General features: G+C 40.3%; 2 protein-coding genes across 2 annotated transcripts; both read left to right on the top strand.

The window, feature by feature from the left end:
• The first annotated feature begins 23,986 nt into the window (after positions 1 to 23,986).
• LOC111890590 (uncharacterized) lies at positions 23,987 to 27,132 on the top strand. The gene is made up of 6 exons (XM_052765115.1): positions 23,987 to 24,062; positions 24,147 to 24,214; positions 24,966 to 25,402; positions 25,498 to 25,894; positions 26,020 to 26,437; positions 26,543 to 27,132. The coding sequence occupies exons 1-6, from the start codon at positions 23,987 to 23,989 to the stop codon at positions 27,130 to 27,132; spliced, it is 1,986 nt and encodes a 661-aa protein (XP_052621075.1).
• Positions 27,133 to 27,171: 39 nt separating this feature from the next.
• Positions 27,172 to 29,465, top strand: LOC111890589 (uncharacterized). Its single transcript, XM_052765114.1, has 4 exons — positions 27,172 to 27,757; positions 27,889 to 28,584; positions 28,744 to 28,881; positions 29,017 to 29,465. The coding sequence occupies exons 1-4, from the start codon at positions 27,172 to 27,174 to the stop codon at positions 29,463 to 29,465; spliced, it is 1,869 nt and encodes a 622-aa protein (XP_052621074.1).
• Positions 29,466 to 72,089: the final 42,624 nt, after the last annotated feature.

Raw genomic sequence — 72,089 nt, 5'->3', positions numbered from 1 at the left:
ATCCACCTAATCGTTCTCTAGTAGAACCACTGCTGACTCATCTGCTATACACCTCTTCAACTGCGACACCTACCAGTGTCATGGATCCGTCCCAATTCCGTTGACAGCTCCAAACGATAGGCCACCCTTCCTACCTTCGCACCTTCACGAAAAGACCCAACATACCGGGGCCCCCCATTTACCCCTCTTCCTACATCGAAGCACCCCGTCAGAAATACGAAGTCGCTGACCTGAATCACATACTCGTAACGGCGTCTGCCTGCATAACTTTCCTGTTAACTCTAGACGATCACTAACTCTCTTTAACCTGCTGAGTCTGCTTTGCCAACTAAAGTCCGATCTCCGTACTGCACATCACTCTTTGCAACCGAAAATTACCCAAGATGCAACTCTGCTCTAAATCTCGACGATCTCTCGACCCTTAAGGGTTAGGAAACCATGAACCACCGGATTCCCGATCCAAAGCCCACTTTGCCCATTCCGAACCGACTGAGAGATCCATTCTCCCTCTCAGATCAACTCTCACAAATTCCCTCTTGCCATCACATACACATACTGAACTAGTTCCAACACTCGCAGGTTGAAAAACCCGACACACTGATGATATTCTCGAACATCTTTCAAGATGAACCACCACATCCACCCTACACTCTGATCAGATTCACACTGAGAATTTAAAATTTTCTCTCTCCATCCATCCCTTCTGAGCCTCAACAGACATCCCAACCGGATGGGTTCCTACTCCACTGCCGCGAACACGATGCTCAAAACCATACTCGAAATACTCTAACCATAACTCTGCTCTGCAGCTTTCACTTTCGTGAACTTGCACCCCCTTCGGAGTTACATACCCTCCTCTTTTCCTTTTCCACGGAACTCTCTTGAACATAATGCCACTCCAACCGGTTCCACGGTGCTCGCCCCAAGCGACACCACCCTTTTTGCGTAACTGCTATTCACATACTCTGGTTCTCATTGCAGGGACTCTCAATCCCATGTACTCTCTCCACTCATCAAAATCACTGCCTCCGCTAAACAAGATCAACAACCCAGGGCCAGACCTTCCAATGCAATCACACTGCGACATACGTGATCCGCAAATCTCAAACTAATCCAGCAATACCAACAGAGTCTCCAGTTTGACTGGACCGATCCTCATAACACATACTAGCCACTCGAGGCTATATCTCTGTGGGTCCGTGCACCCAACTCTGCGAACCTTCAGGTTCTAACTCTGGGAACCTTCCGGTTCCAGCTCTAGAAACATGCACAACATAATCCCGTGGGATTAATGCAGTACAACCATCACGTACCTCAAACGTACCAATACTCTGATCGCAAAATTCCGTTTACTTACTCAAGCTCGATCCCGACCTCCTCTCAGGCCTCCACAATCAAATGCCCTAGGTCTGTATCTCGCCCTGCATATCCAACACTCGCTCTCGTCGGCCTATACTTTGCGCTGACAAACACTGCTGAATCCCGGCAGCTAAGCACCCTCACATACTCACCGATCTCCCGGAGAATTTTCTAATTCTCCCCCACTAAAGCACTGACTAACTGCCACCGATCGTCATTAACGACCTTTCAGAACAATCCTGCACAAAAGGGACATTTACCCACTGACTGCTTCCCACAAGCATAAGCAACCCTCAGCAAAACACATCTCCTCCCTGATCGATCCACTCAAAAGAATCCGATCTTTCAATTATCCACTCCACAACTGCAGATGCTACCCGTCATTCAACCCAGTGCCGCACCTCCACTATCAACCCTCACGAACGATGACCAACGGAATTCCCAAGCAATAACCCATAACCAAACCCACAACCTGCCAAAGGTTGAATATCGCATCGAAAACCGCGCAAAGTTACCGGCACTAAAACACCAGACTATAACCATACCAAACCATCAGGGAACAACGAATGCCAAAACGAAACCTGAAGCACCAATCCATAACCATGCCAATCCCGCGAAACAACGACTACCGCATCGAAATCCACACTACCCGCACAAACAATACGCCACAAACAACGCAAGCTAATCAAGACATCAAGACAGCATCATACCCGCAGCTGCCTCCGGCACTGCTCCGTCTCCCTCTGCCGCAAGCCGATAAGCACAACCCTGAGCCCTTGGGCTCTACTCCATCCTGTCCTCCTCCTGAACTCCTCAAGGTGGCCGGTGCTAGAGCCTGCACCGATCCTGCAAAAGCTGTGGACATTTGACCCTCAAATGTCCAACCTGCCGACACTGATAACAAATCCTGGAATCCCGAATTGGCACTGACTGCCGACAACCCCGTGCACCATGCCCCTCCTTTCCGCACTCGCGGCATGCACCATTGGGCCAACAAGCTCCGGTGCCATCTCTCTCACACTTCCCACAAGTGTGACCGCTCCGATCCCCCATTTCAACGTCTACGGTCCTGAACCGTTTCGGCGCCGACTGCGACTGCATCGGGGCCTGTCCCAGCTCACGCAACTGCAACTTAACCTCTAACTCACGCCACATGGCGGCCTTCTGCAACTCCAACAGGGTCTCGCACCTCTACGCAGACACGAACTATCTGATACCCCCTTGAGCTTACTCGATTATCGGGCATCTGAGCCTGCTCCGAAGCGAACTCAGGGCAAAACATCGCCCTCTCAACAAACATCCCGGTGCTCTCAGTCACCGACTCCAAATCCTGCCTCAGCTTAACGAACTTCCGAGCTAATTTCTCCTTTTCATCCCGCGGAACATAGCGAGTACTGAACATCCCTCTGAATTGATCCCATGAAACCGCAGCCCTCTGCGCATCAGAAAATGACCTCGTGGTCAATCTCCACCAATCCTTCGCCCCGAGCCTCAATAGGTTCAGAGCACACCCCACCCTCTGATCAGCAGAGCATAAACTCGTGGAGAAACACCCCTCCATGTCTGATAACCATCTCATAGCAACAATCGAGTCCTGAACTCCATCAAATGTGGGAGGCTTCGCATAATAGAAGTCCCGATACTGAAAACCCCGACTAGTCCCTTTCTTAGCCGTTGCTACAGCCGCTGTAACCGCCGCGGCAGCCGTCTCTGCGAAAGCCGCATATCGCTCATCAAACTACTTCAATCATAGTGGTCCTGATCGACCCAAACAATTCTGGCGACTCAACCTGCAACAATGCAGCAACCTCATCACGCCGGATCTCGCGAATCCTCGCATCCCGCTCGCTCGTGCTCGTCCGATCGATAACCGGATAACAAGATAGCCACAAGCATCATCCACTACGAACCATGGTACTCATCCCATGACATCCTTCCTCAACATGCTTCGGTGTATGGTACCTGAACCATAGCACCATTCCTCAACCTGCTCCAATGTATAGCACTCGAACCACAACATCTATCTCAATCTGTTCCGATGTATGGTGCCCTGACCATAACATCACTCTGTATCCGCTCCGATGTATGGTATCCGAACCATAACATCACCCCTCAATCTGTTCCTTAGGACCTTCAGAATGCCCCCTGTATCAAGTATGGGTCCTCTGCTTTCAGTAGTACGGGCCCATACTACCTGCCACATCTACCCATACTTTCCACACGGACCATTCCAGAGTTCCTAAGTAGCTGATAAACCTGCTCTTTCACCAATCTCATCGCGCGTGCTCGCTTTCCAGCGAAATCCTCTACTCTACCAGCGCACTCATCTGGCTAGGTTTACTCCCTAGTCCCTTCCGCTGTCCTCCCACTTCTTTGCTATCAGCTGCTGAAGAGTTCCCAATGATGCCAGCCCTCTACCTCCTGAGTATCGTCATACTCACTTGGTAGCTGACTCCCATCATCGATAACTCCACAAAGCACAAAGCAAGCAGCATTCGAGCATTGAAGCATACATAGGACTCCCCATCTGTGGTAGCTCCACCTTCTCGACTCATCCTCGGAAGTACCTCTGTACTCCGTAGCTTTACCCCCTGTGCGTTCTAACTAGATACTCTCACTCATCACATACACACAAAAGCATAACGCACATATAACAGCAATCCCTAGACTAAGGCATCACAAATCAGGCCACTCTAGTCCTAAGATGTGAAGTACCTAGCCTGTCTCTAGCATGCAATAATGTCTCATAAAGTGCATAATAGATATTCCATAATACAAAAGTAAGGGTATTTTGGGAAATCACCGTTTGGCTCTGGCTGATTGTACACACTGCTCTTTCTTGCTTTCTCTTTGAACTCTTTTTCACTTTTAGAAAACCATTTATTTGGAAACTTTTTCTTACTTCCTCAGTTTGAGTCCAGATTTACCCGTAGGCGCGTCCGAATCCCTCAAACCAAGGCTCTGATACCAATTTGTAACACCCAAATTTCCAAAAATAAATATTTTATTTAATTAATCAATTTAATATTAAAAACACTTGTTTAAAATCTTATTCACATTCAAATTACAAAACGTAGTTTCATTTCCGTTATAAAAGAAGACCAGGATCCTCCAAAACACAACTCTTTCTTCGGTGTGTACAATCGAACCGTTGCCATCCCGCGTTACTGTAAGAACCTGAAACAACGTAACATAAACAACGTAAGCACGAAGCTTAGTGAGTTCCCCAATATACCTTACGCACATACGCCATCCGGCCCGGACCGTTCGGTCCACATAACATTGCCTTCCGGCCCGGATCTTTCGATCCACATAACATTGCCTTCCGGCCCGGATCTTTCGATCCACATAACATCGCCTTCCGGCCCGGACCTTTCGGTCCACAAGATAATCGCCTTCCGGCCCATACACATATATATCACATGATTCAATACTCTAACACATAAAGCACATATATCACATATCATACCTGACCTTTCTGTCACATAATACCTTGCCTTCCGGCCCATATATAAGCATGTATAACACGCGTAGCAGCTAACTTTCCATTCATAGCATATAAACATAACACACAACATACTTGACCTTCCGGTCACACAATCAAACCCTTCCGGGTGAGGTATAGTGAGAAGACTCACCTCGCGGACACTGGAAAATAGCAGCTCCTAAAATCCCTTGCACTTGATCCTCCGAGCTACAAGCTCCCTGTAACATCATATATCCCTTATTTAATACTTCTATCTTCCACGTTAACTGACCCTAAGAATCACACCAGTCAACTCTGGTCAACAGTCCAATGTCAGCTCGACTGGACTCGGCGAGTTCCCTGACGACTCGGCGAGTCTGGTCGTCCTTCAATCCTCTGAGATTCCCCTTCTACTCGTCGAGTATCCTCTTTGACTCGACGAGTCACTCCTGGAAGAATCGCGGGGCCACCCCGACTCCACTCGCCGAGTCTGAAGAACAACTCGGCGAGTCCCAGTGAATCTTCAAGCTACTCGCCGAGTCTGATCATCCGACTCGGCGAGTCCACGCCATGCAGTCGATCGAACTGCTTCCTGAGATACGTTTTTCCCGGGATACACACTCATGGGACTTCTGGACCTCTAATCATCCTATTACTAGGGTATAAACTCTTGTATAACAACATACTAATCCATCAAATCACCAAATGGGTTTCATAAACCCTAATTCCATAACACATCAACATAGCAGAGGATAATTCGAAATATTACCTGAATAACACCCTCTCTGTGTCTCCAAACCTCAGAACTCGATCCTCTTGATATTCCTTTGGCCAAAACTCTTCTTCTTCTTGCTTAACAAATTCTTCAAGGTTCTAAAAGCTCCCTCTCCTGCCCTAGACGTCCACAACGATTAAGGGTCCTTCTCAGTCGGCCAAAAAGCGAACAATGGAGGCATAAGATCCCTTAAATACTTCCCAAACCGAACGGCTAGGGTTTTCCACTGAACAGCGTCGACTCGCCGAGTCCATACCTGGACTCGTCGAGTCCAGTCGCGAACCCGCGACCAACTCTGCGACCCTACTCGGCGAGTTTGGCCCCAACTCGCCGAGTCTCCCTTTTAAAACACCCCAAAATGCAATTTAGCAATACTTGAGATTTTGGGCTGTTACACTATGGATTCCATATTACTACGGAGGGTGATACACTTATCAGTGATGACACACTTATAGGTCTGGATGAACCTAACAGTTACGCGGAAGCCATGGTAGGCCCTGAGTCAGCCAAGTGGAAAGAGGCAATGAACAACGAGATACAATCCATGTATGACAATCAAGTTTGGAACTTGGTTGAGAATGTACCAGTTCGTAAGACTGTAGGGTGCAAATGGATCTTCAAGAAGAAGACCGACATGGATGGTAAGGTACACACTTATAAGGCACGACTGGTTGCAAAGGGTTTCTCACAAACCCCGGGAGTTGATTATGATGATACCTTTTCTCCAGTGGCCAAGATTAAGTCTATTAGGGTTTTGTTAGCCATAGTCGCACTTCATGGCTATGAAATATGGCAAATGGATGTCAAAACCGCTTTCCTTAATGGAAAGTTGGCTGAGGATGTTTACATGAGTCAGCCAGAGGGTTTTGTCAATACATAGTACCCTAATAGAGTGTGTAAGCTTGAGAAATCCATTTATGGGTTAAAGCAAGCACCTCGTAGATGGAATCTTTGCTTTGATGAGAAAGTCAAGGAATTTGGTTTTTCTAGGAGTGAAGATGAATCTTGTGTATATGTCAAGGCTAGTGGGAGTATAGTTAGCTTTTTGGTATTGGATGCGGATGACATACTACTCATAGGAAATGACATCCCAACTCTGCAGGAAGTTAAGTCCTGGCTTGGGAATTGTTTCTCTATGAAGGACCTGGGAGAAGCTGCCTATATTCTAAGGATAAGGATCTTGAGAGAACGGAGTAAAAGACTAATTGGACTTAGTCAAAGTACCTACTTGGATAAGGTGCTGAAGAGATTCTACATGCAGGACTCCAAGAAAGGAGAGTTACCCATCCAGGGTAACGCCAGATTGAGTAAGACACAAAGCCCTAGTACTGAGGTTGAGATAGCAGAAATGAGTCGAATACCTTATGCTTCGGCTATAGGATCAATCATGTATGCTATGACGTGTATTCGACCTGATGTAGCCTTTGCCTTGAGCATGCTTACCAGGTATCAGGGGAACCCTGGCAAGGCACACTGGACTGCGGTAAAGAATATCCTCAAGTACCTACGGAGGACTAAAGACTGGGTCCTTACCCTTGGTGGGAGTGATGACTTGAGTGTTGTAGGGTATAGTGATGCGAGCTTTCAGACTGATAGGGATAATTTTCGCTCTCAGTCAGGCTGGGTCTTTACCCTAAACGGAGGAGCAATTTCTTGGAAGAGTTCCAAGCAAGAGACAGTGGTTGATTCAACTTGCGAATCAGAGTATATAGCAGCTAGCGAGGCAGCAAAGGAGGCGATATGGCTGAAGAACTTCATTGGAGACCTTGGGGTTGTGCCAGCTATTAAGGAACCAATGGAAATTTTCTGTGATAGTGAAAGTGTTATTGCCTTAGCCAAGGAACCAAGGGATCACGAGAGATCCAGACAAATCGACAGAAAATACCATTTCATCAAACATCGAATAGAAGAAGGACTCCTCATGGCAAAGAGGGTATCATCGGATGAGAATCCAGCAGATCCCCTCACGAAGGGACTGACTCGGGTTAAGCATCTCCAGCATGCTCGGAGCATAGGGCTGAAGGATGATATTAGATTTAGTAGTTAGATAACCTTGAAATTTGTAAAGTGTAATTGACATTAGATGATGAATAAAAGGTGTTTTATGTATGAGTAAAGTGTTGCTATCTCTTGTCAATCGTTTACTAAATTTCTTTTGCATGTTTTGATTTCCAGAATAATTATGTTTGGTATATCATATTATTCGAACCTCCACAGTCGGTCATATGTCGGAAGTAGGTATGAATTAAGACTATCATGATTGGTTGTAGAGGTCTAAGGTGTTGGACATGGCTACAACAATCATGAGTGCTCATAAGTTATGAGCATTGGACTCAACCCACGCTCACTGGAATCACTTCATGGAATTTATCTCGAGTGATCGTGAGACGGTAATATCATACAAGTCTTCAAACCTAGAGATATGATTTGTTACTTATGAGTTGGTTATGCATTGATTGTACGTAAACACATTGGTAACTCGATGTTATAAAACCTGCTTTTGTGTATAAATCAATGAGTAGTAGAACAAACATATGAGTCGAAATTATCTGTTCCTTCTTGGGTTAGAAGCTGATATCTGGGCCCCTCGATGATCTTGTTTTTGATGGGTTTTGAGCATTCTAACACTTCCTAAGTGTACATGCAACCCTAATAACCTTGGATCTATGTTTGTCTAATTATCATTCAAAGTTGAATTCCAAGGTTATATTCCTATCTAGCATACATGGGGAACAATTTTTAACTTGAATGAAAGATAGAATAACTTACCTTGTTGTTTCTTATGATCCTTGAAACCTTGTGAGCCTAGCACCCCAAGTGTGATGCCTCAAATGCTTCACACAACACCAAATGCTTTTGGAATGACTTTAGAGAGAATACACACTTCTAAAATCGGCCTAGCCCTCTTGTTTCTTATGTGTAGCTGATTTTGGTGGAGAATATGTTCTTTTTATAGTGTTGACACATCTAGGGTTACACCATGTAAACCCTAATGTGTCATGACTTTAATCCATGGAGCCTCTTAGCCCACTATACAAGTTATGGATGATTTATATAATCAACCCATATATTTAATTAGTTATCTTTTGATCACTTAATTAATTCTAAGTTAATTCTTGATCAAAATAATTAAATAATATTATTAATATATTAGAACTTATAATATATTAATAATCCCCAAATGTTATTTCTCTCATTTAGTCTATCCAATTGCATGGTGCCATGCAACCCAAATGGACCATGCCGGGTCGGGTCAAGTACATACCAGAAATAGTTATGGACTTAGACACCTTATCCAACAGTTTTGACCTATGTACCGGGCCCGGTCAGAACTAAGTTGATGTGTTCAATTAAGTTCTTTGTCAAACAAATCGTAAATTGGGAAACAAACTGCTGGACAATAAGTAAGACATTGTTCCATGTATTTTTTCCGGCTGATATCTCGAACAGAGGATTATATGATCACTTATCTTAAATGGCGTATCATCATCTTCTCAGTTCCAAGAGACCTTGAAAGAGCTACGATTGCCGATCGGCTCCTGAAGTATTACAATTATAGTTATTAGACTTATCCAAGTGGGAGACTGTTGGATAAGGTGTCTAAGTCCATAACTATTTCTAGTATGTACTTGACCCGACCCGGCATGGTCCATTTGGGTTGCATGGCACCATGCAATTGGATAGACTAAATGAGAGAAATAACACGTGTGGATTATTAATATATTATAAGTTCTAATATATTAATAATATTATTTAATTAGTTTGATCAAGAATTAATTTAGAATTAATTAAGTGATCAAAAGTGATATGGGCATATTTAGTTATAAAATTCATGCATTATCTTAATACTTTATGTTGTTTTTGTCTCATTTAATGAACAAAAGGTACTTAATTAGTTTATAATTTCATTTTTCAGCAACAATTACATGCTCGGATGGAAAAGGAAGCGGAATTGGCGATTGGACGCTTGGATCTTGGATTTTGAAGAAAGAAGGATATTGCTGGACAGCTTGACCCCTCGTCAGTGTTTTCGCCATATCTCATGAACCGTAACTCCGATTGACGAGATTCAAAATTTTCTGAAAAGTAGACACAATTTCGGACGACTTTCGTGTTTTGAGAAAATGCTGATTCGAAACATACTCGGCGAGTAGGGTCGATTACTCGGCGAGTTGTATCGAACTTTCGCGATTCTGGACGCGCTGACTTGCCGTACACGGGTTTTAAGTGATGTACTCGGCGAGTAGGTCACTGGACTCGCCGAGTAGCCTCTTTTTTGTGAAAATCTATATAAAGGGACTTTCAGATCGATATCATAGTATGGAGAGAAACCCTAGGAGGCTGAGAAACGAATGGAAGTGCTGCTAGGTCGTTAGGAACTAAAGAATCAACCTTACATTATATTGTGAATAGAATCAAGACAATTTTGGTTTATTCTTAGTAACTTTTTGATTTGAATCATGTTTACATACTTTGATTTCGTTTTTGAGTTTATGTTTACTGCAATCATGAGCTAAAAACTTATTCTTCTGTTAGGGTAGACAATTTTGTGAACATGGATTGATTATTTGAGTAGGATTAATTTTAATTGGTGATTATGTTTTGTTAAGCTTGTTAAAGAACCTTATGTGTTGACAATAACTATTCTTCTATTAATAAATCAGTAATTAAGTTGTATGAACATCTCTTAGTTATTAATTTCATATGACTTATTGTGACCACATAGTTGTATGTCTAGGAATAACGAATGTGAAACTAGAATTAACTAGAAGATAGGTAAGTTAATGTGTGAGATTGTTTGATGAACATCAACAATAGGTTAATTGAAGGGTCAATTTAATTAACCATTACAAGTCTTACTTAACCCGAATCAATAATCTAGGAAACCCGTTAATTTAGACAACTGGCCATTGCTTGAGTTAATTTGTTTTCTAAGAATTAGGAATAGCGAACGTGAACCTAATTATTTTAATCGGTAGCCAATGAAGAATTAATCTGATACATTAAAATCATCCATGGGAACAAATGAGTCATACCTAAACAGAAGTCCTCTTTACTATTGAATTTAGTTGGTAATTAATTGTTTTAGTTGCTAGTTAGTTAATTTGTGTGTTGGTTATTCTAATTAAGTTTCTAGTCTTGTAAAACTAGAGAAAATCCCCTTTTTGTTATTTGTTTTATTTAGATAATATTAGCATTTTTTTTTAATTGTTTACCGTTTCCTGTGTTCGATACCCTACTTGCTTGAACTATATTACTAATCGATAGGTACACTGCCTTTCGTGTGTTTATTTTGTGTCTAAGTTAGTAGGATTAAAACTAGTTGGTTTTACACACATCAAGTGTTTGGCGCCGTTGCCGGGGAACGGTTCTAAATAGTTAATTTTATTTGCTAATTGTTATCATTTTTTTTATTTGTTGATTAATTTTTTTTATTTAGTTTAATTTTTATCTTTATTTTTATTTATTATGTATTTTCCAAATCTCGATGCTTTTGATGCTTTTCTTGAGGAAGTAGTGCAGGAAGATGAGGATTATGAGTCGGATGAAGATTTGAAGAAATTTGATAAATGGTTAGATATCATCTTGTCTAACGATCAAGAACAATCTGAGTCACAAGAGCTAGATTTACAAGATGATGAATTTAATCCAGAAAAAGATTTGAAGGAGCTGGAAAGGTTGCTAGCAGAGAGGTCAGACGAAGAACAAGAACAAGCTGAATTGCAGGAACCAAGTTGTGGTTTGACCATTACCATGACATGGTCCCCTGTTCTTCCGGTTTGTGTTTCGAAGCATGGGGTGACGACTCCAACTTTGGAGAAAGTTCTGAAGCACGATCCATTTTTGATTAGTATCCAACCGGTTACAACCTTTGTTAATATTCTTGGGTTATATGAATTGAAGCTCGTTTGGCCAATTTTTGAAGCAAAGAGCCAAATTTTACAAATTGGTCCAAATAAAATATTTAATGCAACGGATGGATTGGCATTGAGTTTATTGGAAGTTTATTAAGTTGGGAGTCCAGCTAAAGACTCGCACAAAAAGAAGCGCTTGCGGGAGGCAACCCGTCATTAGAGTTTGCTTTTCTTTTTCTTTCTAAACTTCTAGTGTTTAAGGATAATTTAGGATTTATTTTATTTTTTTTATTACTTGGTTTTTTTTTTGATCTTTTCAGTTTGAGTGTAAGGATGAATGTGAGGGTCTAGAGTCAAGGCTGACGAAGCGAGAAATCGAGTCTAGGCGAGAGAGGAAACGAAGTTTTGAGTCAAGCTATGAGTCTAATTGATAAAAGGGTTATAGAGTGTTTATTCCCTGAAGAAAAATGAGGGAAATTATTCGTTTATATAACCCCCATGTATCAGAAACGAACTTGGGCAGAATAAACTTTTTGTCACACAGCGGTCTACTCGCCGAGTGCATCTTATGGACTCGCCAAGTCCATGTGAAAATTCACGATTCTTCTGCCATTTACGCTTCAACTCGACGAGTCTACATATTTACTCGACGAGTCGCTCATTCTTCTTACTTTTGAGCTGAAGATTTGATGACATTTGATATGGGCATTGGTTCTATTCTTTGAAGATCATTTTCCGAGCATTTCCAAGAGTTTTCCCTTATATTTGGAGCTTTTATAAAGACTGTACCACACGATATTTGACACCCAAGACATGGATGAGCTGTTCCCATGTCTAAAGTCAATTGAAGATGGAGCTGAAGAGAAGAGATATCAACCTCGCCACTACTATCCCAGGGGAGTTTGTTCCAATTCTCTTCTTATTTTTATTGTTCTTTATCATGCATAATATGCAATGAGGACATTGCAAAAATTAAGTGTGGGGTAGGGGTTGGTTATATTAGTTAAAATTCGAAAATCTTGAAATTTTAGTTAATTTTGAAATTTTTGCATTAAAATTGCTAGGGCTAAGTTAGAAAATTTTGGTAAAGCAATTAGGGATCATGCTAGTATTATATTTGATGATTGCATGAAGACCCAAATGTTTAGTTGAGCCTATATACGTTCTAGTGCATTTGTGGCTTCCTTATTCTAGTGAAATCATGGGACAAAAACATAACCTCGCTTAGTTTGAAGGATGCAATATGTTTAGCATCGTGTACCAGAAATGTATCCAGGAAAATTATTATTGTTAACCAATAAGGGTTGAAGTTGAGCGCCCTTGCTTAAGCATGTAGGGTTTTGAGTGAAAAAAGTGAGTTACATGTTAAAAAAAGAGAGAGAGAATTACAAGAAAAGTTGAAGAATTTTTGGAGCATCAAAGTTAAAATATGAAATTAGAAGATCAAAATTCCGAAGATTCAAAAAGTTGAAGATACCAAAAATCAAACAACAAGGTGGTGAATTCAAAGAAATTAAATATCGAATGTCAAAGAAGTGAAGAATTCCAAAAGAGCTCCATAGTGGTATTATAAATTGTAATTATCTATATTATGTATGCTTGGGTTGCTCAACCAAAAATACCTTGAGGTTAAGAGGTTTTCTGAGGATGGATTCGGAGGGATGCATAAAATGAGCATTGTTCGGAAAAAGCGGGCGAATGTTTATGAGGATTGTGAGTATTTAGAGTATGGGGGGTTCCTTAGGAAAAAATTTAGACACAAATGCATGCGTTGCGGTCTTGGCATAATGGCTGGGTTCGATTGTGATTGTCTTATGTAATATTAGTGTACTAAAATTCAGTTTTGCTTGGGGGCAAGCAAAAGTCAAGTGTGGGGTATTTTGATATGGGCATATTTAGTTATAAAATTCATGCATTATCTTAATACTTTATGTTGTTTTTGTCTCATTTAATGAACAAAAGGTACTTAATTAGTTTATAATTTCATTTTTCAGCAACAATTACATGCTCGGATGGAAAAGGAAGCGGAATTGGCGATTGGACGCTTGGATCTTGGATTTTGAAGAAAGAAGGATATTGGTGGACAGCTTGACCCCACGTCAGTGTTTTCGCCATATCTCATGAACCGTAACTCCGATTGACGAGATTCAAAATTTTCTGAAAAGTAGACACAATTTCGGACGACTTTCGTGTTTTGAGAAAATGCTGATTCGAAACATACTCGGCGAGTAGGGTCGATTACTCGGCGAGTTGTATCGAACTTTCGCGATTCTGGACGCGCTGACTTGCCGTACACGGGTTTTAAGTGATGTACTCGGCGAGTAGGTCACTGGACTCGCCGAGTAGCCTCTTTTTTGTGAAAATCTATATAAAGGGACTTTCAGATCGATATCATAGTATGGAGAGAAACCCTAGGAGGCTGAGAAACGAATGGAAGTGCTGCTAGGTCGTGAGGAACTAAAGAATCAACCTTACATTATATTGTGAATAGAATCAAGACAATTTTGGTTTATTCTTAGTAACTTTTTGATTTGAATCATGTTTACATACTTTGATTTCGTTTTTGAGTTTATGTTTACTGCAATCATGAGCTAAAAACTTATTCTTCTGTTAGGGTAGACAATTTTGTGAACATGGATTGATTATTTGAGTAGGATTAATTTTAATTGGTGATTATGTTTTGTTAAGCTTGTTAAAGAACCTTATGTGTTGACAATAACTATTCTTCTATTAATAAATCAGTAATTAAGTTGTATGAACATCTCTTAGTTATTAATTTCATATGACTTATTGTGACCACATAGTTGTATGTCTAGGAATAACGAATGTGAAACTAGAATTAACTAGAAGATAGGTAAGTTAATGTGTGAGATTGTTTGATGAACATCAACAATAGGTTAATTGAAGGGTCAATTTAATTAACCATTACAAGTCTTACTTAACCCGAATCAATAATCTAGGAAACCCGTTAATTTAGACAACTGGCCATTGCTTGAGTTAATTTGTTTTCTAAGAATTAGGAATAGCGAACGTGAACCTAATTATTTTAATCGGTAGCCAATGAAGAATTAATCTGATACATTAAAATCATCCATGGGAACAAATGAGTCATACCTAAACAGAAGTCCTCTTTACTATTGAATTTAGTTGGTAATTAATTGTTTTAGTTGCTAGTTAGTTAATTTGTGTGTTGGTTATTCTAATTAAGTTTCTAGTCTTGTAAAACTAGAGAAAATTCCCTTTTTGTTATTTGTTTTATTTAGATAATATTAGCATTTATTTTAATTGTTTACCGTTCCCTGTGTTCGATACCCTACTTGCTTGAACTATATTACTAATCGATAGGTACACTGCCTTTCGTGTGTTTATTTTGTGTCTAAGTTAGTAGGATTAAAACTAGTTGGTTTTACACACATCAAAAAGATAACTAATTAAATATATGGGTTGATTATGTAAATCATCCATAACTTGTATAGTGGGCTAAGAGGCTCCATGGATTATCAAGTTGGGTTCCACCCATAGGATGTTCCATGGATGCTCCATGGGAGTTACAAACCCATGGGTTATGGAAATGAAGAGTCATGACACATTAGACTTTACATGGTGTAACCCTAGATGTGTCAACACTATATAAAGAACATATTCTCCACCAAAATTGGCTACACATATAAGAAACAAGAGGGCTAGGCCAATTTTAGAAGTGTGTATTCTCTCTAAAGTCATTCCAAAAGCATTTGGTGTTGTGTGAAGCATTTGAGGCATCACACTTGGGGTGCTAGGCTCACAAGGTTTCAAGGATCATAAGCAACAACAAGGTAAGTTATTCTATCTTTCATTCAAGTTAAAAATTGTTCCCCATGTATGCTAGATAGGAATATAACCTTGGAATTCAACTTTGCATGATAATTAGACAAACATAGATCCAAGGTTATTAGGGTTGCATGTACACTTAGGAAGTGTTAGAATGCTCAAAACCCATCAGTTATCTGGTTGAAAAAGACCGAATGGGGAGGCTAACACCCAGATATGCTAAGCAGGTATCTGGTTGAAATAGACCGAAGGGGAGGCCGACACTCATATATGCCTGGCAGTATGTTTTATGTATGGTATTTGGTATGATGAGGGAATTCACTAAGCTTTGTGCTTACTGTATATAGTTTTTGTTTCAGGTACCTCTTCGTCGAAAGGGAAGGAGATGGCATGGTAGCAGCGCATCACACACACACGATTTCCGAATTTTTGAGATCCATGGGATTGTACTCTGATATTATTACTATTGATGTTATGATTTTGAGACATGTGATTATGGTTTTATGGTTTTATATGATATTGATGATGTTTTTCAGTAAACGGTTTTATAAGTAACATAATTAAAAACAATTTTTTGATCTTGAAAATTGGTATGTTACAGTATGTAAAATCTTCACTTCCTTTAACAACCCAAATATCAACCTTGAAACTTTTGAAAATCAGAGTGTGGGTTTTATCAAAAGGTTTTATTCACAATCATTAATAAATCATAAAATTATATTTTCACATTACATCAACATAATCTTAGTAAAATACAGAAGCTAATTCTTGTTTTGAAAACCATATTATAACATAGAGTAGATCAATTAGATGACATGCCCCTCCGAGAATGTCCAGATATCCCAATCACACCAGCTCCTTGCCCTTTGAACCTGAAGAACCTAAAACTAGAAACATAAAGTAGCAAGAATAAGCCTAACGCTTAGTGAGTAGTCATGACACCCGCCCATTATACAAATCATATACAATACACATAATACATATTAATATCGAGTAATAAATCACATATTACTTACATTCTATCACATATAACTAAACATATACAATTGCTAACACTCTGATAACTGGTTACAACTAGATTTCCTCACTTAAGAGGCTGTTCTCTAGTTTCCCTACATAGACGACCTTCCTCAAAGAGGCTTCATGTGGTCGACCATCCGTATAAGGCCATCTAGACTGAACAACTGGTCTCCCTTTATGCGATGCTTTTCTCCAGTTATTCAATCCATAACCACTTCCATATAATAAATAAGTTCATGAGATCTCACCTCACTAGAAGAGAGATAGAGTCCACATGCTCAAGTTGGAGGTATCAGGTCTTCCCCAAAACTACACAAAAGTAACCCTTGTTTAATAATTAAGGTAAAATATATACTTATACACCTTTATCAAGCCTAGGTCCATAATTAAATTGCCAAATAATAGTACTTAGCGTTGTTATTTACTTCAAATAAAAGTCCCAATATAATTGAGTGTCATAATACTTTCAATAAATTGTGAATCTAATATTCAATATTCAATTCGAATAAAGGTGACCTTTTACTAAATTAACAAGTGGGCATCTTATTAAATTCATGATTCCATAACTTAATCCCAATTAAGCCCGTTATTATTTTGATAGCCCAATTCCCAAATAGATCACTTAAAAAGAATAATAAATCAGCGTGATACCTCCTTCGATTGTCAAAAGAGACACGTTAGTGTATTGTCACCTAGGGATGTTATTCGGGTCGGAACCGAACCGACCCAAACCAAACCCGAATAAACCGAAAACCGAATATGGGTAATTGTATGAACCCAAAATCAAACCAAATAAGCAATACGGCTTCGGTTTGGTTCGAGTATTATTCGGTTCGATTCGGTTCCAGTCCAAATAACCCAAATAACATGTACAAGATGATTAAGGAGTCGAATAACCTGAATAACCCAAAAACCGAATAAGCCTTATATAGATACCCGAAAACCGAATCGAATTGCTTATTCGGGTCTAATTCAGTTCAGTCTGGTTCGGTTCGGTTTATCGGGCCAAATTCTCATGCCTACTGTCACCAATAGTTGGCTTCATTCAAAGACACCTTCTTCCCATCGGAATCAACCACTCCTTCAATTCACGTGGCTGATTCTTCCAAAATGGAAGAAGATTACTCATCGGAAAGTGATTGCTCTCGATTGGAGCTCTATTGGATTTCACTCCCAACCAGCCGCATCGTTGCATCATTATAGCAGGTAATGTCCACCAAATTTGGGTTTGACATTGCATCGTTCTCTTTAGAATACGAACCAGTGGAACTAAAACACCATCAACCCCCCCCCCCCATTCTAACCTCGATTTGTCTGTATCCTGCCAGTGTTGACCAATAAATTCACCAGAATAATATGAGAACTAGAGTCCACGTACACGCACGTGCACACACACACACACACACTCAACAAGCCCAAGTGGCTCTCTCACTATCCTAACCCTAATGTCATTATATACTAGAATATATATGGGTAAATATGGTAGGGATCAAATGCCTTCCAAAATGATCATGATTTGCAAGCTTCAAAACGGGAAGAGGCTTCATAGGTTGTTGTCGTCGTACATGGGAAAAGGACAACTTGAATTTCGGAAGTTGGCAACTTTTATCCTTGAGCTATGGCGTATTGACAGAAAACACCCCCATTCTTTATTCTCTTAACATATAAAGTTTCAGAAATAACAAAACAGACTCTGGACTTATAATTCCTTATTTATTTAAATAACTTGATTTATTTAGGCGTCGTTTGTTTTTTCGAAGCGAAAATGTTTGAAGTCTGCGGACCACCTCTGCAACTCTCTATAGTAGAAGAGGGGGACCAAATGGCTACAACATGTAATAAAAAGTCTATTTGTTTTTTTAACCTCTGCAGACTACTACAATAAGTTAAAGTAAGGCATGAAGAGGTTTGAAGCATAAGGTCAAATGTTGAGCCACCCAGCACACGCACAACAATTTTTAAGTCAAAAGTCTTATGAAAAACAAACAGCTGGGAAGGGTCAAGTCATGCGCATGTGCTGCGCGGCGCAGCAATAAATGGTTAGAAGTGGTTTTTTACAAAAAAACAAAACAAAACAAACAACATCCTAATCTTATTATTAAACCTTATTTATTTATATAATTAATCACCTGACTAGAAGGTAGCGAGAATCCTATTAATATATTTTTAAATTAATTAAAACGTTAATGACTCCTCATTTCTATATAATTAATTATTACATTATTAATATTCCTCAAAAAAAATTAATTGAAACAGAGCATTACAATGCTCCCACATTTGAATTGGATTTCATCCTCAAAATACGCCTCGACTATATTATATAATACAACTCTCATGCAACTCCTTTAATGAATCAACAAAAAAGGTTTTCTAGATACACTAATAAACTAATCCCTCATCTGAAGAGGAATACCCCAACCTACAACGAAACGAGTATCCAAAAACATTTTTGTATGTAACTCATCAATTCCAAATCTGGAGATCATGCCCTAAAAAGGCTTCCAATGCATACTTGATTTCCTGAGAAGTCATCACTATGTCACGGGTCCTAAGGTATAATAATAAAAAACGTAAACTATTATTCTGGATTAGGTGTATGTCTTTACCAATAGATTATCTACAGGCACTATCGTGGGCCTTATGGCTCATAATTTTCAGAACTAGTTTTCCATTACTATGTCGAACTCAATTAGAAACCATTGATGTACAATCATGACTCCTAACTTGTAATTATGCATTGATACAATACATCCCTTACACATATCAACTCTACACCAGCATACTGAGGACTAATCACTTATACCGAATGGTCTATCATGATCATCCAAAGCCTAACCACTTCCCCATAAGGGTCTATCATGGTCAAGCACACTAACCCTTTTCCACCTTATCCATGGAAAACCCAACACATTTCATCCATCTAGCATACAATGTAAAACCTGATGGATTCAGCCCATATAAGTCGCCTAGTTGTATGTTCACAATATGTAGTGACACCTGTTAGCCATTTGATTATAAACTCTCAATACAACATCTTTCTTGCTATCATCCCTCATTATGTTTGTCAACTGAAAAACCCGTCCTGATAATAGGAAACACCAAGGACCAATTTGGGTCTCACATACATTTTCTAACATCCACTTATTCCTCTTCATGAGATAGTTATGGTATGACTATAGTTTTATACCAATTGTAACTACACAGATGCTAACACAAGTCCACTCTATTCATAATGTAGCTCAGACCTCAAGACTTAGAAAATCTTCATCAGGTGGTGGACGGTGTCTCGAATCCCCAAGCCTATATAAAAAAGAACAGGCAGGGAGACTCTCCACATAATCCTCGACCAGAGCCAAAAAAAAGTATCCTTATACACAAAACTGATATGTCCTTCCATAACCGCACTTTATGTCCCAAAATCATAGATGGAGAATTGAAGAAATGTTGCTCCTGATAACATGAACATCTATCATCAGATGCCAGAACTTCAGATGTATGCAATAATGACTAAAACTAACCACCCAAACATGAGTCGAACAACCTTAATCCATAATCCCCACACATTTTGGTGGAGCACTAATAGATTCTAACTGTATCACTCTACCCCTATACTCAAAGAAGATTGTTCACTGGCATTCATTTACTTTTAGACTTGTGAAAATACTTGATTGTAACATAAAATGAAGAAAACATACATACCAATTTCTAAAACTGATTCGTAATTGCCAATCCTTGGCGATATATAATCGATCCTTTCTATAAGCTAATGAAGTTCCAACATTCCAATATACGATCAAGGTGATACAATTGCTTCCTCGCGAAAATAAATGACACTCCCATTCTGATCCATTTGCAATGATGAGTTCCTCGTACCTATCGCATGCTAACTTTAGTACACTACCCAAGTGTTCCATCTATTCCATTACAAAATTACTCATCGCTCCTAATGGGAGCTAGTTGCTAGAGTGAATTCCTTGTCTAGCAGATCATATGCCATAAGGATAAATCATTCATCACTAAAGACATAAAACCATCCGGTTACCCGAATTGAACCATGATATGATCGATTCCTGTATTCCTTCTGATACTGGGATATAAATCCAACAAACCATGGATAGGTACACTACTAATACTTGTAACCACAAGCATTCTAAGGAAAACGACATCCTCTTCTTAATGTGTCAATAAACCTGAACTAATCATTCTACATACTCGAACCATAGACTCTTCTAACCTATGATGTTGAAACTGAAATTCAAAACGTCTTTCGAATCACTAACCTGAATAACCAGTTCTCCCCCATTTAGGGTTTGAACTAGTTGTTGAGTATTTGAGATATTGAAACTTATTTGGCATGTTTGGTTATTTAGGTAAGCCTTTTTAGGGTTAATCGTTTTGTGATTCCCTACTTTGCCTTTACAATAGAATTTCTTTAGCGAGTTCTTTTAAGGCATTGATTTTATATTTTTGTTAAATATTTTATGTTCCCTATAAATAATCATTAGGTTAGCTTTTGATGTAAGCTTTTCCTTATTAGAGTTTTCTTCGTGCGTTCATATCAATATTAATATACACAAAACTTTTATCAGATTACTTGCATATGATGGTGATTGATTTACGATTGTTCTTGATATTCCGCATTCGTCATCTCGGATTTATTCATAACAAGTGGTATCAGAGCGGGTCCTTGTAGATCTCAACGATTATTGCAAGAATCGATCTTGTTTATGACGATATTTTATCATGAATCTCACATTGTTTTTCAAGTTTTGTAAGTTTTCTAAAAAGAAAAGCGAAATATCTCGTTTTGTTGCAAAACCCATCTCAGATCTAATATTTTCTACTCATTCTTTCACTTAATTTGTTATTGATTTGTGTTTTGGAAGAGAAATAGAAGAGGAATTTTTTGTTTACTCGCATGTTTGTGTTCAGATCTACTTTATCTCTCTCAAAAACCATCTTATATCCATTTTCTCTCTTCTAGAAATCTTATCAGATCTACTTTATCTATCTTCAAGTTCTGTCACTTGTTGAATATCTAATGGATTTTTTATTTTGTAACTCCATATTAGAACTTGGATTAAAGGTTACAAAACCGATCTATGGTGTCAGGAAAGTAACTATGTTTCATATTCTTGGTGAATATACGTTGAGGGATGATACTTAGTTATATAATCTTTTTGTTGATAGTAAAATATTTGAATACTCAGATGTTAATAACGTTGAATTACAAAAGGATGAGAGAATAGTAGAACATTTCGTATTATCCATAGACATTTAGATCGAGAAAATAAACAACAGATTTTGGAGATGAAAAGAGCTCAAAAGAAAAAGGAAGATGTTCTTGATGTTCTTGGTGTTCTTGGTGAAGTTCATAATGTTCCTCGTGTTTCTGAAAAAAGATGACTCCAGATGTTCTTGTTGAGGGGGAGTCAAGTGGTTCATTTTTTCAGAAGTGTTACATTCCGAATCTGGTACTTTAGAAGATGAATCTGAAAGCAAATCTTCTGAAATCATGAAAGTGAAGATGTTTTGCTCTATTAGAACTCAAACAGATGATTTTTTATGTTCTGATGATGTCTTTGAAGGATTGGTTCCTTACAGAAAGCCAATTATTCAAGGTGTTTAAATTTACCAAAATCCTAAGGAAATTGTTCAAAAGTCTTCAAATGTCCAGATTCAGAAAAGTGAAGAGGTTGTTCAGATCCGAAATTCATTTCTGAAGCCTCAAAATCAAAAAAGAAAGAGGAAGAAGAAGATCAAGAGTAAAATAAAGAAGGTTTGGATGCCTAAGGTACAAGTACCTAATACATGTGAAAAGGTTCATAAAGTTGAAGTCAAGCATGTTCAAAGAAACTTCAATTCTTATTTTTCTCCAGATAAAGATGTTAGAAGTTGGAGGAAAGAGAAAAGAATATTTTGTTGGTTTACTGAAATTTTTGGAAATTTTTGTTTAACAACTAAAAAGAGGGTATTATTTTCAGAAGATGATCGATTCTCTCCAAATAAATGGGTATGCAAGAAACCAACTCCAATCTTGAAACTTAAATGGGTAGCAAATGTTTCATAAAACCTTTGTATTAAAAAAATGAAAAAAAAAATGGGACAAAATCTGGTGAAATCTAGTGAAAATTCAGTCAAAGATATGAAATTGTCTTGAAGAAATCAATTTTTGTTGATTTTTAATGGTTGGTAATGACAAAAAAACTGAAAAGTTGAAAAAGTGGATGAAAAATGACATTTTCTACAAAAATAAGGTTGTCATCTGACACATTTCAGCAAAAGATGTGCAAGCTGTCAGTGTACTCTAACAGGAGGGTCAGATTTAGAATTATGGAAATACAGGGGTTAGATTCGGAGTTATTAACAAAATGATGTCACTTTCAGAATATGGGTAAAAACTGCAAGTTTATTGAATCTTCAAGGGATAATTTTGGAATTGTTGTTCACAATTGCGACTGTATCAGAAACTGAATTCGGAATTCAATCGTCACGAATCGGAACTGTACATCGCAACCAAAAATCAAGCTTTCGGATTCGGAATTTCTAGTCTCAAAATTGAATTCGGAATTCCTTGTTTCGGAATTTACCGTTCATCTCCGAATCGCTAGGAGTCATTCGGAGTTCAAAACGTCTAAATTGAAATCGCATTCGGAAGTTTATAGACGATCGGAAGTTAAAATCATACTCGGAAGTCGAAATTTCAAAATCATAAACGAAATCGTAGGGATTTGAATTGCCGAACTGTTCAAACGGAACGGAATTCGGATTTCACTATTCATCTCCGAATCGCTCCGAGCGCTCGGGGTCGTTCGGAGTTTTAGGATCGGAATTTGCATTCGGATTTGCTCAGGCTTTCGGAATAATAATCTGCACAAGTTCGGAGTTCTGTTGATTTCGAAATCGCTTCAGTCATCGGAACTTCATTGTTGCTGGGAATCAGAACCGTCTTTAAAGGTTCAGAAACCAAAAATCGTTTCAGTTATTGGTTTCGGAATCACCTGGTTGTCTCAATCGGAAAGGAAAATCAAATCGGAATTAAACAGGAATCGGAATCGGAATCGAACAGCATACGGAGATTCAAAAATCGATTTCGGAATTGTTGATTTGAACGAACAAATTCAATTCGTAACTGATTTGACTTTTTAAGTCAAAGAAAGCGTCATCAATCCGTTCAATTATAGAAGATGATTCATTTTACGAATTCAGTCCTCAGAGGTTACATAGCTTGGCATAATTAAACCCCATTTCTAAATCCTTTACAAATCCATGGGTTTTACGATTAGAATTTTCAGAATTTGACAAATTCCACCCAATTTCTAATCTCCCTAACTAATAAACAAAACCGGTTTGCCACGTTTCATACATAAAAACGTTTTCCTCCCAATGTAAAATCCCAATTATACCCAATTTTTTCCTCCCAATGTAAAACCGGTTTGCCACGTTTCATACATAAAAACGGTAACATACTTGATTGCTTATACACTTTTTTTTTCTCTCTTTTAAATTTGTAAAATAAAAATTATGTCATCCATATTTTTTTATATTATCTATTTATCATTATTAATATTCATATACTATTTAAAAATTTACAAGATTATTTAATATTTATCCATTTCTAATAAGATTTTATTTCCAATCAAATTGAAAGGAGTTGTCGATCGAAATAAAAGCGTATCCACATCTACATCAAGCGCAAATATGTCAAAACAAACAATGTTACGTACTCCTCCTTCACATTTAAATGTTAGAAGTCCGTTATCTAACATTTCCAACGGTAACTCATTTATTTTTCCATATTTTTTTATAATATATGTTGTTATTGTATCATATTTGATAATCTATATTTCAATTTTCTCAGTCATCGATATTCCCAATAACAGTTTTCAGACACCGTTACCAAACATGAAATTGGATTCAAACGGTAACGTACTTGATTGCTTTTAAACTTTTTAAGTTTTTTTTTTAAATATATGTAATAAAATTTATTACATCATCGTCTTTTTATATCATCTCTTTATCAATATTCATTTTTATATAATATTAAAATAATTATTAAACAATTTTACATTTCTGATAACCATTTTTTTGTATATGAATTCAAAGGAGTTGTACATCGAAATAAAAGCACATACCGATCTAAAACAAGTGCAAATACATCAAAACAAGCAACGTTACAACCTCCTCCATTACATTTAAATGTTAGAACTCCGTTATCTAACATTTCCAACGGTAACTCATTTATTTTACCATTTCATTTTGTAACATATATTATTATTGTATCATATTTAACAATGCATACTTTCAATTTTTTTCCGCAACCATGGATATTTCCAATAATAGTTGTCAATCGCCGTTAACAAATATTAGACAATTCTCTGTATTTTAAAATGGCGACACATCCGACAAATCATCTACAATAACATCAAAATCGTCTTCAGTCCTGTTAACTAATCCAAATAATAAAGCAAAGAAAAAAGGGCCAAATTTAACCCCTATTCCAATATTTGGTTTGAGATCCGATCAAGACAAAATCGATGGTCAAAATGATCAAAACATATACAACGGTATATCAAAAGGTAATTTTGATACAAATATAATATTTACATTTATTCATTCAACATTTTTCACTTATATAAACTTACAAATTTAACATCTTTATGTCAACCTTAATTGACAGATTATTTGGATCATGGTGATCAGATTGTTGTATGTCAAACATGTTTTGCAAAATTATGGAAAGATGAATCTATCAAATGTAAAAAAAAATGAGAATCAAAATTATTCTTTATGTTGTGGTTATGGCAAAGTTGAACTACCAGCTTTAAAGAATGCACCTTCAAGTTATGCCCATCTTTTTACATCGGGAGATTCTAAAAGCAAACACTTCATTAAGAACATTCGTTCTTACAATTCTATGTTTTCTTTTACATCAATGGATGGAAAGATTGATTCCTCAATCAATAGAGGAAATGCTCCATACATTTTTAGACACAACGGTCAAAATTATCATAGTATCGGAAGCCTTTTACCGGAACAGGGGTTAAAACCAAAATTCTCTCAGTTGTACATATACGATACTGATAATGAGATCACGAATAGACAAACATGTTTTGGGTACACTTTTCACAATTATCACATCAATAGATATCTTATTCATCAACATTATATTATTTATTTATCTTATGTTTATATGTTCATGTTACTTGCAGTGGAGAGAATCAACGATCTACATCAAATTCTTCTGTCCTTGATAATGATATTATACAAGATTTGAAGTTGATGTTGGATTCAAATAATGTCTTGGTTCAGTCTTATAGAATGGTTAGGGATTGTTTTCATCAAAACCCTCATGTTGATATCAAGTTGAGACTTATTGGAAGAAGGGACCAAGATGGAAGGATATACAACCTACCATCTGCTTCTGAGGTTGCCGCTTTAATTGTTGGAGATATTGGTGATTCAATTGATAATAGAGATATTGTTGTTCAAACGTCTCAGGTTCTCTACGGCGTATTAGTGAATTACATCCATCATACCTTCCTCTTCAGTATCCACTACTGTTTCCATATGGTGATGATGGTTACAGGGTTGACATACCACATCGAGGTATTACACCAATAAGCAACAACAAGAGGCCCAACTGTACAATGAGAGAGTTTTTTTCTTATAGAATACAAGACAGGGATCAATATTTTTCACTAATTCTTAATTCAAAAAGGTTGTTCCAACAGTTTTTGGTTGATGCTTATACTATGATTGAAAGTGAGAGATTACATTTCATAAGGAGCAAACAACAAATTCTTAGATGTGAGTCTTATGAAAAGTTACGTACTCAACAGAACCTAGGGAATAAAGATATATCCAACGTTGGACAACGTGTAATCTTACCTTCTTCATTCACTGGTGGTGCACGTTATATGATGCAAAACTACCTTGATGCCATGTCCTTATGTAAATGGTTTGGATATCCTGATTTCTTCATAACCTTTACATGTAATCCAAAATGGCCTGAAGTTAAAAGGTTTCTTCATAACACTTCACTAAATCCAGAAGATAGACCTGATATCTTATGTAGGCTATTCAAAATAAAGCTCGATGCTTTGATTAAAGACATACGGGAAAATAAAATTTTCGGCATTGTTCAAGGAGGTAATAAAAGTTATATTTATTTCTAATAGTTTTGTTATAATGATTATTTAGTTTGTTAATATTTTTGGTTACAAAGATTATCTTCTTTATAAAATTAATTTGCAGTGGTCTATACGATTGAATTTCAAAAAAGAGGTTTGCCACATTGTCATATTTGTCTGTTTATGCATGCTGACTCCAAGCGGCCTACTGTTGAATATATTGATCCGATTATTTCTGCTGAGATTCCAAATATCAATGAAGATCCAGAATTGTATTCACTTGTAAGTGAATTCATGATACATGGTCCTTGTGGAGCGGAAAATATGAATTGTCCATGCATGGTTGACAAACAATGTTCGAAAAATTTTCCAAAGCAATTCTGTGATCATTCTTCGGTTGATGTCAACGGTTATCCCTTATATATGAGAAGAAACAATGGATATTTTGTCGAAAAATCAGGTGTCAAGTTAGATAACAGAAATGTTGTACCATATAACAAATATCTGTTGAAAAGATATCAGGCACACATTAATGTTGAATGGTGCAATCAGGGATCTTCCATAAAGTATCTGTTTAAATATATAAACAAAGGTCCAGATAGAGCTACAATTGCTGTTGACATCAACGCTGATTCTAATCACGAAAAGGTTGTCGATGAAATAAAAGATTATTATGATTGTAGATATATATCTGCATGTGAAGCATCATGGTGAATATTTAAATACGATGTTCATTACCGATATCCTTCTATGATGCGACTACCTTTTCATCTTCCTGATCAACAACAAGTCATATATGCCGCAGACAATGATATTGACGATGTTCTTGAACAACCTTCAGTTGCTGCTTCTATGTTCACATCTTGGATGGAATGTAATAAAATTAATAAAGATGCACGAAAACTTACATATGTTGAATTTCCTACAAAGTTTGTTTGGAAACCAGATGATAAGTTGTGGAAGCCAAGGAAAATTGGACGTTCAATAGGAAGGATTCACTCTGTTTCACCTAAACTTGGCGAAGTCTACTTCTTACGGATTCTTTTAAATAAAGTGAAAGGTCCAAAATCATTTGAAGAAATTCGCACAGTAAACGGTGAAGAATTTCCTACTTTTCGAGATGCATGCTATGCTTTGGGCCTCTTAGATGATGACAAAGAATATGTTGATGCGATTAAGGAAGCAAGTCATTCAGGAACTGGTTTTTATCTTCGTTTCTTATTTGCTACGATGTTAATGTCTAATAGTTTGGGTAGACCAGAGTTTGTTTGGGAAAATACATGGCAACACTTGTTAGATGGTATTCTTTACAACCAACAACGTAGATTAAAGTCTCCAGGTATTATAATTTCGTATCATTATATGTAAAAACGGATTTTATATATTTTCAATATGCACGGTATAATTTTTTTTTTACCATTAAACTGGTTAATATTATATTCTTTTTGACATATTGTTCATTTTATACAGGTTTATCCCTCAATGAGGATCAACTCAAAAACCTGACTTTGTTCGAGATCGAACAAATTTTACTTCGTAACAACACCAGTCTTAAAAATTATAAACAAATGCCTTACCCTGATTCCGACAGAGTTTCTTCTTCAACAAATCGACTTATCATGGAGGAGCTGGAGTATGACATAACGCTTTTAAAGAAAGAGTTTGATAGTATGTTTCATGCATTAACAAACGAGCAACGCAATATTTTTCTTGATATCATGACTACAGTCAGTGATAATAAAGGAGGTGTGTTTTTTGTTTATGGATATGGTGGAACAGGCAAAACCTTTCTTTGGAAGACGTTATTTGTAGCAATTAGATATAATGGTGATATAGTTTTAAATGTTGCTTCAAGTGGTATTGCATCTTTATTATTGCCTGGAGGTAGGACAGCACACTCTCGGTTTATAATTCCGTTGAATCTTACCGAGTATTCTATTTGTAAGATACCGCCTGATAGTGAACTCGGCAGATTAGTAAGAAAAAGCTCATTGATTATTTGGGATGAAGCACCTATGGTCCACAAACATGAATTTGAAGCTTTAGATCGAGCTCTGAGAGATGTATGTAAGTTTGATAAGTCTACCAACTCAAATATTCCATTTGGAGGGAAAGCGATTGTTTTTGGAGGAGACTTTAGACAGATTCTACCTGTTGTTCAAGGAGGTAGCAGACAAAATATCGTTAATGCTTCTTTAAGCTCTTCATATATATGGCAACAATGCAAAGTCCATAGATTAACAAAAAACATGAGACTAACCGTTGGAAAGGATCCATCTGATATTCGAAAAATATAAAATTTTGCAAACTGGCTTTTGGACATAGGAGAAGGAAAAGTTGGTGGTTTGAATGATGGTGAAGCGATTATTGATGTTCCGGATGATATTCTCATTAATGATCCACATGATCCTATAGGTTCATTAATTGAGTTTATATATCCTTCAATCTTGGAAAAATTCAACGGTATGAGTTATTTTCAAGAAAGAGCTATACTAGCTCCAAAAAATGAAGTTGTCCAACAAATCAATGATCGTTTGTTAGCATTGTTTCCCTGAGACGAAGTAGAATATTTAAGTTCAGATACTCTTTGCCAATCAGAGTTTGTTCATGATCAGTTTGATCCCAATTTATACTCCCCGGATATTTTAAATGGTCTTAAGGTATCAGGTTTGCCAAATCACAAGTTAATTCTAAAAGTCGGTGTTCCAGTTATGTTACTAAGAAACATTGATCAGAAAAATGGATTATGTGACAGCACTAGACTACAAGTGAAATCTCTTGGCAAACGTGTTATTGAGACAATTATAATATCTGGAACTAATATCGGAAAGCAAACATTTATTCCAAGAATGTCTTTAAGTCCATCTGGAAAAAAAATTCCTTTCAAATTTCAAAGAAGACAATTTCCATTGGCTGTATGTTTTGCAATGACAATTAATAAAAGTCAGGGGCAGTCGTTATCAAAGGTTGGTCTGTATCTCAAGGATCCTGTTTTTTCACATGGACAACTTTATGTTGCCTTATCTAGAGTTCAGAGTAGAGAATGACTGAAATTGTTAATTTTAGATAAGGATGGTAGACTTACAAACGAAACTTCAAATGTTGTGTATAAGGAAGTTTTTAGGAATTTATAACTGCTTCTTACCCATTAAATTCTAACAATTATGTTTTTTTCTGTTTTTTTTTTGTAACATTTTTTTTAAATAATTTATTCTTTATATAGCATTGTAATCCATAATATTCAGTTTGATGTAGATATTTCATTTTCAGACTTTAATAGACGCCACATGGTGTTTCTTGATTCCTCCCTCATTACAAAAAATATTGATTTGCCCTCACACTTCATAAATCATTCACATATTCAAAGATGTATTTTAGTTATCTTCATATTTAACTTTCGATGGATTGATTGCGTTTCTATTTAACATATATTCAAATTTATATACTTTTTTACAAAATTATATTAATTTTAATTTTAAATAATCATTACAAATAATGCTAAACAAACTTAATTCTTATTAATAATATAAATATGTTTTTCAATTTTTGACTCGTGGTTTCCACGGGTTGTAACCTAGTTCTTAACAAATTAATGGATTTTTACCATTTTTATCCCTTCTTTCCAAAATATTTTCACTTTTTTTCCTTTTCTTTGGTCTTATTCTTTTTTAATCCTTTCTAAATAATTGCTTCTTATTTTATTCTTTTTGTCTAATATTTAAAAACCGAAAAATATAAAATAATTTTTGTTATTTTTCCAGTTTTGATTTTTAAGTATTGCGATTATTCTAAAAGGAATTATTTCATCAAATCTGACGGGTTTTGGAGCTCTATTTTGGCAAACTCACTCCTTATGACAGAGCAGGTTATACGACTTACTCTATGAGATAGCGAAGATTGTTGGTGATTCTTCTAAGCTTTTTGGATTCTCTCCATGGTATTTGTTGAAGATTCAAGGGGGAGTGATGATTATTCAAGGGGGAATTCGTATTTGGAAGATAATATTTGTTTCTCTCGCTTTGAAGACCCCATGTGCTGATGAGTCTCACAAATTAGGGGGAAAAATGCCAGGAAGATCGAAAATTGTGATCTTCATCAGTTTCATCATGTAGAGAAACCTTTTTAGGATTAATCGTTTTGTGCATCGTTACTTTGCCTTTACTGTAGAAGTTCTTCTAAGACATTGGTTTTATATTTTTGGTAAATATTTTATTTTCTCTCTAAATAATCATTAGGTTAGCTTTTGATGTAAGCTTTTTCCTAATTAGGGTTTTCTTTGTACGTTCATATCAATATCAATATACACAAAACCTTTATCAGATTACTTGCATATGATGGTGATTGATTTATGATTGTTCTTGATATTCCGCATTCGTCATCTCGGATTTATTCATAACACTAGCATCGATTTTCGTCTACAACATCAATCCCGAATCGGATCCACTAACACTTATGATCCTTGATTCTCAAAGACTTTACCTAAAATAGAATCACATAGTCCTTCGAATAGTTGGCTTTGCCCTAGAACCCTATCAGACAATAACAGGAAAAAGGGTTAACCCCAAATTCTAAGCCTATGTAATTCAATTCAGCAGGGTCTTTATGAAAACTAAAAAGAACTTATGAATTTTTTGATGGTTCAATGCTCCCAAAGCAACAATAAACTCTTGCCAATCAACAAACGATCTAATTGCACAACATGCTTACGAGTCTACCAACTAAGATATGATCAGATCCAATCGAATTTCACCACCCAACCTCAGCATTGACTGAGCTATAACAGATCATCATATCATAACAAAACAAATTGGTCACCTTGACGGGTGTAGGGTCCCACCCCATCATTTCGACTCAACAAAGACAATCATCCTTAACTAGATTTAGCTAATTGTGAAAGAGCTATGCTCCTTTCTCACCTTACTAACAATCCTGGTTGTAAGTGTCCTTCGCGCGTCTACCCATACCTGCCGCATCAGTCACGGTTTCCTAGATTCCATGGAAGGATCAACAAACCAAGACCCCTTTGTTGTATATGGTGCCTAAATTGCACCAACCCACTAATTCCCTTCTGGGCCTCACTGTGAGAAGGTAGGAACTATCGAATGAAACACCTTTTCCATCATCTATAAACTGACTAATGAGAGTCTGACTTCTTCTTTTGTAAGTCACAGAAGATAGGAGTAGGCATGTTGTAGCAAGTGGCATCTCAATCCTTTAGGCTAACCGTCCCAAATAATAACTAAAAACCTCATGTTGATCATTACATTCTCTACTTCCTTAAGTCTTGTAACCTAAGTTGATACTACTTTGAACTAGGTCCACGCAACCTCATAATCGAATAATTGGTGCATGCCTGCAATACTCATACTCAAGCCATCCGGGTCACTTAGGACTGAACTAAAAGTATAATCATCTTCATCCAGACTAATCATAACCATAACTTTGATAGAGACAGAAACATCCTACAAGCGAATCATAACATCGTACTGTACTATCTACTATCTACTAGTTCCTCAGTAACCTTTTTGACTCTTCCTGATCCCCGTATGGATCCTACGCTTCTGGTAGTACGAGCCTATACTACCTTCCACACCTATCAATACTCATCCCAAGAATTGTCTCAAGGTTCCCAAATCACTATTTACTACTAGTACATAACAATCTAATCATATATACACGTGCTCAAACGAGCACACACCACTAATTCTCCTAGATTTTCTGGAACATCCCGAATCCCAGGTACAAATTTAAATCATTTTACATTCATTTTGATAGGCAACTCGATGATTTGGAGGCCCTAACTCACTGGGTAGAGATTAAGATAGTCGCATGATTTTTAGAGTCTCCTCGACGAATTGGAGGGACCCGACTCGACGAGTAGGATCCGAGTGTGAAAAACCCTAATTTTTATGGTTTACACCCTATTTAAAGGACCTTAAATCCTTTACCCCACCCCTCATCATCTTATCACCCTGAGAGAAACCCTAATCGAGTTGTTATAATCTATGTGTGTGAGAGAGAGGCTAAGAGTGTGTGTTTTGGTGCATTATTTGAAGGAGCTTGAAGAGTAGAGGGCCTGGAATGAGAAGGAGGCTTTGGATCCAACATTTATTTAGTGGTAGAAGCCCTTTGAAGGTAAAAAGTCATTACCTTGACCACTTGTTTGCTAGATCTCTCCATTAGAGAGTTTATGGTCATTTCTATCTTCTTTTTGAGTCCTTTAGTTGTTTGAGCATGCCTTGAAGATGAGACTCCAGATCTGGAAAATACTAGGTCCCTTAGGCTTAAAGGTTCAAGCTAGATCAAGCTTTGACCAACTTTCATGCCTTAAACCCTTTGTTGAACTTTGTGTTGGCAACTTAGCCCTAGATGCCATGCATGGACGTAAAGCTTGCAGTTTTACATGGTATTTCAGCCTTAGAAGGCTAGATCTAGAGTATGGGGCCTCAGTTCTGCTTAAAAGCATCTGAATGAGAGAGTGGACTGAAGGGACTCGACAAGTTGGTGATCCAACTCGACGAGTTGGTTAGGGTTTTCCCCGATAGTCTAGACATGTTACAAACTCGGCGAGTTGGTGAGACAACTCGGCGAGTTGAGTTGGATTTTCCCGATATTTCAGAGAAACGAAGGAACTCGATGAGTTGCATAGTTGCACTTGACGAGTTTGGTCAACATGGACTGTTGACTCGAGTGTTGACTTCCGTTGACTTTTAGGGTTTGGTCAAGTTATGGATTATGGAGACCATGGAGGGGTAAAATGGTCTTTTACCCTTTCTGAGAGTTAGGAAAGGGGTTAGCTTAACATCTTTGCAGTTGTGGTTATAAATTGTTCACTAGAGATGATTATGACATGTAGGCGGAGTTTAGACCGATCGTCGGGAACAAGACCTACTTGCTTACTTACGAGGTGAGTCTTCTCACGATACTTACCTGAGTGGTAATACGGTGTGACCGGAGGGTCTTATTTGAGTTATTGACAGGAGGGTCTTATGTGATTATACTGAGTTGTGTGATGTCAAGCATTTTGTCTTTGTTATTTATGTTGTATATTATTCTATGCCTTATTGAGTTAGGACCGAAGGGTCCTCACTGAGATACCGAACTGGAGGGTCCAACCCGAGTTGTGAGACCAGAGGGTCTTCACCGAGACACATGACCGGAGGGTCCTTATCGATATATAGCGATGAGAGGCTAATTATTTTTGTGTGGTATTTTGGGGAACTCACTAAGCTTCGTGCTTACAATGTTGTGTGAAATGTGTTTCAGGTAGCTCTCAAGATCGCAGGAAGGCGTCGACATGATTGTACACACCAACTTGAGATTATGTTTTTGAGGATTCTAGGATATTTTTAAACATTTTGTGTTCTTGTGTTTTGAACAACTTATAAATATGGGTTTGAGAAATGTGAAATTGTGTTTTTGTGTGGCGTTAAAAATGTAAAATTTATTGAAAATTCGGAGTGTTACAAGTTTGTATCAGAGCCTTGGTTTGAGGGATTCGGACGTACCCTTGGGTATGTCTGGAATCAAACTGAGGATTTGAGAAAATTTTCTAAAAAGAAATGATTTTTCTAAAACAAGTAAAAGCTTTTAACAGAAAACGAGATGAAGCAGTGTGTATAATCAGCCAGAGCTCGAACGGTGATTTCCCAAAATACCATTATTTGTTTATATTATGAGATGAGATACTTATGAGACATTAGAGCTGCATGCTAGAGGATAGGTTAGGTACTTCAGGAATTTAGAGCTTGAGTTGCCTAATTCATGACGCCTTAGCCTAGGGGGATGCTATTGATTGATATTATCTGCTATTTGCTCTGTGTGTGTGCTGAGTTGGAGTATCTAGCAGGAATCATTTAGAGAGAGCTTTAAGTCGATGAGTAATCTCGGAGAGATACATAGATGTGCATTGAGAAATATACTGAGAGAGTAGTGTGATATCCATGAGGGATAGAGTGCTTGTGAATTAGGATCCTAGGAGGAGGACTTGGGACGACTATGGGTTGGTGTGGAAGGAAGTATTGGGCCCGTACTAATGAAAGCACCAGATCTGTATATGACCCAAGTAAGAACCTTAGGATGCTAAGGAGGATGTAGGGGTGGGTAATCGAGTGCGTGCTAGAGCTAGTCCCTGATGATTTTTGTGTTTGTGTTTCAGAGAGACTATGGTGATTACCTGCAACAACCCTGGGAGCAGTGGTACTAGTGACGAGGAGATCCTTAGGATCATTGCTGAGGAGGTGGCCACAGCTATCAGGAAGGCCATACCAGAGATGTTCGGGTCTATTAAGACCACATTGATTGAGACTTTTGATGAGCGATAAGATGCTGTTACCGAGGCTGCTGCTGCCGCAACCACCGCAACCCTAGCTATTGCAAGGCCACAAAGGGTGACTCCTTGTTGTTTCGGGAGTTCAGCAACACGAATCCACCAGAGTTTGACGGGACCCAAGACCCGATTTCTGCCATGAGATGCATCTCCGACATTTAGGGGTGTTTCTATACGTGTTCATGCTCAAAGCGCTTGAGTGTTCGGTTTACACTGAACCAACTTCACTTGGGAGCGAAGGACCGGTGGAAGTTTGTAACGACTAATTTCACTCCTGCAGATCATGATGCAGTGACTTGGGAGAGGTTCACCTAGTTATTCAGAGACGAGTTTGTTCCTCAGGTAGAGAGGGAATGATTGGAACAGGAGTTTCTGTCTCCCAAGTAGAAGACATAAACAGTCACAGAGATTGCGAGGATGTTTCATGAGAGGGATTTGTTCTGCCCTGAGCATGTGTCTACTGAGCAGGCACATGTGAGCTGTTACTTGAGCATTTTGAAGAGAGATATTCAGAAGATCATGGCGAACTCATCATATCGGACATTGGTTAAGTTGCAGACCAATGCCAGGAGGAGAGAGAATGAGCTGGAGATGCAGACCAGGGAGGAGGGAGAGCTTCAGGGGAGGGACAGAAGACCAGTGCAGTCGCAGCCGGTGATGAAGCGGGCTAAGCCCACTGATTTGAGAGCAGGAGGCCATAAGGGCTGCACTTGTGGCAAGTGCGGCAGGAGTCATGAAGGATCTTGTCGAGTAGGGATTTGCTACAAATGTGGCAAGGAGGGGCATATGGCGAAGGATTGCTCTAACACCCCAAATTCAGAAGAACTAGAAAGGAAAGGAAAACCTCAATATCAGAAGGCAACTCGTCAAGTAGCTGGGATGACTCGACGACTAGGATCATATTTTGGGTCACGGGATAAGTGACCTACTCGACAAGTTGGTCAGGGTTTGGGAAAAGCTGAATCTGGGACTAGGTGTCGTATTTAAACATCTTATTCTCCTCATCTAGGTTCCATTCTCAGCCCCCATTGTCCATAACTTAACCGACGAAGAAAAGGAAGCTTGAAGGTTCAAGGAGAAGGTTGTGTGTTCTTGAAGGCTAGAAGAAGAAAAGGAAGCTTGAAGGTTCAAGGAGAAGGTTGTGGATCTAGGGATTTCATTCTAATCTCATCACTTTCTAGTAATCAACCTCCTAACTTGCCTTTTAGTTTCTTAGATCTCTTTATGGTCCCTTTTATGGGGGTTTTGTCCAAGAAGTATGATTCATGGGTTAAGGATGTCCCAAGTTGATGATACATAAAAGTGCAAAATTTATGCGATTAGAGTCTTATGCAAACCCTAATGATGCTAGTATGGCCTTTTAAGCCCCAAAGAGCCATGCATGGAAGTAAAGTTCAGGACTTTACGTGTTTAGTGGGTGACTAGGGCCTAGATCTTGGTTTCCCTGGTGTGGATTGGAGTAATAAGGGTTTTGGTCATAGATTTGTGTCTTAAGGGGGCTACGGTTTTGGCTAAACCCATTAAGAAGGATTAGGAGTGGGTAAAGTTGGAAACTTTACCCTTAAGGGGCATTTCCAGCATGTAGACGAAGTTTGGGGTCTGGATCTGAAATGTAGGGGCTTAATCTGTTAAGATGGCCCAAAGAGAATAAGGGACTCGGCGAGTCCAGGAAGGGACTCGACGAGTCGAAGCAAGTTGTCCCGTTTCTATTCATGCTAGAACTCGGCAAGTCTGAGGACCGACTCGATGAGTTGATTCGATAAATAGTGGCCATGAGTAGCCAAGGAAATCGGCGAGTCACGGGGTGACTCGACGAGTTGGATCGCGATTTCAGGATTCTGATTACTAGAACTCGGCGAGTTGAGTCAACTCGGAGCATTGACTTTGACCGTTGACTTTGACTTTGACCAAGTTTGACTTTAAGGACATTCTGAGACTAAGTGTCATGTTGTTACTGATAGATCGGGGAACTGAAGGAGCAGCAGTTCAAGGAATTGCCAGTTAGCAGCCAGAGAAGTATCAGCAAGACTTCAGCAGTACAAGGTGAGTCTCCTCACTGTGTGCATGGGTCTAAGGCCACAATTCCGGCCCATTATGTTTTTGTTTAGTAGGAAGACCCGGGGGTTATCTCTAGGCATTGTATGTTATATGTTCCGGATCACGGTCCGATGTCGGGACAGGCCCGAGGAATGTTGGTATGCTAGAGGTCTTTATGATTCTTACATGTGTCGGTACGATAGGTTCCGGACCAAGGTCCATTGTCAGGGCAAGCCTAAAGTACGTTTGTATTGTAGTATGTTCCGGGCCGGGGTCCCATGTCGGGGCAAGCCCGAGGAAGATTTATATATGCATGTTAGATTACAGTTGTTGTCTTTGTGATACTTGTATGTGCCTAGTAGGGACATGAGTGCGGGCGAGGTCCCGTATCTCATCACTAGCTGAGTATGGATGGGGTTCCATATTTCAATATTAGCATAGTAGGGGCGAGGCCCGTGATAGGAGATAAGTGAGTGTGGGAAGGGGCCCGTATCTCACTATCATCAGGAACGTTGACGAGGTTCCATAACTCATCAGTAGCAGACCAGGGGCAGGGCCCAACTTAGGCGAGGTCCTAGATTAGGAGTACACTAGAGTATGTTTCTTTATGTATTAGTATGTTATTATGATCATATATGTATGGCAGGCGAGGCCCAAAGATAGTCGGGGCCTAAGAGAGACAGATATGTATACCGAGCGGGGCTCGATGCCAGGTGGGGCCTGATGCCGGGAGGGGCCCGATGCCAGAGGAAGTCCGATGTCAGGCAAGTCCTGATGCAGCAGGGGGACCCCATTATGTGATTATGTGTATAGTATGTGGTAGTTTGGGGAATTCACTAAGCTTTGTGCTTACGGTTTTTGGTTTTGGTTTCAGGTATTTCCGGCAGCGGAGGGATGAGCTCGGGATGACTGCGTCGCACACACCAAGATGTTTAGCCTTGGATGTTTTACTCTGATAAAATAAGCATGTTATGATTAATACTATGTTTTGAGAAAACAACTTATGTTTATGAAAGAAATGATTTGATAATTATGGTTTTTTTAATGATTTAAAAAATTTTGGACCGTGTTTTTAGGATGTTTCAAGTTGGTATCAGAGCCTTGGTTTGAGGGATTCGGGCACACTTTCGGGTGTGTCTGAACTCAAACTAAGGAATTGGTATAGAAATTTTCAAAAGGAAAATCAATTTTTGTAAAATGGATTTTGAGAAAAGAAAGGAGTTTTAGAAAAAGCGAAAAGAATTTTGAAAAAGAAAAGAACTTTGAAAAGAGAAAAGGGTGTGGTGCATGTAATCAGTTGTGCTCAAGTAAGTACTCCCAAATTACCCATACAAAATTATGTTATGATATGTTTATTAGTTTTATGAGAACTGCATGCTAGATTAGGACTAAGGATCTAGGAAGGATGCCTTATGTGCATGCTTTATGTGTATCAGCTTTATGAACTGCAAGCTAGTACAAATTAGTCAGTATGATGGCATGATTAGTGTAACAACGGAAAATTTTAAACAAAATTTTCATTTCTAAAAATGTATTTTCATCCAAAACAAGGCATAAATATCCAACGTATCATGTCATAATACAAATCATATGAATCCCAAGATCATAAATCATCTATCAGTGTGTACAGATCACGTCGGCGCCTTCCCACGATCCTTGCTAGTACCTGAAACACATACACAACAACTGTAAGCACAAATGCTTAGTGAGTTCCCCAAAATACAACTTACGCACATACGCCTTTCCAGGCCCTGACCTTCCGGTCCATGTGTCTCAGGGGACTTCCGTCCCTACTGGGTAAACCTTCCGGTCCTACCCACGCAAACCCTTCGGTCCACATTACAACGCCTTCTGGTCCATAACATATTCGCCTTCCGGCCCACATTAAGCATATCATACATAGCACATATAACAATTAACTTATCACATATAGCACATATGTCTCATATCATATCCGACCTTCCGGTCACACAATCAAACCCTTCCGGGTACAGTATAGTGAGAAGACTCACCTCGTGAATATCGATAGCTAGCAAATCCCGAAATCACTCGTGCTCGATCCTCCGAGCTACAATCTCCCTATAACATCATACATCTCTTATTAACACTTTTACCACTAAGGTTGACTACCCTTTTTAAGTCAACACTAGTCAACTCTTGGTCAACGGTCAACGGTCAACTTTGACCGGACTCGGCGAGTGCACTAGGGCGACTCGGCGAGTCTAGACGTTTTCACCAACTCTTTAGGATTCCCTTTTGACACGTCGGGTACTCCCCCTAACTCGACGAGTTCCACCTGGAAGAATCGCGGGGCCACCCCGACTCAACTCGCCGAGTCTCAAGAACAACTCGGCGAGTCCCAGTTCGACTCAGTCCACCTGACAACCCTCTCTAACTCGCCCTGAATCACTGAGTCAACCCGCGACTGGACCGGAGCACTCACTGGACGATCTAAGACAATCTTCAAGCTACTCGCCGAGTCTGCTCATCGGACTCGGCGAGTCCATGCCATGGAATCACTCAAACTCGCTTCTAAGGTCAGATCTGCTCCAACAATGCATAGATCTGGCCTTCCTAGACTGATTCATCACGTAAAGCCCTTATCTTGGTGTTCAAAATACACTCCATGTCTCATAAATGGCATTTTGGCCCAAGGCATAAGGATTCCAATCCAAAACCTCCATTGATTCACAGAAAGCTTGGGCAAAGGGACACTCTGGACCCCCAAGGGTCCAGATCTATGGTCTAAAACGCTTAAGGGACCAAGGGAGCACTAGATCTAGCCACATGAGGCCTCAATAAGCCCTAAATCAATGAAAACATCAACATAGAAGAGGATAGCTCGAAGATATTACCACAATAACGAAGCTCTGGACTCCAAACCCTCAGAAATGGCTCCTCTTGCTTTCCCCTTAGCTGATCCTCCCTTTCCCTTGCAAGATGACACTTCCAAGATCAATAATGGCCTCCTTCTTTGCTCCAAACGCTCACACTCGATTAGGGTTTCACTCAAGGGACTGGTGAGCACAAATGACGACCATAAGGCCCTTTAAATAGGTCCCAAACCCGAGCAATTAGGGTTTCATTAAACAACATGGACTCGCCGAGTCCACACCTTGGGACGCGAACCCGCATCCAGAATCGCGACCCTACTCGGCGAGTCTGAGCTCCAACTCGCCGAGTCCACTCACAAAACATCAAAATTAGAAATATAAAAGATACCTGGAAATCCGGGCTGTTACAACTCTCCCCCACTAGAACTAGACTTTGCCCTCGAAGTCTCGCTTTGAAAATAGCTCCGGATGCTGCTCACGCATCTCACGCTCCGGCTCCCAGGTCATCTCTGATCCCTTCCGGTGTTGCCACTGAACCAACACCAGAGGTACCTCCTTGTTCCTCAGAACCTTGATCTTCCGATCTCTGATGGCCACTGGTCTCTCAGCATAATTCAGGCTCGCATCCACCTGAATATCCTCTAATGGAACCACTGCCGACTCATCAGCTATACACTTCCTCAACTGCGACACATGGAAGGTGTCGTGGATCTGCCCCAACTCTGCTGGCAACTCCAAACGATAGGCTACCCGACCTACCCTCGCAATCACACAAAATGGTCCGATATACCGGCGCCCCAACTTGCCCCTCTTCCTAAATCGAATCACTCCTTTCCAAGGAGAGACCTTCAGGAGAACGAAGTCGACGACCTGGAACTCAAGCTCGGACCGGCGTCTGTCTGCATAACTCTTCTGTCGGCTTTGGGCGGTCAATAACCTCTGTCTAACCTGCTAAATCCGCTCTGTCGTCTGAAGTACGATCTCTGTACTGCCCATCACTCTCTGCCCAACCTCTCCCCAGCAAATGGGGGTCCGACACCTCCTCCCATACAACAGCTCAAAGGGTGGCATACCAATGCTCGAATGATGGTTGTTGTTGTAGGAAAACTCTGCCAAGGATAAATACGTATCCCAACTACCCCCGAAGTCCAACACACATGCGCGGAGCATGTCCTCAAGCGTCTGAATCGTGCGCTCACTCTGACCGTCCGTCTGGGGATGATATGCGGTACTAAAATGCAGTTTAGTACCCAACTCCTCATGAAATTTCCTCCAGAATCTGGAAGTAAAACGCACATCACAGTCCGAAACAATCGAGATCGGCACCCCATGCCGAGATACCACTTCCCTAACATACACCTCTGCCAACTTTTCCGCTGAAGAACTCTCACTGATGGCAAGGAAGTGAGCGCTCTTCGTCAACCTGTCCACAATCACCCAAATTGCATCAACTCCTCTGGCAGTCCTCGGCAATTTGGTGATGAAATCCATGGTGATTTGTTCCCACTTCCACTCGGGAATCTCCAATGGCTGCAACTTGCCATGCGGTCTCTGGTGCTCGGCCTTAACCCTTCGGCAGGTCAAGCACCTCTCAACAAACCATGCGACGTCCCTCTTCATACAGGGCCACCAATACTCTTTCCTCAAATCCAAATACATCTTCGTAGCCCCCGGATGGATCGAAAATTTCGACCGATGAGCCTCTTCCATCCAAGTAATACGCGTACCGCCCACAAACGGTACCCAAATCCGACCCTGAAAAGTCATAAGCCCTCGTCCATCCGTAACGAACTCTGAAACCAACCCAACGACCCGCTCCTTCTTCTGCATTTCCGGTTGCACAGCCTCGGCCTGTGCCCCACGAATGGCATCCAGTACCGGAGCTATCACGGTCAATCTCAAACATACATCCCGCAGTGGAGTGCTCTCCGCCCTGCGGCTCAACGCATCAGCTACCACATTAGCCTTGTCTGGGTGGTACAGGATCTCACAATCATAATCCTTGACCACATCCAACCACCTCCTCTGCCGCATATTTAGGTTGGGTTGATCCATCAAGTACCTCAAACTCTTATGGTCCGTGTATATCGTACATCGAACCCCATACAAGTAGTGACGCCAAATCTTGAGGGCGAACACTACTGCCCCCAACTCTAGATCATGCGTGGGATATCTCGTCTCATGAGGCTTCAGCTGCCTCGATGCATATGCTATCACATGACCCCTCTGCATCAGCACCGCACGCAGCCCCAAAATCGATGCATCACAATATACTACAAAATCCTCCATCCCTTCCGGGAGAGCTAATACCGGGGCCTCGCACAACCTTTGGCGAAGTGTCTCAAAGGAGGTCTGCTGCTCGGGACCCCATGAGAAAACAACACCCTTCTGGGTCAATCTGGTGAGTGGCACTGCGATCTTGGAGAAATCCTTGATAAATCTCCGATAATACCCTGCCAACCCAAGGAAACTCCTGACCTCAGAGGGTGACTTCGGCACCTCCCAACTCATCACCGCCTCAACCTTGGCCGGATCGACCAATATTCCTTCCTGATTAACAAGATGTCCTAGGAACTGGACCTCCCGCAACCAGAAATCACACTTGGAGAACTTTGCATAAAGCTTCTCCGATCTCAATACCCCAAGGACCTCCCTCAAATGCTCCTCATGCTGCTCTCTAGACCTCAAATATACCAGAATATCATCGATAAATACAATCACCGACCGATCCAACATCGGCCTGCATACCCTGTTCATGAGATCCATGAACACAGCCGGGGCATTGGTGAGCCCAAAAGGCATCACCACGAACTCATAATGCCCATATCTCGCCCTAAACGCTGTCTTGTGGACGTCCTCATCCCGCACTCTCACCTGATGATATCCTGACCTCAAATCGATCTTGGAGAACAAGATGCTCCCTGCAACTGGTCGAATAAATTGTCAATCCTCGGTAACGGGTAACGGTTCTTGACCGTCAGCTTGTTCAACTCGCGGTAGTCAATGCATATCCGGTGTGAACCATCCTTCTTCTTGACGAACAAGATAGGTGCTCCCCACGGCGAGCTGCTCGGCCGAATAAATCCCTTCCCCAGCAACTCCTGGAGTTGCGAGGACAACTCTTGCATCTCTGGAGGTGCAAGGCGATAAGGCACCTTAGCGATAGGCGCGGCCCCCAGAATCAAATCAATACCAAACTCCACTTGCCTCACAGGAGGCACACCCGACAATTCCTCGGGAAAGACATCTGGAAACTCACGCACCACCGGTACCTCCTCAACTGAACTCGGTCTCTCGGAAGTCGCTCGCGTATCCATCACATACGCCACAAAACCCTTACAGCCCTGCTGTAGACATTGCCTCGCCCTAGCGGCCGAACAAAAAGCTGATCCCGAACGTGTACCCTCGCCGTACACCGAAAGAACTCCCCCACTAGGGTCTCGTATAGTCATCAGCTGACGCTCACAGTCGATGACTGCACCGAATCGGCTCAACCAGTCCATGCCCACAATGACACAGACATCACCCATCGCAATAGGAATCAGATCAATCGGAAACTCAACCCCGAAAATCTCTAACACACATCCCCGGAGAACCTCCGTGGCACAAATCACTCTCTCATCAGCTATAGAAACTCTAAGAGGCTGACTCAACGGCTCACGACTAACACTGATCTGCTGACTAAAGGCCAAAGATACGAAAGACCGACTCGCACCCGAGTCAAATAACACTAAAGCAGGTACAGAGTTCACAAGGAAAGTACCTACGCATATCATAACATAAGCATAATATCTCAACATAAAAAATAAATACATGAAATAAAGCATACCTGCCACAACATCAGGCGCAGCGCAGACCTCCTCCGCAGTCAGCTGAAAGGCTCTCCCACGAGCCCTCGGGGCCTCGGCCTTCATTGGTCGAGTCTCAGTAGCCCTGGCAGCAGGTGCAGATCCCTGATGAAGCTGAGGGCACTCAGCCTTCTGATGGCTGATCTGGTTGCAATGAAAGCAAACCATAAACCCCTTGGGGCAATCCCTAGTGATGTGCCCCTCCTTGCCACACTTGTAGCAAGCACCTGATCGACATGTCCCCTCGTGACCCTTGCCGCACTTTCCGCAAGTGCGGCCCTTCGGACCTCCCGTCCTCGAATCGGCGGACTTAGTCCGCTTGGCTGCCGGCTGAGACTGAGCCGGCCGCCGATCCACCCGTTGAGACTCGGCCTCCTCCCAGGCCTGGGTCTCCAACTCGATCTCGCGCTTCCTGGCATTCGCCTGAAGCTCAGCAAAGGTATGATATGTGGAGTTCGACACGAACTCCCAGATATCCCTCCTCAACACACCCAAATACCAGCTCATCCAAGCCTGCTCTGTGGACACCTGCTCGGGGCAGAACATCGCCCTCTCATGAAACTTCCGCGTGATCACCGTAACCGAATATGTACCCTGCTTGAGGGTCAAGAACTCTTGAACCAACCGTTCCCTCTCCACCGGGGGAACGTACTCGTCTCTGAACATAGAGGTAAACCTCTCCCACGTCACAGCTGAAATCTCTGCCAAAGTGAAGTTTGCCGTCACGAACTTCCACCAATCCTTCGCTCCCAGACGGAGCTGGTTCAAGGCGAACCGTACTCTCAGATGTTGCGGACATGAACAAGTGTAGAAGCATCCCTCAATATCAGCAATCCACCTCATCACAGCGATCGGATCCTGCGTCCCGTCAAACTCAGGTGGCTTCGTGTTGCTGAACTCCCGAAACAGCAACGAGTCACCTCCCTGTGGCCTGGCAGCGGCCATAGCTGCGGTAGCTGCAGCGGCTGCAGCCTCAGTCAATGCGGCGTACCGCTCATCAAAGGTCTCCATCAAAGTGGTCCTAATAGACCCAAACATCTCCGGAATCTCAGCCCGGATCGCTGCAGCCACCTCCTCATGAATCATCTGACGAATCTCCTCGTCACTCACACTGCTCGAACTCGGTCTGTGGCGTGGTCCAACCATGATGCCTCTGAAATACAACATAGAACTATCAGAGACTCTATCGAGCATAATCGTACTCGATAACGCAACCCTACTCAGTCTCCGATACCTAGGGATTCTTACTTGGGTTGCCCACTGACCCGGTGTCTTCGGTAGTACGGGCCCAATACTACCGACCACACCGCATCAACATTCATCCTAAGTCCTCCTCCCCAAACCCCGGATCGTGAGTACTCTACTCTTGTTATAAACTAACTACCCGCTCGCTCTCAAAGCATCTTGTAACGCCCGTGTTTCTAGGCTTGCCATTTTATCAATGTAATAGTCTAGGTTAACCATTGTAACCCCAATTTGAAATAATAAAATGTATTATTTGTGAATTATGCGAATTATGTGATTTATGTGTTTATTTTCTTATTTAATGAATTAAGAATAAAATAAGCGTCAAAATTTAAGTGTGAGATAAGCCCGATATCTTTGCATAAAGTTGTAGTGGTTGAAACAAGGATTCCGGAGATATAAGGAATGCCAAAATCCGAGTTATAACGAAGAAGTTATGACCTGTCGAAGTTTCGCGATGGGACCGGCATGACGTTGAGTGACGTAAAACATGAATTTAAGATAGAGCGATATTTAGCCTTAGAGATCTAAACGAAAGTCGTAGATTTCGTTAAACCGAGAGCGTGCGTAAAAGGAACGCCCAAATCTGACTTCGTATGATGAGGTTATGATTTTCTGAAGTTTCGACGTGGCAGTGTGCAGCCCGAATACTCGATTTGATATCGAGTGATTTCTAGCTGAAACAATCTAAATGAGAATCGAAGATCTCGTTGTTAGTAGCGAAACGATGAAAAGATAGGCGAGAACGGACGTCGGACGAAGAAGTTATGATTTAATAAACGAAGTTTCCTGTCCGAGCCTTCTAAAAATAATTAATAAAAATAAAAGTCAAAATTAGCCGACGGAGTCTAAACGAAAGTTGTAGAGCGTAGTCTCACCTTCGCGGCGATATAAAGAACGTCGAAAACGGAGTTCGTATGCGAAAGTAATGAATTTCTGAAGTTCGGGGCGCGAAACCCCAAAAGTGCCAGATGCCACGACGTGGCAAGCAGTGCCACGATGTGGCAAGTGTCCTGTCACCTCCGGAAGGCCCCCATATGCAACTTGGGATGACGCATGCAGTGACGACCAAGCCCACGACGTGGAACAAGGTTGCCACGACGTGGCAAGGGCCAAATTTGCCCTATAAATAGATTTGAAGGGCCAGTCGTTTATGGTTGCTATTTTCTCTCTTCTCTCTCCCGTTTTACATCGTTTTGCGTGCCAGAAGTACCCCGAAGCCCCGGTAATATCCCCGAGACCCGAAGCAAGTCCCGAGATCCCGAAGATCCCGAGAAGTGCGATTCCCGAGTCGAAGCTCTGCCCGCAAGAAGTTCGATTTTTGTAGAGATCTTTCAGATCTGCTGAGGATTACAACTTCTGCAAGTCGTAGTGTTGTCCGATCATCTTCTGATCAAGTGAGTGTATAGCCCCTTTTCAATACGCGATATTATACAAGTAATTTTTAAACGTATTTACGAATACGGGATGTGAGTGTGTAGTTATTTTCTCTCCAACGCAATATTATGAAGTATTTAATATAAAATATGTGCTACGTGTATATATTTTGTGGTTATATGTGTGAATGTATATTCTCTATGAAATACGTGTTATGTGTGTATGCCTCATCTGTTATGTGGAATATGTATTGATTAAAGCATGCTATACATGTTTTTAAACAATGTATAAAAATGTATATTTTTATCTACTAATATGTTGGGTAGAACATGGGTAGATAATTGGTGTGAAATAAACAGATGAGAGGCCTCGGTGTTATTGGTGTTATTCTAGTCATTCAGCAGAGTATGGATGACGACCACGGACTATTCTAGACTGTCCTGTGGAACACTAGCAGGCTCATTACCTGTAGGTGTTGTGAACGACGTGTTCACCGGTGTACTCTATCCCCCACATGGTTGCCTTTAGGGCACTTATTGTTGAGGAAGCCCCTCTGCAGTAATGTCCGTCCCGATGAAAATCCTGAAATAAGTTCCTTATAATAGACGTTATTTTTAGGAACGTAAGGTGAGGATAACGGGAATGTGTAATCAGGTTTATTGTTGATTGATGAAATTAAATATAATTATTGTGGGTTTGAAAACCTTATATGCTCACCAGGCTCCCAAGCCTGACCCACTCAGTTGATTTGTATTACAGGAAGTGGCGCAAGAGCTTAAGATGGGCGAATCATCAACTTGTTTTGTTTACAAGTCTGTATATATATATATATATATATATATATATATATATATATATATATATATATATATATATATATATATATATATTTGTTGAACGACTTGTAATATTATCGTTTATGCTTTATGATCTATATCGGAACATGACATCCCGACTTTTGATTATGAAATGAAATCATATTTCTGTATGAAATGTTTTGATAAATATCTATTTTATCATGTTTTGTTTTTGGGAACAAATTCCGCATCTCTTTTAAAATCAAACGGATTTACTCTGAAAATGTTTAAAAAGCATAAATGAAATCGGTCTTTTCTGGCCGAGATTTTGGGGATGTCACAGTTGGTATCAGAGCATTAGTTTAAGCGAACTAGGAATTTATAGGATTTCTAAACTTAAACTTAGTATGCTAAGTGGAGATTGTGAGATGTGTATCTGATAAATTTTAGACACGAGCACTAGTTTATTTAAGGAAGGTTGCCTAAAATGCTTTTATGTGCTAAATGTTATATGATGCCATATATGATATTGTTTGTTCGGATCTACGGTTTGTTGCCAACCGGATCTGAAGGTTTATGTGTTTAGGATTCTAAGCGTATGTATACGATATTAGAACTAGCATGTAATCGTTTGGAGTAATAAGGTGAAATTATTCGGTGTGTAGATCAAAAATGGTGAGAACAAGAAGCGGAGTTGGAAATGCTAATGAAAACAGGAATCAACCGCCTGTAATTCAACAAGTACCTGTCGTAGCTGATGCACCTGAGCCGATAACAATGGCTGGTGTACAAATGATGATTCAAATGATTTTGGATCGTCAGATGGAAGAAACAAGACGCCTGCTTAGGCAGAATCGTGAAGAACCGTCAATTCAAGCGGAAGAGCCCGAGGAGAATGGAGGGCAGTCTGAAGGAGAAAACTTTAGTGGAATCATTGGTCAAGACGAACAACCAGTGGTTAGACGCAATAACCAGTATGGAGAAAATGATGGTCGTGGGTGCAAGTATAAGGATTTCATGGCATCCAAACCACCATGTCTATCCAGAAGCCCGACGTCGGTGCAAGTTATGGATTGGGTCTCCGAAATGGAGACTATGTTTGAAAGTTGCGAATGCAGCAACAGGCAGAAGACCGCTCTTGCGATCCCTCTGCTAAAATCTGGCGTGTTGAGTTAGTGGAAGCTGTTAGCTAACTCTATGCCCAAGGGAGAAGCAAGCAAAATGTCTTGGGAAGACTTTGTGGAACAACTAAAAATGCAATACTGCTCCGAGCAGGACCTTCTGGAAATCAATAATGAGTTTCAGAATTTGAAGAAAGGGAAATTAATCGTTACTGAATACGCTGCAAGTTTCACAAAAAAGATGAAGTTTATCCCATATTTGGTGCCTACAGAACTCTCTAAGGTCAACAAGTTTGCCCTTGGACTACCAGCGGACTATGGTCCAATGGTTAAGCAAGCAACCACATTGAAAGCCGCCATCTGGGCTGCTAGAAATGTTGAGACCCAGATCAGGGAAAAAGGTCTGGAAAGGTCAGAGGTTGGCGAGAAAAGGAAAATCGATGGATTTTCAGGGTCCAGCAAGAAAAGTAAATTCTCGAAGTCTAGTTCGAGGGGAAGTGGAGGAAAGGTAGAAGCGAAATGGTGTGACAAGTGCAAGAAGAAGCATTATGGGAAGTGTGGCGGGGAAACCACATGCTTCAAATGTGGAAAGCTAGGGCATTATGCCAACGACTGCACCTTCACCAAAAATGTTTGTTATGGTTGTGGTGAAGAGGAGCACATCTCAAGGGATTGTCTGAAAAAGAAGGAAGCAGCAAGACCCAACATTCCGCCAAAGCCAAAGGCGAGAGCATTCCAGATGACACTGGAAGCTGCTAAAGATGAAGCTGATGTCGCTTCAGGTACCTTTCTCGTTAACAAATTGCCTGCCCAAATTTTATTTGATTCTGGAGCCAACTACTCCTTTATATCGCATGAATTTAGTAGAAAACTAGCTTTGCCTGTTGATAGACTAGATAATGCTTTATTAGTCGAAGTTTCTAGTGGCAAGTTTGTACCTGTTAGCCATCGTATGAAAAACATCTTAATTGATCTGAATGGAAATAAGTTCCACGAGGAATTATTGCCTATCGAACTTAACGGTTTCGACATCGTTTTGGGAATGAATTGGCTTAGCGCCAATGATGCCGAAATTTTATGCAAGAAGAAAATAGTGAAAGTGAACCCGCCTGGGAAGGAATCGTTTATTGTGTATGGAGATAAACGCAGAGTAAATTCTGGGATCATTTCTCTAATGAAAGCCAGAAAATGTTTGACCAAGGGATGTACATCATACTTAGCATTCGTGATCGACGCTAAGAAAGAAAAGAAGGTGATGCAAAATATTCCTGTTGTGTGTGATTATCCGGAAGTATTTCCCGAAGATCTTCCTGGATTACCGCCCGATCGACAAGTAGAATTTCGTATCGACTTGTTGCCCGGAACAACGCCAATTGCAAAAGCACCTTATCGATTAGCACCGACGGAGACGAAGGAGCTAATGATGCAACTTCAGGAGTTATTGGACAAAGGTTTCATTAGACCTAGTTCATCACCCTGGGGAGCTCCGGTGTTATTCGTAAAGAAGAAAGATGGAAGCATGAGGATGTGCATTGATTACCGAGAGCTGAATAAGGCAACAATAAAGAATAGATATCCGTTGCCGAGGATTGATGACCTATTCGATCAGCTACAAGGATCAAGTTATTTCTCAAAGATCGACTTGAGGTCAGGATATCATCAGCTAAAAGTAAGAGAGCAGGATATAGAGAAGATTTCATTCAGAACCCGATATGGACACTATGAGTTTTTGGTTATGTCGTTTGGACTAACCAATGCTCCAGCAGCATTCATGGATTTAATGAATATGGTTTGTAATCCGTTCCTTGATAAATCTGTGATAGTGTTCATTGATGACATTCTGATTTATTCAAAAAGCCAAGAGGAGCATGGCAGACACTTGCGAGAAGTTTTGGAAGTCTTGAAGAAGGAGAAGTTGTATGCGAAGTTTTCCAAATGTGATTTCTGGATTCATGAAGTCCAATTCTTGGGTCACGTGGTCAACCAAGAAGGGATAATGGTTGATCCAGCGAAGATCGAAGCTGTGATGAAGTGGGAACAACCGAAAAGTCCCACGGAGATCCGAAGCTTTTTGGGATTAGCCGGATATTACCGAAGGTTTATCCAAGGCTTTTCTTCGATCGCTAGTCCATTAACAGCTTTGACCCACAAAGGAGCTACTTATGCTTAGAGTGATAAGCATAAAGAAGCATTCGAGAAGCTAAAGAAGAAACTATGCGAGGCACCGATACTTTCTCTACCCGATGGGGTTGAAGACTTTGCTGTTTATAGCGATGCGTCTGGGGTTGGATTGGGTTGCGTTTTGACCCAAAGGGATAAGGTGATCGCATATGCGTCTCGACAGCTAAAAGAGCACGAAAAGAACTACCCGACTCATGATTTGGAGTTGGCAGCGGTAGTTTTTGCACTGAAAATATGGAGGCATTACCTCTATGGTACGAAGTGCAAACTTTTCACTAATCATAGGAGTCTCCAATATCTCTTTAGTCAGAAAGAATTGAATATGAGGCAACGACGCTGGCTGGAATTACTTAAAGACTACGACTGTGAGATACTTTACCACCCCGGTAAGGCCAATGTTGTTGCTGATGCTCTCAGTCGGAAGGTCAATCTTGAAAAGAAAAGGCCAAGAGCGTTGAGAATTGAAGTTGTCTCGACTATTTTGGAAAGTATAAAGAAAGCTCAAAGCGAAGCTTCTGAGAAAAATGACCGAAAGGAGGAACGTTTGGGCAAAACGTTGGTGTTCGGTGTAAACAGTCACGGACTGAAGGTGTTCCAAGATCGGATTTGGATACCTAAGACAGGAGGAGTCAGAGATCTTCTGATGGAAGAAGCTCACAAAACCATGTACTCGATTCATCCCGGTAGCACAAAAATGTATAGAGACCTGAAACCCTATTATTGGTGGCCGACGATGAAGCTCGACATTGCAAAGTATGTGGCCGAGTGTGTGACATGTGCAAGAGTCAAGGCACAACATCAGAAACCATACAGGAGTTTAGAACCATTACCTGTGCCTATGGGTAAGTGGGAAGACATTGCTATGGATTTTGTCACTAAACTACCCAGAACAAAAAGTGGTCACGACATGATTTGGGTGGTCGTTGATCGATTCACTAAGAGTGCGCATTTCATAGCAGCCAAAAAGAAATGGTCTATGGAAAAGCTTGCGAATTCTTACGTGAAGGAAATTGTGAGGCTTCACGGTGTTCCATTAACGATTGTGTCGGATCGTGACAGTCGTTTCACCTCACGATTTTGGAAAAGTCTACAAGAGGAATTGGGTACCAAGTTGTGTCTAAGTACAGCTTACCATCCGTAGACTGATGGTCAGAGCGAACGGACGATACAAACACTGGAAGATATGCTGAGAGCGTGTACCTTGGAATTCCTAGGTAATTGGGATGAACATTTACCTTTGGTAGAATTTTCCTATAATAATAGTTTTCACTCGAGCATAAAGATGGCACCTTATCAAGCATTCTATGGACAGAAGTGTCGTACGCCGTCTGGTTGGCTTGAGGCTGGGGAAAAGCAGTTTATGGGACCGGAGATAGTCCATCAAACGGTTGAAAAGTTGAGAATAATTAGGGAAAGAATGTTAGCAGCTCAGGACCGTCAAAAGAGCTATGCTGACAAAAAGCAAAGACCGATGACTTTTGAAGTTGGAGATTCGGTTTTGCTTAAAGTCTCGCCATGGAAGGGACTTATAAAATTTGGTAAAAGGGGAAAGTTAAGTCCAAGGTTTATTGGACTGTTTAAAGTTCTTCAGAGGATTGGAAACCAAGCTTACAAACTCGAACTACCAGAAGAACTGAATGGAATTCATAACACTTTTCATGTGTGTTACTTGAGGAAGTTCACAGGAGAAGTTCCCGACATAATTCCACTTTCGGAGTTGAGGATCGATGAGAACAAAAGGTTGATTGAGGAACCGGAGGCAATCATTGATCGAAAGACTAAGAAGTTGCGACGTAAGATGGTTGAGTTAGTGCTTGTCCGATGGAAACACACGAATGGGCCGAATCTCACCTGGGAAACGGAGAGTGACATGATGAGTCGCTATCCGCATTTGTTTGTTGGTGTGTGATTCCGGGGACGGAATCATTCTAAGGTGGAGAGAATTGTAACGCCCGTGTTTCTAGGCTTGCCATTTTAGCAATGTAATAGTCTAGGTTAACCATTGTAACCCCAATTTGAAATAATAAAATGTATTATTTGTGAATTATGCGAATTATGTGATTTATGTGTTTATTTTCTTATTTAATGAATTAAGAATAAAATAAGCGTCAAAATTTAAGTGTGAGATAAGCCCGATATCTTTGCATAAAGTTGTAGTGGTTGAAACAAGGATTCCGGAGATATAAGGAATGCCAAAATCCAAGTTATAACGAAGAAGTTATGACCTGTCGAAGTTTCGCGACGGGACCGGCACGACGCCGAGTGACGTAAAACATGAATTTAAGATAGAGCGATATTTAGCCTTAGCGATCTAAACGAAAGTCGTAGATTTCGTTAAACCGAGAGCGTGCGTAAAAGGAACGCCCAAATCTGACTTCGTATGATGAGGTTATGATTTTCTGAAGTTTCGACGTGGCAGTATGCAGCCCGAATACTCGATTTGAGATCGAGCGATTTCTAGCCGAAACAATCTAAATGAGAATCGAAGATCTCGTTGTTAGTAGCGAAACGATGAAAAGATAGGCGAGAACGGACGTCGGACGAAGAACTTATGATTTAATAAACGAAGTTTCCTGTTCGAGCCTTCTAAAAATAATTAATAAAAATAAAAGTCAAAATTAGCCGACGGAGTCTAAACGAAAGTCGTAGAGCATAGTCTCACCTTCGCGGCGATATAAAGAACGTCAAAAACGGAGTTCGTATGCGAAAGTAATGAATTTCTGAAGTTCGGGGCGCGAAACCCGAAAACTGTCAGATGCCACGACGTGGCAAGCAGTGCCACGACGTGGCAAGTGTCCTGTCACCTCCGGAAGGCCCCCAGATGCAACTTGGGATGACGCATGCAGTGACGACCAAGCCCACGACGTGGAACAAGGTTGCCACGACGTGGCAAGGACCAAATTTGCCCTATAAATAGATTTGAAGGGCCAGCCGTTTATGGTTGCTATTTTCTCTCTTCTCTCTCCCGTTTTACATCGTTTTGCGTGCCAGAAGTACCCCGAAGCTTCGGTAATATCCCCGAGACCCGAAGCAAGTCCCGAGATCCCGAAGATCCCGAGAAGTGCGATTCCCGAGTCGAAGCTCTGCCCGCAAGAAGTTCGATTTTTGTAGAGATCTTCCAGATCTGCTGAGGATTACTACTTCTGCAAGTCGTAGTGCTGTCCGATCATCTTCTGATCAAGTGAGTGTATAGTCCCTTTTCAATACGCGATATTATACAAGTAATTTTTAAACGTATTTAAGAATACGGGATGTGAGTGTGTAGTTATTTTCTCTCCAACGCAATATTATGAAGTATTTAATATAAAATACGTGCTACGTGTATATATTTTGTGGTTATATGTGTGAATGTATATTCTCTATGAAATACGTGTTATGTGTGTATGCCTCATCTGTTATGTGGAATATGTATTGATTAAAGCATGCTATACATGTTTTTAAACAATGTATAAAAATGTATATTTTTATCTACTAATATGTTGGGTAGAACATGGGTAGATAATTGGTGTGAAATAAACAGATGAGAGGCCTCGGTGTTATTGGTGTTATTCTAGTCATTCAGCAGAGTATGGATGATGACCACGGACTATTCTAGACTGTCCTGTGGAACACTAGCAGGCTCATTACCTGTAGGTGTTGTGAACGACGTGTTCACCGGTGTACTTTATCCCCCACATGGTTGCCTTTAGGGCACTTATTGTTGAGGAAGCCCCTCTGCAGTAATGTCCGTCCCGATGAAAATCCTGAAATAAGTTCCTTATAATAGACGTTATTTTTAGGAACGTAAGGTGAGGATAACGGGAATGGGTAATCGGGTTTATTGTTGATTGATGAAATTAAATATAATTATTTTGGGTTTGAAAACCCTATATGCTCACCAGGCTCCCAAGCCTGACCCACTCAGTTGATTTGTATTACAGGAAGTGGCGCAAGAGCTTAAGATGGGCGAATCATCAAGTTGTTTTGTTTACAAGTCTGTATATGTATATATTTGTTGAACGACTTGTAATATTATCGTTTATGCTTTATGATCTATATCGGAACATGACATCCCGACTTTTGATTATGAAATGAAATCATATTTCTATATGAAATGTTTTGATAAATATCTATTTTATCATGTTTTGTTTTTGGGAACAAATTCCGCATCTCTTTTAAAATCAAACGGATTTACTCTGAAAATGTTTAAAAAGCATAAATGAAATCGGTCTTTTCTGGCCGAGATTTTGGGGATGTCACACATCTCATAGCAACAGACGTCCCTAGACTAAGGCATCACAAATCAGGCCACTCTAGTCCTATCATGAATACCTAGTCTTCTAGCATGCATAACAATTCATATCATATCATATCTCTTAACACAACATTGTAAGGGTATTTTGGGGATCTTTACCGTTCGGGCGCTGGCTGATCGTACACACTGCTTCATTCTTGTTTACCACAAAATCCTTTATAAAAATTTTATGCCTTTATTTTAGAAGTTTTCCTCAAATCCTCGGTTTGAGTTCAGTTACGCCCGAAGGTGCACCCGAATCCCTCAAACCAAGGTTCTGATACCAATTTGTAACAACGGAAATTTTTAAACAAATTTTTCATTTCTAAAAATGTATTTTCATCCAAAACAAGGCATAAATATCCAACGTATCATGTAATAATACAAATCATATGAATCCCAAGATCATAAATCATCTATCAGTGTGTACAGATCACGCCGGCGCCTTCCCACGGTCCTCGCTAGTACCTGAAACACATACACAACAACTGTAAGCATAAATGCTTAGTGAGTTCCCCAAAATACAACTTACGCACATACGCCTTTCCAGGCCCTGACCTTCCGGTCCATGTGTCTCAGGGGACTTCCGTCCCTGCTGGGTAAACCTTCCGGTCCTACCCACGCAAACCCTTCGATCCACATTACAACGCCTTCCGGCCCATAACATATTTGCCTTCCGGCCAATAACATAATGCCTTCCGGCCCACATTAAGCATATCATACATAGCACATATAACAATTAACTTATCACATATAGCACATATGTCTCATATCATATCCGACCTTCCGGTCACACAATCAAACCCTTCCGGGTACAGTATAGTGAGAAGACTCACCTCGTGAATTTCGATAGCTAGCAAATCCCGAAATCACTCGTGCTCGATCCTCCGAGCTACAATCTCCCTATAACATCATACATCTCTTATTAACACTTTTACCACTAAGGTTGACTACCCTTTTTAAGTCAACACTAGTCAACTCTTGGTCAACGGTCAACGGTCAACTTTGACCGGACTCGGCGAGTGCACTAGGGCGACTCGGCGAGTCTAGACGTTTTCACCAACTCTTTAGGATTCCCTTTTGACACGTCGGGTACTCCCCCTAACTCGACGAGTTCCACCTGGAAGAATCGCGGGGCCACCCCGACTCAACTCGCCGAGTCTCAAGAACAACTCGGCGAGTCCCAGTTCGACTCAGTCCACCTGACAACCCTCTCTAACTCGCCCTGAATCACTGAGTCAACCCGCGACTCGACTGGACCACTCACTGGACGATCTAAGACAATCTTCAAGCTACTCGCCGAGTCTGCTCATCGGACTCGGCGAGTCCATGCCATGGAATCACTCAAACTCGCTTCTAAGGTCAGATCTGCTCCAACAATGCATAGATCTGGCCTTCCTAGACTGATTCATCACGTAAAGCCCTTATCTTGGTGTTCAAAATACACTCCATGTCTCATAAATGGCATTTTGGCCCAAGGCATAAGGATTCCAATCCAAAACCTCCATTGATTCACAGAAAGCTTGGGCAAAGGGACACTCTGGACCCCCAAGGGTCCAGATCTATGGTCTAAAACGCTTAAGGGACCAAGGGAGCACTAGATCTAGCCACATGAGGCCTCAATAAGCCCTAAATCAATGAAAACATCAACATAGAAGAGGATAGCTCGAAGATATTACCACAATAACGAAGCTCTGGACTCCAAACCCTCAGAAATGGCTCCTCTTGCTTTCCCCTTAGCTGATCCTCCCTTTCCCTTGCAAGATGACACTTCCAAGATCAATAATGGCCTCCTTCTTTGCTCCAAACGCTCACACTCGATTAGGGTTTCACTCAAGGGACTGGTGAGCACAAATGACGGCCATAAGGCCCTTTAAATAGGTCCCAAACCCGAGCAATTAGGGTTTCATTAAACAACGTGGACTCGCCGAGTCCACACCTTGGACTCGCCGAGTCCAGATGCGAACCCTCGTCCAGAATCGCGACCCTACTCGGCGAGTCTGAGCTCCAACTCGCCGAGTCCACTCACAAAACATCAAAATTAGAAATATAAAAGATACCTGGAAATCCGGGCTGTTACAATTAGTATATGCTTGATTACGTGTGCTCAATGCTCGATTCCTGCTTGCTTTGTGCTTTTAGGAGTTCTAGTTATCTTTTACTAACTAGCAAATGAATATGTTAAGTTACATATTGCGAGGACTAATAATGTTATAAGGTTAGGTTTAGCATTATTTCACAGCTTTCGTTTAAGTCGAACTGTTGTAGGGTAGAACCTCTCATTCGAAGAATTATCTAATGTTAGTGATATGTAATGGTATTCGCAAGCTATTTATGGGGAGATAGAAAGGACTTATTATGTATTTGATGGCGGAGAGTGGGATGGTGATTACCCTAGGGCAAGCCTAGGATCAGAGTAGTTCTGGGAGTAGTAGTAGTAGTAGTAGTAAGGGACTCGGTGGAGTCAAGGCAACCCTTGAGAAAAGTACGGATAGATGTGGAAGGTAGTATGGGCCCGTACTACTGAAAGCAGAGGATTCGTACTCGAGTCAAAGAGAGTTGAGATAAAACCAGGGAACTTGTAGTGCGTGGGTTATCCCTCGATAGTGATGAGTATTCTGATGGTCGTCATGTTATATTGTAGTAGGTGACACTACGGGGTAGTCCGGTGGGTGATGGGATGTCAAGTCCACTAAGCAAATTACACCCTTTGTTTGCAAATAAAACATAATATAATGGTAAAAACGGGTATCGATCCTCAAGAAAATGGTTGTATTCAATCACCAATGCAATCCAAAAGAACTATTGTAAATAAACTAACTCACTACAATTAAACTAAAAGGGGGGGTGATTACTTGAAAACTAAAAGACTTGAATAACTAAAAACTTGCAATTAAGCAAGATAGTGAGATGCTCAAATATTGGAGAGAGTTGGTTAACTAAGGAAATTCAACACAATGAACATTTGTGTGTTTATCATTAGGATTCAACATGAAGCTTATCATTCATCCCAAATCGGTTATAGCAATCATGAAGCATGATATGCCAAGATTCCTCTTAGGTAGTATGGAGGTTGGGGAAGCCCACAACACACCTTCTTAATCAAGATCAAGGGTTTAATTGAAGAAATTGAACCCAATAAGTTAATTAGCCTTAAGAAAGAAGGAATCCCCAATTCCTAGAGGATGTCAATGCTTACACATCCATAAAGGAGCTATGATTCATAAACTAGAGATGATTTTTACCATCATAAAGCCCTTGTTCTAAGTTAATTCAATGATTCAATGCAAAACCAAAGAAATAAACTAACAATAGCTCATTCAAGTGCCAAGCTCATGATCAAATCATTAAACAAGCATAAGAAATATGATCTAGAACCATATAAATAAAATAATTGATAATCTAGCATAAATCCTTCAAAAACCCACAAGCATTCAAAGGTTTTAACCAAAGTTAACCAATATAGAGAAATTTGCCACTCGTGGAAACAAAATAACAATCACCAAAGTCTAATTGCATAAAGAAACTACCAATATCTTGGAAAGATGAAAATAAATGAGTCTTAAGCTTCAAAATCGCCTCCTCCAGATCTCCAATGGTTAAAAATCGAGAATGTAGCTGATGGATCTGATCCCCCAAGGTTATGGTGTGCTAAATGACCAAAATGCCCAAACTGGGCAGTTGTGCGGGTACCCACGCGACGGAAATCCTACCCGCGCAAGTGTTGTTGTAATGCTATTGGCTCCTCATTCCTCCACTCCACCCTTCCACTACCAAAGATTCTGTTGGTCCCCTCCATATCCATGTGATTTAAACCAACAAATCATCATTTAGCTTCAAATGTGGATGCTCCAAGCCCAAAATAAAAGTCCAAGATCCATCTTCACAAGCCCAGTTCATCCAAGCCTTTAGATTTTTAAGCCCAAATCTTCTATTATGGATCCGCCAAGCCCAATAATGCCTCGAGAGCCCACTAAGCTCGTCTCCAATCAACCCGCAACCGCAACGAACACCGAAAACCTGCAAAATACCTTATGCAAAATAAAAAGCACCCGGTACGATCCATAATAAAGAAAATAAAGAATATACAATGCATTAATAATAAAAACATCTAAAAATTCTAAAATAAACTATAAAAAGAAGTAAATAAAATAAACTATCAAATCACCCCAAGCTTAAACCTAACTTATCCTCAAGTTAGAACAAGACTAAAATGAACTCATGATGAATTAAACTAAAAATAGCAAAAGAAAGATACCATAGAACTTGGTCAACATCAGTCAACATGGTCAAAATTAGTCTTTCATGGACCCTACGCATCTTCAAAATGTTCCTCGCTTTAGAGCCATAAACCACATTCTCGACCACTAGATGGGCAAATAGATCACGGCTGGATGCAGTCGCGGTGTGCAAGACAAAGGAAACAGAGATGCGCCCAATGGGGGCACTTTAAATCACCAATGCAGATCATAATGCATGAAGGAAATGTGCCTCTTCACACACGATGATTCCTACATTTTTCAGGATAAAGTGTATAATACGAAATAGGGTTTTACAGCACGGCCTCGGGGCAAACATCCTGTTTCAGAGGCTTCTCCCTTGTACTGTCCTTTACACCCTACCGTCTCATCGTCGGGGCCCTTTCTCACCAAATATCAAAAATAAAATAAAATAAATTCTATTTAGCCTAATTCTAAACCTAACAACTCAAATCTTCAATCTTGAACTTCTGTTATTTGGATTTCAGCCTCTTTTGTTGCTTGACATTCACCTTTCTCATCAATTTTTTTTGGTGAAGTCTTGAACTTGGAGTCTTGTTCTTCTTTTTGTGTTGCTCTTTTTCTTCATTTTTCTTCTTTGTTTTTGTTGATTTTCTTGAATAATCTTTTATCGTCTCTTATTGACTTCACTTTTTCCAATTTCTTCAATTTTTTTCTTTCTTCTTTGGAGGTGTAAGGAATTTCACCATGTAACATAGGATGGAGGCTAACATGAACACCTAATAATCATTGACAATGTGCCGAGATCAACTAAAAAGGGTGGGATATGACTCAAAAATGGGTGTTACTAAAAAAACTTGGTCATAAAAGATGTGAATTGGGGGACTCACTTTAAAGTTCATCAAGCACCTCAATGCAAGGTGTGATAAACAAAATCTATCTAACTATCTACTCTATACCCCTAGAAAAATGATGACCTATCTTAAAAAGGTGGTGAGAATCTAAATAAGCAAGGCTCGGACGACACTCGGGAGTACCAAGGGGTACTTCCCCCAAAACCAAGATATGAGTCTTCAATATCTTCAATGTCTTCAAAATACCTTACCTGGCTAATCTTTGCTCGCACACATTGGCATAACCAACCACATCCCTCCGCACCTAGACCCAATCAAGCTATCTGCATTTGACCCCCACACAAGTGGTCTCAAAGTGCTCTGTGAGGCTCAAAATGTGTCCTATTTATCAAATACAAGGAATTCCATATCAAGACCCAGGACCAATCTATGATTCAATACTTATGACTAGACACTATGGTACCTGTAGGGATGAGAAGACAAGAGAGAACAAAAATGCATGAAGTTAAACTAGAATGCATCTAAAAAGAATGAAAATTAGAAAAGAAAGAAACAAAATCTGCAATTTTTTTGAAATTTTTTTGCAATTTTTTATGAATGACCTAAATGACTTACTCTAAATTCAACTATATACAACCTAAATGCAATAAAATAAAAAATAAAATATAAGAATACCTCACCCCAAGCTTAAAATGAAACATTGTCCTGAATGATTAGGATGAGAGTAAGGAAGGATCATACCGAGATCAAGGTGGAGGAGGCACGTGAGGGGTAACCGCCTTCGGGCCGAAAATGATACCAAAGGTCCTCCATGTAGTTGTTGGTGTGGGTCTGCTGCTCCTCGATGCAGCGAATGGTGGCTGTATTTCGATTGCCTTAGAGGCGCAAGGAAGCAAGCTGACTGTAGATATTAAGAGGAAACTCGTGCTCAGGATCGGGCTCATTGCATTGTGGATAAGAGTAGTACTCATGTTGTGGCCAAATTGTGCTCCCAAAGGCTAACCATAAAGGGGTGGTGGCAATTGTCGGATCGGGAGGTCATAATGGTCTTCGGCTTCAAATAGACTACCAGCATTGGAATTGTCGACCTGCATTTCATCATCATTTCCTGCATCATCATCATCGTGTAACTCTTCAGGCAAGAACCAAGTTTTAGGGTCACTGGTGGAAAAGGCAGAGCTGCTAGGATTAGGCAAGATGTAAACTGGTTCCTTGACATTATTGAGCCAAGAATAATGGTTAGGAAAGGTAGGATGAGGTATCATTAATTCCATCCGGGTGAGAGCGATGTAGTCAAGGAGGTATAGAGGTGGGTCATCTACTGGCACATACTCAGACTCGGGAAATTGAAGGCCTATACCTAAACCAATTAGGGTAATGAGACCTCCAATGCAAATGTCGCCAGTGGTCTTCATGCAAATGCTGTCACATTTATCCAGGAAAAAGGTGGCGAAACCGGGCAAAGACCAACGCCGATGGCTCATGCAATAGAGGAAATAGAGCTCAACTGTGTTGATTTGTCCCAGTTCGTGACGGGCAAAGATGGAAGTTGAGAGGATCCGGTGGGCAATTCTCCAACAAGGATGGATAATGTAAGTATCTTTTTGTCGACTTGGATTGAAGTTTGGAAGACTTGTGATTTGAGTCCAAAACTCTACTTTAGGCAAGCTCTTGAATTCAGTCCAATGATAGCTACAGATGCCAGTGTTGTGGCTATCGTATGTGCCCATGATAGTGTTGAGGGTGTCGTATGTGATTCGGTGCTGCCGAACCTGGATTTTAAGTGTGAGCACCCCGTCGTGTCATCCCGTGCATAAATGGAAAGGAACTCTAGTGTGGGTTGTTTATATGTGCGAGCGGAAAAAGTGAGGAACTCGTGCCAACCGATGTTGAAGAACAGTTGTTGCAGACAATTGTCAAGGCCAAGGTGCGTCATTGAGTCTTGGTGGTAAAATTTGGTGGCTCGAATTGCACATTTTCGGAGGTTTGACTTGAATTGCTTGATTTGTGCGCTAGTGAGGACAAGGTTACCCTCACGATCGGTATTCTCAGTTGACACTTTTTTTGTGGATCGTGAGGATGAAGCCTCACGGGAAGAACCATGAGTTGCATGAATGGTTTTGTCCCTTGCCATTACACCTGTCAATATAACCTAACAAACACAAAAACTTGGCCAAAATTATCCCTCACACTCGCCTCACACCAATTCAATCAATTTAAATAACAAGAATATAAACCGGGCAAATATTCCAAACTTGCAATTTGGCACAATTTAATGCACTCCAATCAATTCAAAGCAAACTAAGTCTATTTCTAATCAACCTAATGCATAGCACAAGCCTATGAATTTAGAAATTGAATGCAAAAGGATTAAAAGAAATGAACCAATTTCGAGTGTCGAAACCCGAAAAGAAATCCGCTAAAACCACACCCCAAGCTTGAATTTGACCCGCAAGATTGAATCTTTTGAAACACTGGTGAGAAACCAAAATTTTGAAATTTTTGGTCAAAATGAGTGGCGGCGGCCGGCGGGGGCGATAAACGGCGGCAGACAGTGGAGGTAGGTTTTCCGGCGACAAGATATTCCCAAATTAATAGTAGATCGACTCGTGTAGGTGTGTTTGGTGAATATTTCCCCAAGAAAAGTTTGAATTTGATGGACGTTGGTGGCGGGATGGAGGTTATTCAGTTTTCCGGCGAGCACGGGAATGGCGGTGTCGGGGGGTTTTTACCGGTGAAGAAAGGTAGGGGTGTGGTCGGAATTATGTGGGGAATAGGGTGGAGTGGGAATGCCAGTGATAGCAGCAAGGAAGACGGAAATGGTGGTTGGTTGCGCTTTTTCGGCGACGAAAGGGAGGGGGTTGTTGGCGGTTGGGTCGGCTGGGGAGATGAGGGTGGGGAACGGCAATGCGGTGGCGGGTTGGCAGGGCCGATCGGTTGCATTGGTTGGATGCAGTGGCAGCGGAGCTCGTCGGTGGAGGCGGCAGTCAGCGGTGCTAGGTGCGTTGAAGTCGGGAGTGACAAGGGTGGGGTATGGGGGTCCAACGGGTTAAAGGAGGTATAAGGGTGGTTCTTAAATGATTCGGGTACGGGTCGGGTATGTAGGCTAAAATTAGATCAGTCCGGGTATTTGTGAAGTTGGATCAGGTTATCGGGTGGTGCATGGGTCGTATATGGATAGTATGTGCTGGTATAATGGTCGCGCAAGGGGAGTGATAAGTTGGTCTTGGTCGCGTAAGTGATTACGAGGGTGACGGCTGGTCGTGCACGTGGTTGCGAGGGTGGATATTCAGGTCGCGCAGAGCCTGCGTGGGTGGGCTTCAGCCGCACGCACATCACAGATTGCATCCCATATGGGGGTAATTTGGACTCGGATTTGCGCGGCTGGGGGTCGACCACGCAACTGATGCGCGGGTACCCGCGCAAATTGCAAATTTTTTGGCATTTTTTTCAAACTTCACCAAGATCATTGCTAGACTTCAATATGCTTATTTTTAGGCCAACTTCAAGCTTAGAATCATCCAAACCTTTAAGCGGATATTATTTATTTACAATGCATTTGTTTAACGTCTTTGCGAAGACATAGCTCCGCTTCCGTCAACCTTCGTAATTCGGATTTTCCAATGTTATGTTGTCATTTTCTCCTGTGTCAAATCCTTCATAAAATGGTTTAAAGCGATACCCATTCACTTTCAATATTTGATTTGTTTCCAAACTTTTAATTTCAACCACACCGTGTTCAAACACTTTTATAACAATAAGAGGTCCGTGCCATCGAGATCGCAACTTTCCCGGGAATAGATTTAAGCGTGAATGATAAAGGGGAACTTTTTCCCCGGAATAAAATACTTACGAGTGATGTGCTTTTCATGAAACGCTTTCGTATTATCTTTGTAGATGCTTGCGTTTTCATAAGACTCTTTCCTCAACTCTTCTGTTTCTTGAAGTTGCATTTTTCGGTGCTTTCCACTTTCTTCAAGATTGAAATTCCACTTTTTAACCGCCCAATATGCCTTGTGTTCTAATTCCACCGGTAAATGAAAAGACTTTCCATAGACAAGGCAGAATGGAGACAAACCAGTTGGAGTTTTGTAGGCGGTTCGATACGCCGACAATGCATCTTCTAACTTCAAGCTCCAATCTTTTCGTGTAGTGTTGATCGTCTTTTCAAGAATTTGTTTGACTTCTCGATTTGACACTTCGGCTTGGCCGTTTGTTTGCAGATGATAAGCGGTTGATATCCGGTGTGTGACACCATATCTCTTCATCATAGCTTCCATCATTTTATTGCAAAAATGAGTGCCCCTATCACTCGCCAAAGCTCTCGGTACACCGTATCTTGCGAAAATGTTTGACTTCAAGAAGTCAATTACAGTTTTAGAATCATCATGCCTTGTAGCCTTTGCTTCCACCCACTTTGAGACGTAATCAACCGCCAAGAGGATATAAGTGTAACCAAAAGAAACGCGGAATGGGCCCATGAAGTCGATTCCCCATACATCAAATATCTCACAAATGAGGATGGGGCTTTGAATCATTTCGTTCTTCATGAATATGGTGCCCATTCTTTGGCATCTATCACAACTCTTGCAAAATAGATAAGTATCTCTTGACATTGTTGGCCAATAGAGTCCACATTCGAGCACCTTTCGCATGGTTTTGTTTTGACCAAAATGTCCTCCGCATGCATACTCATGGCAAAACTTCAAGATAGACTCGACCTCATTTTGGTGAACACACCTCCATATTAGTTGATCCGGACAATGTTTCTGTAGAGTCTAGTTATGTTGCGTTATGGGCTTATGTTTTGTATCTGGATTAAGCCTGTCCATCCGTGATTATCTAGTAGGGTTTTACTGTATATATAATGCATGCATGTATGCATTAAAAGAAGCGGTGATTATCATTTATTGTTTTTGTAACCCTAAACACCTCTACAGTCGAAGTTCTTAATCGAGCTCTTCTGAGGTGTTAATGTTTAATCATTCGACATCAGTTAAACCATTCCTGTGTTTGTCATTATGTCTTTAATTGTTTATCTGCTTAGAATCTATCGATCCTACTAGAACTTTGTTCTAACAATTGGTATCAGAGCAGGAGACTGTGTGATCAATACACTTTCCTTCTGTGTTAAAAATTCCTTAGGGTTTCTGCTTTTATCAAATATAAAAGAAGCCGTCTTCTTCCTGTCAACGGGAACTCTTTTTGATAAAACCGTAATCTCAAGTTACAAGTCTGATTTTAACGGCTCACCATGTCTCTCGAAGATTCTCAAACAAATCCCATCAACATCTCTAACAGCATTGGATCCACTACCAGGATTCCCATTCTTTACACTCAAGACTATGAAGTATGGGCACACCACTTTGAAGATTACGTGGTCAGATCTGAAGATAATGGTTATCTCATCTGGGAAGCCATCACGCTTGGACCTTTCGTTCATTCTGGAACAAACACAACCGTTAAGACTCAAAAAGAATATAACAAACTGGTGGCAGACGAAGACAAGATGCCACAAGATGAGAAGGATAAGTCGCTAAGTAATGTGAAGGCCATGAGAATGATCAGATTCGCCCTACAATCTGACACTTTTTGGTTAGTGGGTTTATGCACGACGGCCAAAGAAATCTGGGATAGGTTGAAAGAACTTTACTCAACCAATGAAGATCTAGAACACTCCATTCAAACCTTGCTGCTCTCTGAATTTGGAGTTTTCGAACAGAAACCAGAAGAAAAACTAATACAAACTTTCGATCGATTTAATCATCTCCTAAGTAAGATGATCAAGCATGGAATAGAAAGAAAGTTGATCGAGCAGAAGGTAACCTTCATGAATGGTCTGACCAGAATGGATGGATGTGGTTTCAATAGTGAAAGCTCATGAACAGTTCAAATTTTATTCACTAGCAAAACTTGTGGGAATACTTAAGTCCCATGAAAGTGTGGTAACCAAGGAGGCGAAAGTTGTTTCAGGTGTGGGATCGTTGGCTCTTGTCTCAAAAGGAAAGAATATTGCAGAAGAAGGAGAGGAGTCGGATATATCTGAGTGTGACCTTACAAGTGAAGAATATGCTATGATGATCACGAATCCAAAGAAGTTTGCACGAAGAAAATTTCCTGTCAATAAGAACCGAAACTGGCAGGGAAGTTACAGTTTTGAGAAGGTGAAAAATGAACCAAAAATTCCTTCTCAAAAGGATGATGACAAGAAGGAGAGCAAGCTTAAGGGAGACTCTGGGTTCGACTGTAATTACTGTCATGGCAAGAACCACTTAGCCAAAGATTGCATGCTGAGAAAAATGGCTAAGAAAAGAGATGGTGAAGACTTTGAGGCGTACTACATACGTAAGTTGGAAGAGATCAAGAAAAAGAAGACTTCTACTGGTTCTATGAATGCCTTGATTGTGTAGGAAAATACAGAAGAAGATGAGTTCGGTGGCGTTCAAGTTTGGTCAACCGACTTTGAAGATGAAGAGGTGAGAAAGCCCACTCATGGAAAGGCTTATGTAGTAAAGGATGTTAGTTCGGTAGCAAGATGTTTGATGGTTACAACTGGTGGATCAACCGAAAGTCCAAACAAGGAGCCGAACCTGACTGAGGATAAATGCTTTGCAGCCAAGCCCGTGAGCGAAAAGATCAACGACTGTGATCGGTTGGTCAAAAAGGTAAACTCCATCCTTGAATCACTTAAAGTTCCAATAACAAATTATGAAGAAGAATTAAGTGAATTAAAATTTAAATTTTCTAACTTAAGTGGTAGTCTCATTCAAACTCGCTTAGCAAATTTTAACTTAACTGACCAACTCAGCAGGGTGTCTTCAAAAAGTGAGGAGAGAAGAATGTCGATTGAGCTGAAGGAGGCAGAGTTATCTAGGGCTAAGGATGAAAGTATTTATTTGCAATGAGGCAATTTAAAATTTTTGAAACAAAGGAATGTTTTTTTGTTTAATTGCTAAGTTCTTATATACAAACATTGCTCAATTGCATTTAAGTTGTGAAGTAGGGAAAAAGATTCATAAGATGATCTTACCCTTCCTTGAATTTTAGGAGGATAAGGTTATTGCTGAGTGTGAATCAATAGTGTCCTCAAAAGAGACATCCAACGCTTACAAAATTGGACTGGATAAAATAGATACCTTCATTGACTCTAAGGAACATAAATTTATGCTCAAAAACCTTTTAGATGAAAATGATACGTTAAAAATTAAGTCCGAAACCATTCAATCATTTGACTCGTCCAACGCTAAATTAATTTCAGAAAATAAAATGAACATAGAAAATACGTCTGAATTTGATGAAGAAAGTGAGATGAGTGAAATCTCAGTTGAAGACGTGGTAGATTGCTCTGAGTTCATGAAAAGCGAAACCGAAAATGAGAAACCCCTCATTTCTGAGAATTCGGTGGAATACGCTCGCCTGTTAAAGGACAAGCCACAAAAACTTAAGGAGAAATCTATGGTTTACAACAAGGTTCAAACAGTGTTGAATCAAGTCTATGCTGTTACAGGAGTTACTGCAAAATAAACTGCAGAGTTAAAAAATTTGGTTGACAAAGATAATGTTGAAGGATGCGATCATTACTTCTGGTCGGCCCCAATTGACAATGCAGACGAAACCATTGGCTTGTCTGAGCAAACTTCATGGAGAGTTAAAGGAAGATATGTTGTTGAACCTATCAACAAACCCTCGAGTTTCGAAAAACTAAGCACCAGTGGAACAAAAGAAATCCCTAAAGAACCAATGAGAAAACCAAGCGTTCCAACTAAGACAACAGAAACTCAAAAGAAAAAGCCTAAATCGAGTTTTAACATTCACAAATCTCAGAAGGAGCTAGCTAAACAGAAACGACAAAGAAATCAAAGATACAATAAAAATTTAAATGAGCGAAAACGTTTTTGGCAAAGTCAAAATCCCAACTATGTACCTCCTGAGAAAGAATCAATTGACAAAGGAAAGGAAAAGTTAAAAGGAAAAGAAAATTTCAGTCCAAATTCCTACTATTCCAAAGCATAGAACCGAATGTCAAGTTTCGGTCCAAACGTCAAGGCTAACAACCAATTGTCTACTTTCGGTTCCAACATCAGCACACAGAACCAAAAGTCAAGTTTTGGTCAAAAGTATAGTTTCGGTCCATCCAACTCCCAAAGAAAATTCAATTCAGGGAAGGACATCAAAGGAAAGGGAAAGCTTGATTCCGATTTTGATAAGAAAAAGTTAGCTAACCCTAGAATTCAAAAGACAACACCATAACCATCTAACAACACACCTTTGAATACACTAAAATTTAAACAAGATAAAACCAAAATCAAGGCATATACCATCAAAAGAAAAGATCAATCCACTCTCATAAAAAGAACTTATTTGGTTGATGTTTCTACTGCAATTCCTTTTTCTATGAAAAACTCACAAGTACCCAAGAAACTTTGGGTTCCTAAATATGCTTGAATTTGTAAGTGATAAGTGACGAACAATTCGATGATGAATGGTACATAGACAGTGGTTGCTCACGTCACATGACAGGAAGGAAGGAAGAGCTGAGGGAGTTTCGGTCGCTAAAGGATGATGGATGTATGAAGTATGGCAATAACTCATATGGAACAATCAAAGGATATGGTATGATAACCAACGGAAACTTCTCGGTTCGAAAAGTGGCATATGTGGAAGGATTGCAACATAACCTCACCAGTGTGTCATAATTAGTTGTGGGAACAGGTTTGAAGGTTTCACTTGATGATGAGGGCTCTGAAATAATTGAGAAGGAATCAAAAAAGGTTCCGTTGAAGTCTGAACGCAAGGGAGAGAGGTATCCTTTAAATATCAACCCGATTCGAGGAAAACCAGCAATATGCCTGCTATCAAAGGCAAATACTGATGAAAGTTGGTTGTGGCATCGACGCCTATTGCACCTAAACTTCAAAGACATTAATAAGCTAGTGCTTGGTGACCATGTTCGAGGTCTTCCTCTTCTCAAGTTCGACAAGGAACATCTGTGTGCAGCGTGTGACATGGGCAAACAAAGTATAAAGAGCCATCCTACACGAATCAACACAAAGATTGTTGAAGCTCTTGAACTTCTGCACATTGACTTGTGTGGACCTTCGGCTATCGAAAGCTTCGGTGGTAGTAATTTCATTCTTGTCATTGTAGATGATTTTTCTCGCTTCACCTGGGCTTTCTTTCTTAAACAGAAATCAGATGTGACGCCCAAGTTGAAGACATTCATCAAGAAAGTGGAAGTACAGCTGAGGAAACTAGTGAGAAACATTAGAAGCGACAATGGGCTGGAATTCAAGAATAAAGAGTATGAGGATTTTTTGGCAGAAAAGGGGATATCTCACAACTTCTCGGCCCCTTATACCCCCCAACAGAATGTGATTGTTGAAAGACAAAATTGTTCCCTATGTGAGGCAGCCAGAACCATGTTATGCTTCGCTTCTCTTCCATTATACTTTTGGGTTGATGCAGTTGCAACCGCGTGTTACACTCAGAACCGATCCTTGATCAACAAAAGATTCTCAATCACTCCATATGAGATTCTAAACAATCGAAAGCCCAATGTTAAATTTTTCCACGTGTTCGTTTCCAGGTGTTTCATCTTCAATTCAAAAGAGAACCGTAATAAGTTTGACATCAAAGCTGATGAAGGAATTTTTCTTGGGTATTCTCTCACCTCAAAGGCATACAGATTTCTGAACAAATGCTCCAAACGCATTGAAGAAACATATTATGTAACCTTTGACGATAATTACATGAAGAAAATTCAAAGGAACGAAAGTATCTTAGGGGAAATATTTCCTGAATCAGGACAGGTCTCGGTTCCAATATCAAATTTGTTTGAAGAATATATTTAGCTATTTGATGAACCAGAGAAAGCAGCAAACTCAAAAGCGAAAGCAGCAGACAACAAAATCGACAATCTCAAAAAGATCATAGATGAAGCTGCCAAAGAAATGGAAAGTGAACCTCCTAAACCGATAGGTGGTCAACCCTCTAATGACTCTCCAAACAACGGCTCAATATTCAAGGGGGAGAGTTCATCGGCACCAAAGACAACTGAAATGCCTTTCGAGGGGGAGAATCCTATACCATCCCCAACTAATAAAGGTCCAAGCGATGAGGAGCATACAACTCCAAACCCAACTAATAATAGTCCAATCAAGGGAGAGAATCCAACTTCCACAGAGGATGAAAACTATGATCCTGATACTGGTTATACTTTGCCAGTCGAGGGGGAGAAAGAGAATACAACTGACGAAGATGATCAATCAAAACTTGAAGAGGAAGTAAATGCAGAGTTGGATCTAGCCTATGACCCAAATTATCCTCCTTTAGTAAAATGGACCAAGGATCATCCCAAAACACAAATCATTGGTGAATCATCTAAGAAAGTTCTTACTTGATCTCAATTGAAAGCAAAACAAACTACATTATTCTCTAAAGTTGAATTATGTATGTTTAATTTGTTTGTCTCCAAAATCGAACTAAAAACAATTAATGTTGCACTTGATCATTCCGATTAGGTACAAGCAATGCAAGATGAGCTTCATGAGTTCGAATGCAATCAAGTTTGGAGACTGATTCCCACACCAAAGGATGCTTCAGTGGTTGGCTTGAAGTGGGTCTTTAGGAATAAATTGGATAAAGAAGGGAACGTTATTAGAAACAAGGCTCGGTTGGTAGTAAAAGGATATTACCAAGAGGAAGGGATAGACTATGAGGAAACCTTCGCTCCAGTAGCAAGGTTGGAATTAGTTTGAATCTTTCTGGCATATGCTGCTCATAAAAACTTCGAAGTTTTCCATATGGATGTAAAATGCGCTTTCTTGAATGGAGAACTAGAAGAAACAGTGTATGTTGAGCAACATCCAGGATTCATGAACGAGAAATTCCCTGATCATTGTTATGTGCTGGATAAAGTTGTATATGGTTTAAAGCAAGCACTGAGGGCCTGGTATGAAAATTTAACTCGCTTTTTGAAAATGTCGAAATTTAAACAAGGTTCGGTTGATCCAACCTTCTTTGGATAGAAAGAAGGTGAACAGCTAATGATAGTTCAAATTTATGTCGATGACATCATCTTTGGCTCCACGAATCCTAGCTTAACGGTTGAATTCAGGAAGTTGATGGAGACTAAATTTGAAATGAGTGCAATGGGTCCGATTAATTTTTTCCTTGGTTTGAATATTAGACAGGGACCAGAAGGTATATTCATCAACCAGGAGGCCTACACAAAGAACTTGTTGGCAAAATTTGGTATGACGGGAGATTCGAAAGGGAATGTTCCTATGGCATTTGGCACTAAGTTAACACCTTCTCTAGAAAAACCTGTTGTTGACATAACACTATATCGACAAATGATAGGGTCCCTTATGTATCTAACAGCTAGTAGACCAGACATTATGTTTTCAGTTTGTTATTGTGCCAGGTTTCAAGTTAATCCAAGAGAACCTCACATGGTGGCAGTGAAAAATATTTTCCGTTACCTGAAGCAAACCTCATCTCTCGGTCTCTGGTATCTTGCTAGATCTAGATTCTTTATTTAAGCTTTTTCTGATGTTGATCTTGGAGGATGTGGTTTGGACCGAAAGAGCACAACTGGTGGATGCCAATTCCTTGACGGTAAACTTGTTAGCTGGCAGTCCAAGAAGAAAACATGTGTGTCACTTATAACAGCCAAAGCTGAGTATATAGCTGCAACATCCTGTACTTTCCAAGTAATATGGATACAAAGTCAACTAAGAGATTATGGGCTGAGTATGAAGAAAATTCCTCATTACTGTGATTCAGAAAGTGCAATAAGAATATGTCATAATCCAGTACATCACTCAAAAACTAAGCATATTGCACTTAGATATCATTTCATCAAGAACCATGTAGAAGATGGCTGACATATTCACTAAAGCCTTACCTGAAGCAAGCTTCAATAAAATTTTACAAGGCTTGGGAATGATGGAAGCAGAGTCGGTACCGAATCCTCATATCTCTCACTAAAAATTAGACAAGTAAAAATAGAGCGACCGCTCGGTCTATTTTGGGTCCGGATTTTCCGGGAACCGAAATGAACCGAACGCTCTGTCTATTTCGGCTCCGTAATTTCCGGGAACCGAAATGAACCGAACGCTCGGTCCATTTTGGCTCTAGAACTTTTGGAACCGAAATAAACCCAACGCTCAACATATTTCGCTTCATTCTTTTAAGATAAGGTTTCGGTTGTACATTTTGCTTATTCTTTTAACTTTTTTTTTGGTGTCTTCTGCTACATTATTTTCTTTTTCTGTTTTTCTTACTTTTCAGAAAACTTCAAAAATCCAAAAATATTTTCTTTTTCTGTTTTTCGTACTTTTCAGAAAACTTCCAAAATCCAAAAATATTTTCTTTTTATGGTTTTCTTACTTTTTAGAAAATTTCAAAAATCCAAAAATGTTTTCGTTTTCTGTTGTTATTATTTTTTTTTTGGAAAATCTCAAAACTACAAAATAATTTTGTTTGTTTGTTTTGTTTGTGTGGTGTGTTTGTTTGCTTGTTCGTTTAATTAGGTCCCAAGTATACCAGTGC

The sequence above is a fragment of the Lactuca sativa genome, chromosome 6 (assembly GCF_002870075.4).
Source record: "Lactuca sativa cultivar Salinas chromosome 6, Lsat_Salinas_v11, whole genome shotgun sequence".
Lineage (NCBI taxonomy): Eukaryota > Viridiplantae > Streptophyta > Magnoliopsida > Asterales > Asteraceae > Lactuca > Lactuca sativa.
Note: the sequence above shows the minus strand (reverse complement) of the source record. Positions and strands in the feature narration are given on the sequence as shown.

Coding starts and splice junctions, on each gene's coding strand:
- LOC111890590 (XM_052765115.1), top strand. CDS start 23,987: ATGTCAAAACAAACAATGTTACGTACTCCTCCTTCACATTTAAATGTT. Junction 24,063..24,146: donor GTTATCTAACATTTCCAACG/GTAACTCATTTA, acceptor CAATTTTCTCAG/TCATCGATATTCCCAATAAC. Junction 26,438..26,542: donor TTTCGGCATTGTTCAAGGAG/GTAATAAAAGTT, acceptor ATTAATTTGCAG/TGGTCTATACGATTGAATTT.
- LOC111890589 (XM_052765114.1), top strand. CDS start 27,172: ATGCGACTACCTTTTCATCTTCCTGATCAACAACAAGTCATATATGCC. Junction 27,758..27,888: donor ACGTAGATTAAAGTCTCCAG/GTATTATAATTT, acceptor CATTTTATACAG/GTTTATCCCTCAATGAGGAT. Junction 28,585..28,743: donor TCTACCTGTTGTTCAAGGAG/GTAGCAGACAAA, acceptor TTTTGGACATAG/GAGAAGGAAAAGTTGGTGGT.